Source organism: Bidens hawaiensis, unplaced genomic scaffold (genome assembly GCF_021521415.1).
Source record: "Bidens hawaiensis isolate Kalapana, Puna unplaced genomic scaffold, B.hawaiensis_p1.1 tig00034214_1, whole genome shotgun sequence".
Classification (NCBI taxonomy): Eukaryota; Viridiplantae; Streptophyta; class Magnoliopsida; order Asterales; family Asteraceae; genus Bidens; species Bidens hawaiensis.
The window spans coordinates 17,815-89,903 of NW_027495906.1; the positions used below are offsets into that span (position 1 = coordinate 17,815).

General features: G+C 37.7%; 1 protein-coding gene across 1 annotated transcript; it reads left to right on the forward strand.

Annotated features, from left to right (window-relative positions):
- Nucleotides 1-28,066: 28,066 nt before the first annotated feature.
- LOC143585901 (uncharacterized) lies at nt 28,067-29,523 on the forward strand. Its single transcript, XM_077067576.1, has one exon. The coding sequence runs from the start codon at nt 28,087-28,089 to the stop codon at nt 29,521-29,523; it is 1,437 nt and encodes a 478-aa protein (XP_076923691.1). The 5' UTR covers nt 28,067-28,086.
- Nucleotides 29,524-72,089: the final 42,566 nt, after the last annotated feature.

The window sequence follows — 72,089 nt, forward strand, 5'->3', positions numbered from 1 at the left end:
TTGAGTCTTTCTCGCAGCTCTTATTGTCTCGTTATTACTGATGACTACTCACGTTTTACTTGGGTTTTTTCTTGTCAAATAAGAGTGAAACTACATAACTGATCAAGAGATTCGTTGTACTTATGGAGAATCGGCTTAACCTGAAGCTGAAGGGCATTCATTTCGAAAACGGTACGAAATTCAAGAATGCCTCGTTGAATCATTTTTGCTCAGAAAGAGGGGTGCTTCGTTAGTACAGCTCAGATCGCACACCACAACAAAATGGTGTGGCTGAAAGGAGAAACAGGACTCTTATCGAGGCGGCAAGGACCATGTTGTGTGACTCTAAATTGCCATTATTTTTCTGGGCTGAAGCTACCAATACGTCATGCTACGTTCAGAATCGGTTGATAATCAACAAGTCTTACATGATAACTCCATATGAGATTGTCTATGGTCATAAGCCCACTGTTGCACACTTCAGAGCATTTGGTTGCCCATGTACTGTATTGAATCTTGAATCAACTCCAAAATTTGGGGCTAAAGCTGATGACTGTTACTTCGTCGCTTATGCTGGTCGTACTGCCTACAGAGTATACAATAAGTCAACCAAGCATATTTTGGAGTCATATGATGTTCGTTGGTTAGAAGAAAACAAGACCGATGCCCGTGTTGGTCCTGACTGGCTGTTCGATTACAATGAACTTTTCAAACCGTTCAACGTGCTTCCGGTTACCAACACAAAAACCTCAGGAGATGCTACTGTAGACACTGAGAAAGAAGATCTGCATGCGGTATCTCATATCTCACTAATTCTGGATGATTATCTAACAGAACCACTTGATGCTACTTCGTCCATGCCTGTCGATCAACCAGAAAAGGTTACTGCAACAGTGTCTTCATCAGCTCCATCAGAAAATACTTCAACGGTTGAGGGGGAGATTTCTATTCGTCAAATTTTTGGGAGCACTCTGTTTCCCGATATTATTCCTAATGAATACGTTGCCAGCACTTCGTACCAACACAGTACGACGACTTTTGAATGGAAGAATCCTCTCACTGAAGTTGATGAGAATTTATCAAACCTATCTCCTACCGGTGTTGTTCCCGAGCAACCGGTTCCAACAAGAACCCAGCGAAATCATCCAATAGAGAATGTCATAAGTCCTCTTGAAACAGGCGTGTCCACCATAAGTCAGACTGGACACATAAAAAGTTGCTTATTCTCTTGTTTTATCTCTCAGATTGAGCCAAAGTCGGTGGAAATGGCTTTTCAAGAACCAAGTATGGTAGATGCCATGCACGAAGAGTTAAATGAGTTTGATAATTTGAAAGTCTGGAGATTGGTTGAATTACCGGGAGGAAAGAAGGCGCTTGATACGAGATGGGTGTTCCGAAATAAGCAAGATGACTCGGGAGTTATTGTTAGAAACAAGGCATGGTTAGTGGTTCGTGGTTTTCGTCAAGTTGAAGGGTTAGATTACACTGAAGTCTATGCTCCCGTGGCTAGACTTGAAGCCATCAGGATTTTTCTGGCTTATGTGTCATACATGAGTTTCACAGTATATCAGATGGATGTTAAGATAGTGTTTTTGTACGGCGAGGTTAAAGAAGAAATTTACGTGGATTAGCCACTTGGTTTTGTGGACTCCAAGAATCCCAATCACGTCTACAAGTTAGATAAAGCATTGTATGGGCTTCATCAGGCTCCGCGGGCGTGGTATGCTATGCTGACAGCTCATCTTCTGGGTCATGCTTATAAACGGGGAACTATTGATCAAACTCTGTTCCTTAATAGTGTTGGGAAAGATTTAATTCTAGTTCAGATTAGTGTGGATGATATTATCTTTGGATCCACCAGTGCTGAGTTGTGTATAGAATTTGAAGAAGTAATGAAGAAAATATTTGAGATGAGCTCGTTGGGAGAAATGACAACATTTCCGGGGTTGCAGGTTCGTCAGAGCTCTATAGGATTTTTGCTGCATCTGAGGAAATATTTTGAAGATATGCTTGCAAAATTTGAGCTTCATGATTCCAAGAGTGCTACCACTCCTATGGCGGAAAGGCCACTCCTAACGTCTGATCCGGAAGGGAGTCCCATAGATCAAACTTACTATGAATCGATGATCGGGTCTCTGATGTATCTCGCAGCCAGTCATCCTAACATCATGTTTGCTGTCTGCCAGTGTGCCCGCTTCCAGGTTAACCCTAAACTCTCTTATTTAATTGCTGTTAAACGTATTTTTAGATAATTGAAGGGTTAACTGAAGTTAGGTTTTTGGTATCCCAAAAACTCAGATTTTGATCTTTATGCTTTTGCTGATAGCAATTATGATGGAGATGACATTGACAGGAAATCTACATCTGCTGGCTGCCAGTTTTTGGGCGATTGTCTTATCTCATGGCAATTCAAGAAACAACAAACGGTATCCACGTCAACTGCCGAGGCAGAATATGTTGCTGCTTCAGCTTGCTATTCACAGGTTATCTGGATGCAAAACCAACTGCTGGATTACGGTTGGAATTTCTTGACAACCCTATCTTTTGTGATAATAATGCTGCCATTGCAATTGTTAAGAATCCGGTTCAACACTCTAAAACTAAGCACATCGATATTAAAATTCATTTTATTTGCGACTGTTACGTCCGAAAATTGATTCATCTTGAACAAGTTCACACTGATAATAATGTGGCGGACTTATTTGCAAAACCGGTCGGAACAGCAAAATTTAATGTGCTTGTGAGTTTTCTTAAAATGCTTAATTTCGAGGATTGAGTCTGCTTGAGAATAAATTTGAACATATATTCAAATTTGGACTAATTTAGGGGGAGTTAAAAAAAAGGTGTGTGTGTGTGCTTATTAAAAAATTAATAAAATATATTTTATTGTGTTTTTCAAGATTCACTTTCGCTTAAAATTATGTCGTTGTCTCAAGTTTGAAGAACATATACTCGTATATGTTTGGTCTGGTGATCTACTCGTAGATTCACAGGATAGCCATTTATCTAAAGACTGAAAGCATCTGGGGCGATTGTGATGTGTTTTCGTGTTTTGAATTCTTTCACTTAAAATTATGTCGGTAATTCCAAGTTGGAGAGACACGTATTCTCATATGTGTTTGGTCCTGTTAACCACTAGTGGTCATAAGGGATAGCCATTTACCTGAAAATTGAAGAGTGACCGGGGTTACTGAGTTCTTAACATGTGTGTCTTTTGTAACTCTCTGGGACATGATATGATTATTCAGTTAACAGCTTTCTGAAGCTTCAAAACATTTTTAAATGAAAATTGATCCAATCTTTGAAAAATGATAGAAAAATTGTTTTTGTGCGCCTAACGGGTGAAGTTATTAAGCTTAAAAGGCTCTAGAACAGTCATTGATTTGTATGGTAGCTTTCCATGATGCGTAAAAGTAGAAGTGATATAAACAAAATATGCTGAACTTACTGTGGAGAGTCATCTTGAAGAAATGTGCATGTCTCCATATACATCTCTCCGAATGATAGGCAGAAAAGCAATTACCCAGTCATACACGAGCTCATTAGTGTCTTGATCACCAAAAATATTGTGTTATCTTACTGTAGTAATCCAGATTCGGGACTTACAGGTGCCTGTTACTGTTATTATTAAAAATAATGCGTTGAGTAGTTAAGTACGTATATATTATGTGCTATTATCTTTCAATAAGCTTAAAGCTCAAAGTTTTATCGCTTCCAAATTTTTATCAAGCACTAGGGGGATGGAGTCAAATTGGGGTGATCTGGAGAAAGCCAAATACGTTTTGAGAAGAGATAGGAGACATCACAGGTCTATAAGTGATGTCCATCTAAACTTTATGCCTAACTGAACCTAATCAATATCACTGACGCAATGAAAATCATGCTAAGTTTTTATACCTGCTATCAACCTGTTTCTTAATGTCATAATAACGCTGAACATAAATCCTTGTGACAGCATCTTAAACAATATGATTTCATGTTCGGATCTTTTTTGAAAGGCGACATTTTTACCAGAAACTGAAATTTGATCCCAAAATTAAGTTATATTTCAAGAAGTCTTGTGTTTGTGTTAATTTGTTTTTGACTTTTTTTATATTGTTTCTTTTTGTTTTCATCCCGAAACTACTCTCCTCGAAACATGTGTTCAATTTGGACCTTATTTGATGTGATTAAACTATTTTGGGCTTTGACTCTGTCTACTGGATACATTGGAACTTGGTATTGGGCTAATTTTATGCTTGGTCTCATCTGGTTTGGATCCTTATTAGTTCTCGGCCCACATTGCTTGTGATATAAATGGTTGTTAACCTCAGTTATTGATATTATTTTCAAAATCAACTGATATCATCTCTCTCTACACTTTCATTCGGCCGAAAACCCTAATACTAATCAAGTTTGATTTTGCTTTCTAGCTCCTTTGTTTTCAATTCCAGGTGAAAGATCTATGGATGGTGGGTCGTGACACTACTGTGATAATATTACTAGTTGGATGTGTGAGATGAGATTCAAATGACTATTCAGACCATTGTTCATTGATTCCAATGATGGACGTGTATCGTATTAGTTGATTAAGACCAGTATGGTAGCCTTAAGATCATGTTGTAGTCTTGAGATCTTGTTGCAGATCTCTTGATTCATGGTGTTTTAGGTCTTTCTGAAGAAGACAACACGTATTTCGAGGCTGGATTCAAAGAGTTGCTTCCCTGATTTGTTGACCAAAACCCATGGTCAAACCAAGGGTTCTCGATTGACTTTTGTTGATCGAGATCTCTAGTCCTTGACCGAGAACTAATGTTCTCCGTTGATCTTGACAGAGAGAAACTTTCCTTGACCGAAAACTCTTTTATTTGACCGAAATCCCTCGTGTAGACAGAGAACTGCATATTTGGACAGAAATCATTCTTAAATCCTTATTATTTTACATTTATGGTCCATCTAATATGGTTTTACCACAATTAGTCCTTAAAGTTTGAGATAATTTAAATTGTGTCCTTAAACTTATGAATATTATTCAAACTACGTGAATACTTACTAACTTGACTCGTTTGTTGCAGTAATGGCTGATCAAGCTCCTTTAAAGTTCGTTGACACTCAAGATATAGCTGGATATTTGTTTAATCCTCCTCCAACACACAAGGAGTTCAATTCCATGATCGTTGGCCTCAATACTTGCAGGATTTCTCACGCCTTATGAGAAAATCCTGTCATTTGCAAGAAAATGATCACGGACTTCTGGAACAATGCTTCGATCAACCAGCGAGGACCAGGTGGAGTTATGTCTATAGACTCAAATTTCAAAAGAAGCCGTTCGTCATCACAGAGGCCATCATACGGGAGACTCTTTTATTTGGGGATCAACCTGATTACCCAACGAAATACATGATTGTTGCTGTTTCTGAGGTTCTTATAAGAATGGGCCACGAGGGATCCTATCCTCCAGCGATCAAGAAGCTATTCCACCCGTACTGGAGATTTCTGATACACACATTCTTTACGTGTGTGTTGGGATGAAAGGGAGGTTCCGATGAGATTAGCTACACGCAGATGTCGGTTGTGGTTGCTCTGATCATGAATTGGAATGACAACTATTCCAAGTTCGTTCTCGATGAGATGATGAGAAATCTGAAGGGAAAGAAGAAAGAGATGTTTCTTATGTATCCACTGTCACACCCTCAATTTCCACATGCGGGGTTTTACCGCGAGGCGCGTGACAAACCAGGATCTTAATCATTAGTTACAACAAACCACGTCTAAATATTTTAAATAAACTTTATTGTCCCATATTTGGGAAAACCATTCAAAGTTAATGTCTTGATGTTTTAATATGCGGAAGCGTAACATAACGGGAAACTTCCCTAAACAAAATAAATAGTCTAAGGCACCCAAAACACGCGCAAGCTATAACATTATTAAGTAAAAATATTCCAACTTATGATGCAAAGTCTATTGGTGATCATGTATGCAACTCCTATCCTTGCACTATCAGCGACCTGAGAAAGACATACTAAAACGGGTCAACACGACGGTTGGTGAGTTCACAGTTTGAGTTTAAAAACAAGTTTTTCAAACAAACCATTTAGTAAGAAAACAGTGTAAGTAGTAAAGCATGGATAATGTAAGGATAATGTATGCATTAGTAATACCGCTAGTTAATTAGGCTAGCAATCATGTTACATTAGTGTAGGTTCCATTTGTGACCGAGGCTGACTTGTTAGTTTGTTGCCACCCACGGAGTCTAATATAAGACTAGTATGTTTCTAGTAAATGAGACGCCCGGCGACTCCCTCAACCGAGAGCCCCGAGGGGGTTTGTCAGACCCAGTAGTACTACCTTTCATTACCGAGCCAATGTACAATCGTTAACGATCCAATGTGCATGGGGGACTTCAGTATAAGTTCACAACGTACACATGAGGTATTAAAAAGTCTACAATTATCCAAAAGTTTGTATGTTTCTTGCTTTCCCCCCAAAAGGAGTAAGTAAAAAGTGGGGTAGTGAAACTCACCTCGAATGCGGTTCAAATTGAAAGTCAACTTCTTAAGTCAAAGTTGTTCTAGTGCCTAAATCATACAAGCACTATAAGTATTTGCTAAGCGATTCCTAGAACCCTTAGTATCCAAACAATTCCCTTGTTTATTTGAAGTTTGACCAAAGTTTGACTTTTTGTTGACTTTGACCAAAGTTTGAGTTTTGTTGACTTTGACCAAAGTTTGACTTTTCGTTTGACTTTTGACTAAAAGGTCCAAGTTGTTGACCGTTGACTAAAAAGTCCAAGTCTCGGTGACCGAAGAATAAAAATTGAGTTTTGTTGACCGTTGACCGACGGCCCGTTGATGACTTTTGACCAATATTCTAGACTTTGAATGATTACATGATGTTCCTAATCACAATTTAACAATAATCAAAGTAATGTGTACTTAGCCACTTTTCATACAATCCTATGACTAAGGCTAACTTCTACCACTTTCAACACTTCACAAGTAAGACTAACCACTTAGTCAAATAATTCTAAGTTGACCCATAGAGTCAAAATTCAAATTAGCACAATCAATATATTTCAAATTACAACTATTTTAACTAACCAATATATTGATCATCATTAATAAGTTTTCAATCATCAAAATCGATTTTTCCAACCAACCAAAACTTGTAATTAAATTACCTTATTATTCACACATATTCTTACAAATATTAGGTATAACATATATTTTTCTTATAATTTTACAATTCACCAAAACATACAGAATATTCACACTCTACAACAACCTAATTTCAGTCTCTATTTTAACACAATAGTACACAAATGTTGGCCAGATATTCTATATTTGTCCAATTGATGCAAGACCAATTAGATTCGATTTCTACTTCAGTTTACAACATTCCAGTGGTGGAATCATACCCATATCTATTTTTAATATCAAGTTATGCAATTTATAACACAGCTCAGAAAATTTATCTTTCAATCAGGATTGCAACCCGATTTTTTTAAATTAATAAAAGCTAGTCAAATAAAGTCCGAAAATTAATATTCCCGAATTTTTGAAAACTAGATTCAATGTACTTATTCATAGAATCAAAAATCAATCAGAAACACCCACATATCATCAAGTTATTCAATATACAATCTAAAACACAGAATCTGTCAACAAGCAGATTCAAACCAAAAATCATGATTCTTATATCCTTATGATCTTTAATCATCAAGGAACATTTTTATACAATAAAATTTCATGTCTTTTAATTACCCATTTAAATTCATAAGAAAAACAAGTATACTTATAAAAGATTCAAACTTCTAAACCAAAACACATTCAACTCTTTTGACTCATCAAACTTTGATCATCCTCTTTCTATGATCCAAATCATTTGGATACAAAGTTCATACTTATAAAATAAAACATAATAAACCTACTTACGTGATTGATCCAAATGTTTACTCCCCTTGCTTCCCAAAAATCACCAAATCTTTTGTGTATGGAAATGGGCTTGAAAGAGAGTGTTTGCAAAATAAAGTGAGAGTGTGTGTGGTATGTGTGGTTTACGGCCAAGACAAGAGGGAAGGGGAAAGGAAAGGTTTTGGAATCCAATAGTTTGTAACCTCTTTGTATTAATAAAATTTTATTATTAATTTAATGGAATAATACCTTAGGCTATCTTTTATTAATCCATATGTGACATGCTACATAATTTATAAAACATTTCCTATGTATTATAATCTAAGGTTTCATAGTTTAACTAAACAACCAACATGTAGCATAACATACAATGTAACTTGTTTAATCATCTAGCTTTCTTATAAATCACATAAGCATGTAACAACTAGTGATATAACATATTGACCGTATAGCACATTATACTTATCATATACTGTACATGCCACATACCACGTTTATTATAACATGCATGACGAGTTTATTATTCTAGTTATAATTAGCTACTTATTCTTGTTTAAGTCACCAACGACACACTAACTTAAATGTACGCATACATGACACTACATGTATAAGAGTTCATTAACATAGTTAACAGAACTAACTGAGTTTACAGACCCAGTCAACAAGATTTAACTGTGTTTAGTTAACGAAGTTAACATGAAAACTGGCAGTTGTCACATCATCCCCTTGTTAAAAAAATTTTCGTCCCGAAAATTGTAAAATGTCGCTCAAGGGCTGGAAAGGAAAGAAAGGAAAATAAAAAAAAATTCAGATTGTCACATCATCCCCTTATTAAAATAAATTTCGTCTCGCAATTTAGATCGTACCTAAGGTGTATCATTGGGTTTGAATAAATGAGTATACTTTTCTTTCATCTGGTCCTCGCGCTCCCACGTAAACTCCGGTCCACGTCTCGAGTTCCAAAGAACACGAACAATAGGGGTTTTGTTGTGTCTTCGGGTTTTACCTCCCTATCCATAATCTCAACAGGTTCCTCCACAAAGTGTAACTTTTTATCAATATCTAATTCCTCTAAAGGAACTATGAGAGTTTCATCTGCCAAACACTTCTTAAGGTTCGACACATGGAAAACGTTGTGTACCCCACTGAGTTGTTCTGGTAATTCCAATTTGTATGCTACAGGGCCAATTCGTTTAATAATTTCGAATGGTCCTACATAGCGCGGGTTTAGTTTTCCACGTTTCCCAAAACGAATAACACCTTTCCAAGGTGACACTTTCAAAAGCACTCTGTCTCCAACTTCAAATTCTAGAGGTTTCCTACGTTTATCAGCGTAGCTCTTTTGGCGATCTCGGGCTGCTACCATACAATTTCTGATTTGCACAATTCGTTCATTCGTTTCAGGGACTATCTCGGGTCCAGTTAGCTGGCTTTCACCGACTCCTGCCCAGCAGAGTGGTGATCGACACTTTTTCCCATACAAAGCTTCGAAAGGTGCCGCTTTTATAGTCGTGTGATAACTATTATTATAGGAGAACTCAACTAAAGGTAAGTGAGTTTCCCAATTCTTACCGAAATCGAGACGCAAGCTCTAAGCATATTCTCCAAAGTTTGTATCGTTCATTCACTCTGACCATCAGTCTGCGGATGGTAAGCTGTACTCATATCTAGGCGTGTTCCCAATGCCTTTTGTAAAGACTGCCAAGAAGTAAATCGAGCATCTCGGTCGGATATAATCGAAATTGGTACTCCATGACAAGCGACAATTTCCCTAATATAAATCCGAGCTAATCTATCCATCTTATCTGTCTCGCGAATAGTTATAAAATGTGCTGATTTTATCAGACGATCCACTATTACCCAAATAGTATCGTATCCATTAGGAGTCTTAGGTAATTTGGTTAAGAAATCCATGGATATTTGCTCCCATTTACCCATTGGGATTACTGGTTGCTGAAGCAAATCAGATGGTTTCCTATACTCAACCTTTACCTTAGCACATGTCAAGCACTTTGCTACATAGTTAGCAATTTCTTCTTTCATGCCAGGCCACCAATAGAGTTCTCGTAAGTCCTGGTACATCTTATCTGAACCTAGGTGCACAAAATACCGAGATTTGTGTGCCTCGTCCATGACCAATTCACGCAAATTCCCATAACGAGGTACCCAAATCCGGCCATTGTAATACCGAATTCCGTCGGATTCGACTTCGGATCTCCCATTGATTCCATGCAGGGCTTCGAAATCAAAATTTTCTGCTTTTAAGGCTTCAAGCTGAGCCTCCCGAATTCTTTCCGGAAATCCCGAATGTATAGTTAACTGCAATGCTCGAACTCTTCGAGGCTTTACGCTTTCCTTACGACTTAAAGCGTCAGCTACCACGTTAGCTTTTCCCGGAAGATACTTAATAGCACACTCATAGTCGTTGAGGAGTTCGACCCATCTCCTTTGCCTCATATTGAGCTCTTTCTGCTCGAATATATGCTGAAGACTCTTATGGTCAATGTAGATGGTACACTTTGTTCAATAAAGATAATGTCTCCAAATCTTTAATACGAAGACAACAGCTCCCAATTCGAAATCGTGAGTCGTATAATTTCGCTCCTAGACTTTCAATTGTCTTGAAGAATACGCTATAACTTTCTCGCATTGCATAAGTACACATCCAAGACCTTGGATGGAAGCGTCACAATATACAACAAAGTTTCCATCTGGAAAAGATAGAATCGGTGCGCTACAAAGTTTTTGCTTAAGAGTTTGAAATGCTGCTTCCTGCTCCTCTCCCCACTTGTAAGAAATGCCTTTTTGGGTTAGAGTAGTGAGTGGTTGTGCGATCTTTGAGAATCCTTCAATGAACCTCCGATAATAACCAGCCAAACCAAGAAATTGGTGAATCTCGGTCGGCGTTCTTGGGGTCGGCCAATCCTTAATGGAATCTACCTTAGCTGGGTCAATATGAATACCTTTCGCGTTAACCACATGACCTAAGAATTGAACCTCTCAGATCCAAATTTCACATTTTGAAAACTTTGCGAAAAGTTGCTCTTTCCTCAGAAGTTCCAAAATCAACCGTAAGCGTCGTTCATGATCCTCCTTAGTCTTTGAGTATATCAAGATATCGTCAAATAACACAATGATAAACTTATCAAGATATGGTTTACAAACGCGATTCATGAGATCCATGAATACTGCGGGTGCGTTTGTTAACCCAAATGGCATAACCGCAAACTCATAGTGACCATAACGAGTGCGAGATGTCGTCTTTGATATGTCTTCTTCCCAAACTCTGAGTTGATGATAACCCGATCTAAGATCGATTTTCGAATAATAACCAGATCCTTGCTACTGGTCAAAGAGATCATCAACACATGGTAAAGGGTATCAGTTCTTGATCGTAACCTTGTTAAGCTCTCTATAGTCGATACACATCCGGAAAGTTCCATCCTTCTTCTTTACGAATAACATAGGAGCTCCCCATGTTGATGAAATTGGACGAATATAACCCTTGTCTAACAAATATTTCAATTGTTTCGACAATTCCTCCAACTCATTAGGAGCGAGTCGATAAGGTGCGCGAGCAATAGGAGTTGCTCCCGGGGTTAATTCGATCCGAAATTCGACCTGTCTGTGAGGCGGAAGACCAGGTAGGTCTTCAGGAAATACGTCAGGAAATTCCCTGACGATAGGAATATCCTCGATAAGCTTCTCTTTCGTCCTCCTATCGGACACCATTACCAAAACCGCCAAGTGTCCCTTACGTAACAACTTTTGAGACCTCATCATAGAGATAACACCCATGGCGGTACCAATCTCTTCTCCTTGAACAGTTAGGACTTCTCCATTAGCGACTAGAATACGAACTACCTTCTCATGACAACCTACTGCGGCTTGATGCGCGGACAACCAATCCATACCAGTGACCACATCAAAACTACCGAGTTCAATTGGTATAAGTTCAATGTCGAACGTATGAGTAGACAATACTAATTTGCTTTCCTTACGAATCTGGGATACCTCAAAGGTTTTCCCGTTGGCGAGTTCAATTAAATAGTTCGGCTCTAAAGTTGATGGGTTGTGTTCTATTAGTTTGAAAAACTTAGTAGAAATCAAACTTCAATCTGCCCCGGTGTCAAATAAGATTAGGGCAGGACGCCCATTCAACATAAATTACCATTGACAGTAGAAGAATCGGATAGAGCCTGACCTGATCCGATCACGAATGCCCTTCCTCTTGCTTCTCCATCGGAGTTGCCATTTCCACCATTGTTGTCCTTATTCTTGAGTTTCGGACAGTCTGGCCTGAAATGTCCTTCTTGTCCACACTCGTGACATTTCTTTGATTTCTCTTGAGTTTGTGGTTGCTTATTCTTAAGTTCTCCTCGACAAACTCTCGCTTCATGACCCGACTTTCCACAACGCTGGCAAGCTACTTTTTCACACTGACCGACGTGGTGCAGATTGCACTTGTTACATCTAGGATGTCGGCCCTGATAACCCCCTTGATTCTGGTTAGGGTTAAAGTGACTGTTGTTCTGGGTAGGTTCGAATCGTTTGTTCTGACGATGCTGAGTGTTGTTGGAATTTGATGCTTTGATCCCGTAACTGTGGTTGTTGTTGTTCTCCCACTTACGTTTGTTTTCACTTGATCCTGCAGTAGATTTATTTGGTGGTAATGCCCTTGCTTGATAGCTTGTTCGGTTAGTTTATGAGCTAAACGAATAGCTTCTTGAATCGTAGTCGGCCTGGACGAAGTTACCATTCCCTGAATTTGTGGTACCAGGCCATCAATATACTTTTCAATCCTCTTATAGGCAGGATTCACCATTTGTGGGCACAAAACAGCAAGTTCATGTTATTGGTTCGTATAGGTTTCAATTTCTGAACCATCCATACGAAGATTCCAAAATTCTTGTTCTAGCTTCTGCACTTCATCTCTCGGGCTATACTCCTCTTTTAGTAGTTCAGTAAACTCAGCCCCAGTCAAAGCGTTGGCCACATTAAGTCCCATCATTTGCACCTGGGAACTAGGGATGGCAAAAAAACCCAAACCCGATGGGGAAAACCGAAACCCGCCCCGAACGGGGCGGGTTCGGGGACACTTAATCGGGGACGGGTCCGGGTTCGGGTTTTCCCCGTTTAAGTTAATCGGGTTCGGGGCGGGTATGGTATAGCCTGTACCCGCCCCGTATACCCGCCCCGTATACCCGTTTAAAACCCGTTTAATTAAATATAATTTTTATATTTATATATAATATATTATTTATTATTTATTTTCCCAATAAGGCTGCCTAACCCATTTTCCCGTATACCCGTTTAAAACCAGTTTCCTACTTTCCCATTTGGCCATTTACCCTAACCCTAGAACAACCTCCGAGGCATATTGCCAAACTATTGAATATGATTGTGACGATGGTATTGAGGTAATACATATATATATGGTTTATCGTTTACATTTTAATATGGTTTAACATTGATTCTTATATAGTTTCCAATTAATATGTTAATGTTTGATTATCATAGCAATCCGGCGTGACAAGTGTTTGAATGGTTGAATGGGTGCGGTATGGACGTGTAAGAAGGATCAATCATGAAGTTAATTTCCGTTGTGATGGGAGAAATAAACATTTTTATGTATTAATAATGTCTTTTGTATGTGTAATGTGTTTGGATATTGAACTTTTTGTGTATTAATATTGTATTGTAATTTTGTATCATTTTCTTACAATCGGGTTTTAAACGGTGAACCCGACGGTTAAATGGGGATCCCCACGGGGAATTTAGCCCGTTTAAAAACCATTTATGCTAGACGGGTTCCCCGAATACCCGCGGTTTTCCCCGAATCCCCGATGGGGATTCCCCGTTTAGTCCCCGCGGGTTTTTAGACGGTTTTGGTAATGGGTTTTATAAACCGGGGCGGGTATGGGATTGGCATTCCCCGCCCCGAAACCGCCCCGTTGCCATCCCTACTGGGAACTCCACCAGGTAAGAAATGCTTTTTCCAGAGTCCCAGTAGCAAACTTTACTTTACTCTCATTTGGGCAGTTGCACATAGAGAATACAGACTCTGCTTTCTCTATCCAATGTAGCAACCCAACTGCTCCTTCCAAACCAGAAAATGCATGCGGCTTACAGTCCATGAAGTTTTTGAAAGTACAACCGGCTTGACCTGAATTAAAGTAGAAGTACACTTAAGTCTCTATATTTGTGGATATGATCGCTTAATTAATACATTTGTCTGTTTCTTGACAAATAGGTATGGGATTTTTACCTCCCTGCGGTTGGCCTTGAGCCTAAGCCGCGGCCATCGCAGCTGTGACATGCTCATTAATTAGCGCTGCCAACTCGGCTGGAGTCAAGTTAATGTTTCCACCACCATGTCTGTTTCGTCCTCCACGACCAGACATAATTCTTCACATTCACATAATACAATAATGTTAATACTTCTAATACCAACAATTATTCCAGTATAAAGTAAATGGCATGCAATCATATAACCACAACATAATAAATTCAGACAATAATACTTGAATAAATAATTTGTAAAAACCGTTTACAAAGTACTTAAGTTCAAATACCAAAATGCAAAAAGTATTAGTTGGATGGGAACAACCCTCCCCATCTAGGTTTATGAAAACTAAGCATGAAAAAGAAAAAAAAATCCTTCCAACATCAGTAAGTCATCCCATACCCAGCACTATCAGCTGGCCATTCTTCAGGGTCCTCCTCCGGTTCCTCCTCAAGGTCCTCCTCAGGATCCTCTTCAGGCCCATGCTGCTCCTCCAACTCTCTAATCCTATCAACTGCCAGACCCAGATGGCCTGTCAAATGCTGCACTCTACTAACCAGTTCAGCAACTTCAGTTCTCACCTTGTGAAAAGCTCGTACCTTCCCACGATGGTATTCTCCAAGTTTCCTATTCATATCTATTAGTTCTGAAATCCTGATCTTAGCCATATCTAAGTCTTTCCTCAAATAGTATATCCCCAATCTGTTATCTTCCATTTGACTAAGTTGGCGCTTCGATGAAGCCACCACAGCAGCCATCACTTGTAACTCATGACACGGAAGTACAGGAAGAGTAGGCTCAATAGTCAGATCATTAGGTAACGAAGGGTTAGTTAAACTAGGCATATGTGGGACATGCTCCTTCAAGAAGAGACTAGAAACATATTTCGGGTACCAGTCCCATGTTTTCTGTCTCCTAAGCAAGTGAGCGTGAGATGATTCACCTAGAGGTGTTGCTCCCTCCGGCAATTCGGTACGGTGCCTCTTCATCCCTACTGACAAAGGTGATGTAGGATGAGTTGGTGACAATATTTCGTGACTTTCGGTGACGGGTTCCTTTCCATGAACACGATCGGGGTTGGATGATGACATACTGCAACATAGGCGGGTGCACAAATAAGTACCCAATATGTGTGTGTTGTAACTATCTTGACAAGTACAGTCACAGTTGGGAAGGCAACCAGTTCACTTATCACTAACTAGAATGCAACTTGGTTCACTATAACTAATGGCTCTGATACCAATCTATCACACCTTCAATTTCCACATGTGGGGTTTTACCGCGAGGCGTGTGACAAACCAGGATCTCAATCATTAGTTACAACAAACAACGTCTAAATATTTTAAATAAACTTTATTGTCCCATATTTGGGAAAACCATTCAGAGTTAATGTCTTGATGTTTTAATATGCGGAAGCGTAACATAACGGGAAACATCCCTAAACAAAACCAAATAGTCAAAGGTACCCAAAACACGCGCAAGCCATAACATTATTAAGTAAAAAGATTCCAACTTATGATTCAAAGTCTATTGGTGATCATGAATGCAACTCCTATCCTTGCACTATCAGTGACCTGAGAAAGACATGCTAAAACGGGTCAACACGACGGTTGGTGAGTTCACAGTTTGAATTTAAAAACAAGTTTGTCAAACAAACCATTTAGTAAGCAAAGAGTGTAAGTAGTAAAGCATGGATAATGTACGGATAATGTATGCATTAGTAATACCGCTAGTTAATTAGGCTAGCAATCATGTTACATTAGTGTAGGTTCCATTTGTGACCGAGGCTGACTTGTTAGTTTGTTGCCACCCACGGAGTCTAATATAAGACTAGTGTGTTTCTAGTAAATGAGACGCCCGACGACTCCCTCAACCGAGAGCCCCGAGGGGGTTTGTCAGACCCAGTAGTACTACCTTTCATTACCGAGCCAATGTACAATCGTTAACGGTTCAATGTGCATGGGGGACTTCAATATAAGTTCACAGTGTACACATGAGGTATTAAAAAGTCTACAATTATCCAAAAGTTTGTATGTTGCATTCTTTCCCCCCCAAAAGGAGTAAGTAAAAAGTGGGGTAGTGAAATTCACCTCGAATGCGGTTCAAAATGAAAGTCAACTGCTTAAGTCAAAGTTGTTCTAGTGCCTAAATCATACAAGCACTATAAGTATTTGCTAAGCAATTCCTAGAACCCTTAGTATCCAAACAATTCCCTTGTTTATTTGAAGTTTGACCAAAGTTTGACTTTTTGTTGACTTTGACCAAAGATTGACTTTTGTTGACTTTGACCAAAGTTTGAATTTTCGTTTGACTTTTGACCAAAAGGTCCAAGTTGTTGACCGTTGACTAAAAAGTCCAAGTCTCGATGACCGAAGACTAAAAATTGAGTTTTGTTGACCGTTGACCAAAATGTTGACATTTGACCAAAATGTTGACCTTTGACCAAAATGTTGACCGACGGCCCGTTGATGACTTTTGACCAATATTCTAGACTTTGAATGATTACATGATGTTCCTAATCACAATTTAACAATAATCAAAGTAATATGCACTTAGCCACTTTTCATACAATCCTATGACTAAGTCTAACTTCTACCACTTTCAACACTTCACAAGTAAGACTAATCACATAGTCAAATAGTTCTAAGTTGACCCATAAAGTCAAAATTCAAATTAGCATAATCAATATATTACAAATTACAACTATTTTAACTAACCAATATATTGATCATCCTTAACAAGTTTTCAGTCATCAAAACCGATTTTTACAACCATCCAAAACTTGTAATTAAATTACCAAATAATTCACACGTATTCTTACCAATATTTGGTATAACATATATTTTTCTTATACTTATAAATTTCACCAAAACATACAGAATATTCACACTTTACAACAACCTAATTTCAGTCTCTATTTTAACACAGCAGTACACAAATATTTGCCAAAAATTCTATATTTGTCCAATTGATTAAAAACCAATTGGATTAGATTCCTACTTCAATTTACAACATTCCAGATATGGAATCATACCCATATATAATTTTAATATCAAGTTATTCAATTTATAACACAACTCAGAAAATTTATCTTTCAATCAGGATTGCAACCCGATTTTGTAAATTAATAAAAACTAGTCAAACAAAGTCCAAAAATTAAGATTCTCGACTTTTTGAAAGCTAGATTCAAAGTACTTATTCATAGAATCAAAAATCAATCAGGATCACCCACATATCATCAAGTTATTCAATATACAATCTAAAACACAGAATATGTCAACAAGCAGATTCAAACCAAAAATCATGATTCTTATATCCTTATGATCTTTAATCATCAAGAAACATTATTATACAATCAAATTTCATGTCTTTAAATTATACATTTAAATTCATAAGAAAAACAAGTATACTTATAAAAGATTCAAACTTCTAAACCAAAACACATTCAACTCTTTTGAGTCATCAAACTTTGATCATCCTCTTTCTATGATCCAAATAATTTGGATACAAAGTTCATACTTATAAAATAAAACATAATAAACCTACTTACTTGATTGATCCAAATGTTTACTCCCCTTGCTTCCCAAAAATCACCAAATCTTTTGTGTATGGAAGTGGGCTTGAAAGAGAGTGTTTGCAAAACAAAGTGAGAGTGTGTGTGGTGTGTGTGGTTTACGTCCAAGACAAGAGGGAAGGGGAAAGGAAAGGTTTTGGAATCCAATAGTTTGTAACCTCTTTGTATTAATAAACTTTTATTATTAATTTAATGGAATAATACCTTAGGTTATCTTTTATTAATCCATATGTGACATGCTACATAATTTATAAAACATTTCCTATGTATTACAATCTAAGGTTTCATAGTTTAACTAAATGACCAACATGTAGCATAACATACAATGTAACTTGTTTAATCATCTAGCTTTCTTATAAATCACATAAGCATGTAACAACTAGTGATATAACATATTGATCGTATAACACATTATACTTATCATATACGGTGCATGCCACATACCACGTTTATTATAACATGCATGACGAGTTTATTATTCTAGTTATAATTAGCTACTTATTCTTGTTTAAGTCACCAATGACACACTAACTTAAATGTACGCATACATGACACTACATGTATAAGAGTTCATTAACATAGTTAACAGAACTAACTGAGTTTACAGACATAGTCAACAAGATTTAACTGTGGTTAGTTAACGAAGTTAACCTGAAAATTGGCAGTTGTCACATCCACGGTTTCTACAGATGATCTTAGATTCACACAACACTGACCTCGTTAGATCTGTTGAGACACTGGATATGAAGTCGATTGGGACCCAACTCCTTTGGGTTGATGAAACAATCAAGAAAATGGGCTAAAGTTGTCTACCAGGGTCTTCATGAACTGGTTAAATTTGGCCGGTTTGCTGAAACAGAGACTATACAGGTTATAGCTCAAGTTGCTGAAGAGCATGTGGTGCCAGCTCAAAGGCGGGCTGCTACACTTGAGATCAGTTCTGATGATGAAGATGAAGAGATAGTACACCATGAAACAGATAGTGCCCCGACCACTGAGCAGCTAAAAGATTTTGAGATTTTTAAAGAGTTACTACAGTCGACTGACTTGAAGCCTCCTCAAGCAGTCACTGTGAATGAAGATGATGATGTTCCTGAGGAACCAGCCGCCGATCTCCTTCCACGTAAACGAATAAAGAAAGATTTGAGACCTGACGTGTTGATTTCTGAGACTACGCCAACAACAACAACATCAACATGAGTCGAACGGTCCTGAGACTCATGTTGACCCGAGTCCATACATTGCTGGGCCTCAAACTCAAGAAAAATTTTTTGATGACATTGCACGTGAGTTGGATTTTGAGGCCAACATTCACAGACTGATGAGACCTATATTCCACTTACTGATGATCCCTCTGGATCATTTGACCCATCCAATCAGGGTCAGTCAAGTTCTAGTGCCTCCGAGAAGCTTGCTCAGATTCTCACCATACAAGAAACTTATTTGCAAAATAAAGGAAAGGGGGTTGTTCTTGAAGATGCTCTCGTTGATGTATAAGCTCTGCAACGTCGAGTTTTTGAACTCGAACATGACTCAGTTGTCAAAGACATCCGTATTCAAGAACTTGAAGCGAGTAACACTGATAAAGATTCCAAGATTATAGAGCTTCAATCTGGTATGGGAGAATTAACTGCTATATATCTAGACCTCCAACAAAACCTTGTTCAAAAGTTTGGAGATGAATTCAACAGCAGTGATGATGTAATTTCAAAGACACCCGATGTTAATCAAGGTGGCAGTTCCAGTGGTCGTCCAACTACCAACATAGATGAATCTGAGACGCTGGAACAATATATGTTTGCTCCTCCAATGACAAAAGAGAAATAAGATCGCATTCAGAAAAGGCTCCTTGTAATGAAGAATTCTAATCAAAACGGTGAATCGTCCGATCATCCAGACAGGTTCATTGTCACCTTTTCAAAGGGTTCTGATAAATATAGTGATCATTCTGGAGTCATATCTTGGGGATTTGATGCTGAGAAGAATATGTGGTGGGTTAAACGAAGGTCTGGGAACACAGAGTACTACAAGAAGATGAAAGACTTTGGATCTTGGACAAAGGTGGACCTCAGTAACCTGATCAATGCTCCATTCCACAACCCAACAAATGATAAGAGAAGTAGTGATTTCTGGAACCTCTTGAGGAGCCAACTTGATAAAGGTTTTCCGAACATGACAACTGCAGAATCATTTTTGAAGAAGGCTAAGGGGGTCAGGGATCCATGGACAGGAAAGACCATGGTAAACGTTATGTGGCCTACCTCAAATAAGGCTACTCATATTCCTGTGCCTAACGCCATTCCAGATGGTAGCTTGGATAACATGAGGTTCTGGATGTATGATAGTGAGACTACCAACGTTGTTATACGTTTACAGAAGGGCAAGGGGCAGTTCAGATTTGTTGATCCAAGAGACTTGCTTAAGTTTGGGGAAAGAGATATCAAGACCCTTAGCACTTTTCAAATAATAGTTGACCCAATTTTTGAAGCGGCTGCAAAGGAGTTCACAAGTATGGTAGCTTCCATCATCAGAACTAAATTTTGGGCAGGTGGTTTGAAGGATGCTGACATTGACTACATGGAGCACGATTAAAGAACGAAGCTACAAACCGAGGGGGAGATTGTTGGGTCCTTACTTGGTGGTTTATACTTAGTTGGTCATAGTTTGGGTTTTGTATGTAAACCAAGATCCTTTATGGATCTCGGTAAGGATCTCGGTGGGATTTGGGCTAGATTTTGGGCTTATGTGTTGGCTACCCTATATATATAACATGTTCTATAGGGTTTAGGTTCGGTTGTTGATTTTGGTTTTGGCCGTCTAGCATGCTTGTGTGTTAGACGAGTATTGTAAGCTATAGTGCTTAAGCACCCGAAGTTAATAGTAACGTGTGTTTTGAATCCTTTCATCGTGTGCTTTACGTGTTCTTGTTTATTTTTCTTGAATCATCTCTTGTTAGATTTCCGCACTAACATAGAGATTGTTGATATCATATTGAAAGATCCTTCTACGGGACTTACAAACCTGTTGACCATTAGTCAGTTTGAAGATGAGTTAGGGGAGACAGATCGTGTTTTTCTTTTGATAGGGAAACCGGTGCCCGAGGAATTTGAGATTCCTAAAGCTATGATTTCTTTACTTGAGGAATTTTCTGATGTTTTCCCAGATGAGTTGCCGGATGGGCTGCCACCTTCGCGATACATCCAACATCATATTGATTTGGAGCCTGGTTCACAATTGCCCAATGGGCCACATTACAGGATGAGCCCGAGAGAGAATGAAGAGTTGCGTAGACAGGTTGAGGAGTTGATTTCTAAGGGTCATGTTCGTGATAGTATGAGCCCTTGTGCTGTTCCCGCTTTGTTAACTCCAAAGAAGGGTGGCACCTAGCGGATGTGTGTTGATAGTCGAGCCATCAACAAGATTACCATGAGGTACAGGTTTCCTATTCCTCGACTTGATGATTTGCTTGACCAGATTAGTGGTGCTACTATTTTCACAAAGTTGGATTTGAAGAGTGGTTATTACCAGATTCGTCTTAGACCTGGGGATGAATGGAAAACTGCATTCAAGACTCGTGAAGGGTTGTACGAGTGGTTGGTGATGCCTTTTGGTTTATCAAACGCGCCTAGTACTTTTATGCGTGTGATGAATCAGTTGCTCAGGCTTTTTATTGGGAAGTTTGTGGTGGTCTATTTTGACGATATTCTTATTTATAGTGCTTCTTTCAGTGAGCATGTCGTGCATGTCAAGAAGGTTTTGGCCTTGCTCCGTAGAGACAATTTCTATGCAGCAACAAAGAAATGTGTTTTCATGACCCCTAAAGTTTTGTTCTTGGGGTATGTTATTTCTGGTGATGGGATACAGGTAGATGAGTCTAAAGTAGCAGCTGTTCAAAACTGGCCAACTCCTACCACCATTACTGAAGTTCGCAATTTTCATGGGCTTTCTTTTTTTTATAGACGGTTCATTCCACACTTTAGTTCCATTATGGCCCCTATCACAGACTGCATGAAAGGGAAGGACGTTTGTTTGGACAGAGGGGGGTAGAGTTATCTTTTCAATTTATTAAGGAAAAGCTCACTACCGCACCAATTCTGGTATTGCCTAACTTTTCGCAAGTTTTTGAACTCCATATTGATGCCTCGAAGGTTGGGATTGGCGGGGTTCTCAATCAAGGGGGTCGACCTATTGCTTATTTTAGCGAGAATTTAACAGGGGCAAAGTTGAGATATAGTACTTATGACCTGGAGTTTTATGTAGTGGTCCAAGCTGTAATGCATTGACGTCACTATTTGTTTCATAAAGAGTTTGTTTTATTAAATGATCATGATTCTCTAAGGCATATTTGCACGCAAGACAAGATATCTCATAAACACGGACGTTGGTTAGCCTTTCTTGAAAAGTTTACTTTTGTGGTCAAACACAAGACTGGTGTTTCAAACCGTGTTGCTGATGCCTTGAGAAGGAGGGGAAATCTGCTTGTTTATGTGAGAGTCAATGTGCTAGGGTCGGAAGTTATTCGTGAGAAGTTAGCCACTGACCCATATTTTTCAGTTGTGTTGCAGGATGTGCAAGCAGGTCATAAGTCAGACTTTATTTGCATGACGAGTTTTTGTTCAAAGGGAATCAACTATGTATTCCTGACTCCAGTCTTCGGTTGAAAATCATTCAGGAGTTACATGGGGAAGGTCATGTTGGTCGTGACCGTACGTTACATTTGGTGCAGTCTTCCTACCTTTGGCTTATTATGAGGAAAGAGGTAGATCGTTTTATTAAAATGTGTCGAATTGGCCAAGTCTCAAAGGGTGTGGCTACTAATGTGGGTCTTTATATGCCTTTGCCAGTCCCTTCACAGCCTTGGACTGATATTAGTATGGATTTTGCGTTGGGGTTACCTCGGTCTCAGAAGGGTAACGATTCGATCTTTTTTGTTGTTGATCGGTTCTCTAAAATGGTGCACTTTATTACTTGCAAGAAGACGACAGATGATGTTAATGTGGCTCAGTTATTCTTTCGGGATGTCTATCATGGTTTACCATCTTCTTTTGTATCTGATCGGGACACTCGTTTCTTGAGTCATTTTTGGCGCAGCCTGTGGAAAATGGTGAACACTCAGCTTAACTTCAGTAGTGCCTACCACCCTCAAACGGATGGGAAAACATAGGTTGTTAATCGGTCACTTGGTAATCTTTTACAATGGCCCGATCATGTGAAGTCTTGGGATCAAAAGTTATGTCAGGCGGAGTTTTCTCATAATCACGCTGTTAATCGAAGTAATGGTTTTAGCCCGTTTGAGGTGGTCTATTCTGCTAAGCCCCGGGGTCCTCTCGATTTGATGTCACTTCCTGTTTCGGGTTCTATTCCCAAGAAGGTACAAGATTTTGTGATAGGGTTACATTAAGTTCATGCAGATGTGCAGGAAAACTTGGCCAACGCTAATTCAAAGTACAAGCAAGCTGTCAACGAAGCTCCGTTTCAAGCCAATTACCAATCAAATCGAAGCTTGAGACGATAAGCACGTTGTGGCAAACCACCAACGCCCCTGTCCAAAGGCCAAAACACATTCTAAATAAAGTTATGGGTTTTTTTATAAAATTGAAGTATGTTAATTCGTTGTAAATATTTTAAAATATAAGAACCAAATATTCGTCATTCAAGAAATAAATTAAAATAAATTCGTAAAAATGCACAATTGCATATCTTACATTATGAAAAAATATATTTCATTTTATGTATAGGTGGACGGTATACATGCAAAAGCAGGCAGGGTGCATGGTATGGAGGTGGTGAGGTGAAGTGCGAGAGGCCCGAAGTAAAAGGTGAATCGGGATGAAATGATGAGGAAGTAAAGGAGAAAATGACGCAGGTGCAAAATCACGAAGGGGGAGAGCAGGAGCATAGGACACCAGCCCGTTATCTCAGTACTAGAGACGAGATGAAGCCTCCGCTATTAGGTCGGGAAGTGTATCGTCTACAATTCGACACTAAGGGTGGGTGTGTCATCTTTCTCATATTTTCCATATTTCATTAGTTTTTTCTCTCTGTTTATTTTAATCCTAGACCCTTGGAATAGTTATCTTTCTCATTCCAAACAACAACAACAACAACAATAATAATAATAATAATAATCGATATTAAAAAAAGTTAAATAAATAAAACTTTTGAAGAATGGGACAACGATTCTCTTTCAATTTAAAAACTAGAGTGGTCTAACACGGAAGAAAGCCATCGGTTAAGAGAAAAAACTTCTTTTTATTTAGGTGTATATTTATGACTTGACTAGTATTTGTCGGTCGTTTATTTAGGTGTTGTTGTGATAATATATCCTTTTCATTAGTCGTTCAAAAAAAAAGTAAAGATGTATATGAAATGGAAAGCTTATCTACATTTGAAAATTATATACTGTATATAAATAAGAAGTTTGGTGCCGCACTTGGCAGCACCGTGTTGATTGATGAATTTTGTTTTTTTAGTTTGGTTACTATAATAAACGTATAGGAGACCAATCAAATGTCATTTTTTTTAAACCTGAAAGAAACTGAATGAGTTCGCGCAGACTTGCGGCCTTATTTAAAGCCCATAACTGACGATGATCGAGTTTTACCAACGCACAAGTTTACAAACTGAACCCCCCCCCCCCCCAACAAAAAAAATTGGTTGTTCGTCCACCTCAATTTTATATTTTTTTTGTTTTTGAGCTTCAGTACTGTAACGTACGTAATCAAAACATGCCGAATTCGTGTCATGTTACCACCTCAATGCTTGGTACTGGCAACGCTTGGGTTTTACCACTGCCCGATTTAAACTTCGTTTTAAATATTTTATTTGCATATATGGTAATGTTTTTATTTGTTCATTTAACGAATTAATTTTTTGGGTGTTAACGTTGATATTTTATCAATGGTGTCTATGTCGTACGAACGCAGCCGATACTGACCGAATTCATGTCGACTCATCGTCGTAATGCTCGAGTTTTACCAATGCTCGTGTTTCAATGCTATGGTTTGACAACTGCCCGGGTTAGTTATATAATAATCCAAATGTTTGTATAAAATATAAGAAAATAATAGCAGCATTCAAGGGTTGTGGTTTGTAATTTATGACCATATAAAATTAAAAATATATAATAATAAAATAAATAAATAAATAAAATATTTGGGTATAATGTTGGCCGTGCGTGACATGGAACCAACGCCACAAATCCGTTTGCTTAAGTTGCTAAATATTTTGAGTGACAAGCACGTACGTGAAGACAGCTACACCAAGTTGCTAAATATCAATCAAATTGAGCGGTTTCGCTTCGTTAACTATATTTGTCTGCGCATGGCATGGAACCAACGCCACAAATCCGCTTGGTTAGATTAAACCTTCACTCTGTGTGTGTGTGTGTGTGGGGGGGGGGGGGGGGGGTATATCTATCTATCAATGGCGGTTTTTATGAATCGGCCGGTGATCACGTCGTCACCTCCGTCAATATCAGCCACCGCACATAATAATAATAGCCATGCCTCCAGCAACAGGTTCAGATTACACCGATCAATCACTTCTCACTTGACTAATATTCATTTCCATTCCTCCATATCAGGCACGTACACACACTTTGCAATCCTTATTATTATTATTATTATAATCATTCACGTTGTCCTTGTTAACTTGTTATATATCCGACTTATTAATTATGCATGCTTCACAAATTTTAATTGATCAGTTTACATGCAGACTGTAATTAGCAACTAAGTAACTAACTAATTACTATAAATCAGTTGAGTAGCTCATGAGCTGGCTTGGCTCATTTACTCTCCTAACCCCCCCCCCCCCCCCACACACACACACCCACAAAAAAAATCTGCACCCTATTATACGAGTCATATTATTTTTGAAGACCACAGACCTATCACATCATAGGTCCATATAAAGCAAACTTTCACATTATATGAGTCATACAAGTAATACGTGACAGTGGTGTGTTTTTTTGACACAACACACCATCGTCACATCCGTAAGTACTATCACTAAAGTTATACGGGCCCATATATATCATATGAGCCATATAAGTAAAGTAGTTGATTGGATTTTTACATTTTGTAGGGCATGGATGTTCATGGATGCAAGATAACTCAGCCCACAGTGATATTGTATCCAACAATAAAAGGAATCTTGGTCCTTTAAATTCAGTGTTTCCACCAATACCTGCAGAAGTTTCATCTTTGAAGGATCTTTTTGAATTCATATGCGCAGGCCTCCTTATGGACAAACTCGGGTTCACCCCAGAAACAGTAGCCGATTCGATAGAAAAGTGGTTAGAGAACGGGTTTCACGTGTGTAAATTGTTTAAACTCAATGATCTATAGCTTACAACGCCCCAGAAAGCTAGAATTTATCACTATTATATCCCAGTCTTCCTGTGGTGTGAAAAGCAGGTATCTGATCATAGATCTAAGTTTAAAGATGGAGATGACATCCCTCCTTTGGTGGTATTTTCCAGTTCTTGTTTATTTTGCTAACTAGTAATATACATGACAGTAAATGCTTCAAGTTTTAAGACTCGCCGAAAAATGAAATGGGTTGTCGCCTAAATATGAACAAATTTCGTTTATTGATAGAACTTACACATATGTAGATAAACATTTGAACATTATAAAAAAACACATGAACAAATAAATTTAATGGTTTTTTATTAACATAATATAGACATTTGTGTGTAAATCTATTGTTATGTAGATTGGCTTTAGTGCTCCCCAAGGTTGTGGGAAGACTACACTCGTCTTTGCTCTCGACTATCTTTTTCGAACGTCAGGAAGGTAGAGTGCAGAGTTATAATGCAGTTTTATGGCCATGAATTCATAAATCATAACATTCTTGTGAAAGTTAAGAATTTGTAACATGTTTTACGTATCAGGAAGTCTGCAACTATTTCCATAGAGGATTTCTATTTAACATATGATGATCAGGTAACTGTTGAAAATTATTCAACTAAGCATCTCTATTAACCACAAGAAAGGAATGTGATATTTCATACTGACTGAATATAATATACATTAGGCTAAACTGAGAGAAAGCAACCCCGGGAATGCTCTTTTGGAGGTTAGATTTCATTGTCATATTTTAAAAGCATTACTTAAAACACAACAAGATTGATGGCACTATGTGAGTAAATAATGTTTTTTCTGTACCCACAGTTTCGCGGAAACGCTGGAAGCCATGATCTTTCTCTTTCTGTTGAAACACTAGCAGCTCTGAGAAAATTGACTAAAGAAGGTTTGACCGACATGCATAATGTGGCCAAATGGGCCAGTCTGGCAGGTTGGGTAACGGGTTTGGGTCAGGGTTGACTTGAGCTGCAAACACTTTTCTGCCAAAATTCTGAGATTTCTTTTAGATCTTTTTTATACGAAAAAACATAGAACAAATTGACCCATTCATAAGTAAATGGCCTGAAATTGCCACCTTACACATGTGTATCCTGTCTTTTGCTTAATCACAAATTTTGAACTAAATTTTAAAGCTCAAAATATGTCCAGGTATGAAGATGAAGCTGCCTAGATATGATAAAGTAAGTACACATCATTTATACATATCTTCTAATTACTTTGTGCCATTCTTTCTACGTACTGGTTCTACATACAAAATGGGGGTGGTTTAGTAACAGGTTAAAACGGGTAGTTTTGTACTCGACACGGGTCGGGTCAAACTGGGTTGACCCAAAATACCTTCTGTAAAGTATTTTTTTAACTATTTCCAGGTGGTATGCCCAATGTGATTATAAAAGCTCTATTGTTTTAATAAAATACATCTTTTTTTAATAAAATGATTTATGAGATTATATGTATTAGAGATTAAGGGTGTTAATCAAATTGCATTCGGATTATTCGAGTTACTTGAATCGGGTTATTTGAATTTTACATTTTAAATCTGATTTCGAATAAAATTTGCAAAAACTGATTCGAATAAACTTAGGAAAACTACAAAAATTAAAAAAAGAAATAAAAAAATATTTCAAATTGTTTCTGTGTGGTGTTTTTATCTTTTATTCAGATAAAATTGTGCATTTTATGTTTATGTAGTTTGTAGTTCATCATGTTTATGTAATAGCTTTATCACGCACACTAGGTGTTTGATGAAATGCCTGAACCGAAACCTATTAGCTATATCGATAAGTATAGAACATGCTAGTTATAAATCACACAACTTAGTTTCACCCCTTTGTTTTGCAGGACAGTAAGAAAAGAAATCCTAAATGAGACTTGAATTATCATTTTCATTTGCATATGCTAAGCAACAAAGGAAGCTAGTAATCTTTTGTCATTCAACAAAATTAGTCTATGATAATAGATTTCCCTTTAGAAGAAGTAATGACTTTTAGAAAACTCCTTAAACCACCGCAACTTCACCGCCCACCACCGTCAACCACCGCCAACTTTCTACCTCCACCGCCACCAATAGACACGTCACTCACCCCCTCCCCAACCCTCACACTCACCTCCTCCACCGCAGGCACTCAATCCCAACTCACGACTTTCATCAACACTCACCTGAAACCCAACCTCACCCCTAATGACCTCCTCTCGTTCCTCAAAAACCACCTCCACCACCATCCCAAATTCGCACACCTTGACCTCCACGTCTTCCGCCATGCCGCCACCCTCGACTCCTTCCGCCACGACCACTCAACCTATGAATGGATGGTCAGAACGCTCGCCATCACTCACCGCCTGGATTCCTTGTCATCTGTCCTTGACTTCATCGTCTCCAATCCCTGCCCATGCTCAGACGGCATTTTTTCCTGCAGCCGTACCGAACCCATTTTCCGTTTTGCGATAACTGTGTTCTGTAACGTCGGGAGGCTTGATGATGCATACCAGGTTTTTGACAAAATGCTCAGACTAATTGATGGCAAACCTAATGTGGCTGTCTACAATACAATGATTCATAGTTATGTCAAGCATGGTAAATTCGAAAAGGGTTTGGAGTTTTACGCGAGAATGGTTAAAGATCGGGTCAAACCCGATGTGGTCACTTTCAACATATTGATTAATGGTTATTTTCGCAGTTCGAGATTCGAGTTAGCGTTAGAGGTGTTTAAGGAAATGAGGGTGAAGGGTTGTGTTCCAAATGTGGTCACTTTTAATACTTTAATCAAGGGATTCTTTAGAGAAAGAAAGTTCAAACAAGGTATAGGAATGGCATTTGAGATGATCGAATTGGGATGCGGTTTATCGAGTGTAACGTGTGAGATTTTGGTTGACGGGCTTATAAAAGAACGCAGGGTTTCAGAGGCATGTGATCTTGTTATTGATCTTTCAAGAAAACGAGTTTTACCAGCAAAGTTTGATTATTTTTCCTTAATCGAGACTCTTTGTGATCAAGGGGATGTGATTAAAGCAGGATTAATAGTAGACAAGTTATGGGACAATGGAAATGCTCCAAGTTCCGTCACTTGTACTATCTTGATTGAAGGTTTAAGGAGGATTAAGAACATTGAATCGGGATATATGTTAATGGATAAGATGCTTAAACATAATATCGTTCCAGATAGTGTGACTTTTAATTGTGTTCTTGGCGATCTTTGTAATTCGGGAAGAACATCAGATGCGAATAAGTTAAGGTTGTTGGGTTCTGAAAAAGGGGTGTGTCTTGATGAAGTAAGTTATAACATATTAGTATCGGGATATTCGAAAGAAAAGAATAAGAAAGAGGGGAAAGCTATCGTTGATGAGATGTTGGATAAAGAGTTTATTCATGATATTGCTACTTATAATAGGCTGATGAAAGGTCTTGGAATTAGATGAAACTGTTATTTTCAAACATATGCAGTAAATCTGAGAATTCTTTGTATACAAAACAACATTCAAGTGTTTGTAAATCTGAGAATTTACAAGCTGATTTGGTGCTCTGTGGTTTGAGTTTGATGAGTTGAGATCTTGTGGCCCGCTTTTATCGTAATCGGTATGCAGTAAATATCTTGTGCTGTTGATTTATGTGTATAAATTATTTGACAATAGAACATAATAACTAATTTCCATGGGCCGTTGAGGCTTAATCACACTGTCAAAAGCATATTCGGCTGAGTCAACGTTTTTATAAATCTTGCAAGCACCCAAACGAGCTCCCCAAACTCCACCGTCACATTCCATTGACGTTAGTCCTAGTTTGAACGTATTTCATTTTCGTTGAAGCAAAGTAATCCAACCTGGTATCAGTTAATCCTGCATGACCCGCAGAACACTTACAAAAGCCGCCTAATGTAGGATCCGTGTTTGGTTAGCTCCTAAAGCTGGGCATTCCATGGTGTGCAGGTTCTCTATTTTAGTTTTTATTTAAAGTCCAATTTTTGTTTTTCGTTTTTTTATAGTTATTAATATGCAGTATTTTATATAAATTTGTGTTAAAATTTGGATCAAAATGCCGAAGAAAAAACATAACATAGTTGTGTATTTGAATTTATATAAAGGTTATACAAAGAAAAAAAGAAAAACGTTACATCAGATAGGTGCAGTATTAATTAACAGAAAAATAGAAATGGATTAACCCGTATATCTATTCATTGACTTTAGGAACATAAATCAACAATCATAACATGAACTGGTGAACAAAGTCATCTAATTCTTATTCAAACGCAATCATTGTTAGCTCATTTATCTAAATGGGTCAAAAAAATCAATAAGTTACGCTAAAGGTAACTTGATGAGTTGAGCTTATAAATTATATACATTTGATTTTCTTTAATTAAAATTTTATGCTTTAAATGGTTGATGGATTAACTTGTTTATTTGTAGTACAACATGAACCCCTCATTTATTAAGGGAGTTAGACATCTCAGCTTGAACACGATTCATTTAATTCAACATGTTGAACTGAAAAACCAACATCTTGTTATTTTGTATCGGTTATTGTGATATTTTATTCAACACTAGGATATTGGCCCGTGTTACACATGGATGGAAAATAATTCAAACTTCATATATATGTAATCATAATAATTCTTTACCGTGTTCTCTGCAAAAACACAAGATGTAGGAAAATTTGTATAAATGGTGGAATGGTAAACTATATAAATATACAAATCATTGAATTGCTAAAATAATAGACATACTAAAAAAGGGAACAAAAGCAGTTATAAAGAATAATTGTTATCAAAATCGGTTTTTAAATCATTTGAAAGGAAATAGTTGGTTATGTTTATAGAAAAAATTAATTAGTGAGGTTATGATTCTAGAAAAAATTTATTAGTGAATTATGTGGCAGTTTTATAGATGGAAACCGGATGACTTGGAAGCCTATGTGGACGTGCTAATTGAAGACTATGCAGATATTGTGTATTGTTTTAATAGTATAGTAAATATAAACAAACTATAAATAACCTGTATATATATATATATATATAGCATATAATAACCTATAAATGCATACAATATATTTACACCGTATAAATACAAAAATCCGCATGTAATTACAACATCTAAATTTAGAATCAAATCCGGACCCTAATTTTTGGAACTACCAAAAATTACAAACACTTAAAAATCGAACATAAAACTATAGAAAATATAAAAAAATATAAAAGATTTGAATTTCAATTGTAGTCAAACATGTTAATTAACACGGAAACATCTTACTAAATAAAATTGCCTAAATTAAAACATCCTAAAAATAAAATTAACCAAATTCAATGACTGTTAAACAATAAGATGAAACAACATCATAACAATAGTTATTTCAAATTTATATTTTTTAAATATACTGAAACTCTAGAAAGAGTATAGAATTCAAATTCAAATACATCAACCTTAATTATTGAAACTAATATAATTGACTAAATTATAAATTACAGTCCAAACAATAAGATTGAATTTACAAAGATTTGAAAATTCCAATTATTGTGAAATTAGTTGATATGAAAAAAATAATTATCACAAATATTAACTAAATAAAATTGAATTAAATACAGATAAATGGATAAATAAAAAATTAACATACGTATGAATACACATTTGATGGAGAAGGACATATTAAAGATGGAGAAGACAGTGAGCGTATCTGAATCAATTGGCCAGATAAACAAATTTGGGTTCTTTAGGTATTGAGGAAGACATAAATCGTTGTTGCATTAATTGGGAGGAGAAAAGTTTAGGGTTGACATGTATTGGACACGACGGTCATCGTTGATGCATCAAATAGCCGGATAAACAATTTATGGATTAGAGTTATTCGAGAAGGCGGTCATGAATATTAAACTCTAGTGGTAGGAGAAACAAATTAGGATTGATAGACTTGAGAACAAACAACGAGTGTGATATAAGTGGGTATCGGGTTATAACTGAAAACGGGTTGCACGCTTCTTTATTTTTTTGAATATAATTAGTAGTGAATATGTGGAATTTACTTTAATGAAAACATGATGACATGGATATATAAGTGGATAGGCTAGGTAAATGAGAAGTGTATAACATTCTGTTGCTTTAATAGATTATTAGGATGTTGAACCGAAACTTAAAATCTTGTTTTTGTGATCTTTGTTTACTTTTTCTATAATAGATTACATGGATAGTCAGGACATTCTGGGTTTTACATTAGTTTTTTTTAAAAACTGTTTTACCCCGAGGTTAAGAAAATTAAGGGAGGTAAATGAAGTTCGTTTTCTTCATCAATACTTATTCCCCAAATTTTATATATTTTGGATGAGATTCATTAATTTAGCCATTTTCTAGGGACACCACCCCATTTTTCTAAAAAAGCCTCTCAATAAGCCGCGTATAGGGCTATAGGCGGCCTATTGAGGGGTTTTAGAAAAACCCACTAATATTGTCTTATTATGTTTTTATAATTAATAATTTTTATGTTCTTTCCTTTTCTTTTGATGTTTTATGTTTTAATTTTGATTTTTTGTTTCCTTTTTTTTATTTTTTTTATATAATATTTTTTTTAAAAAAAGATGTGTTAATATAACAAAATTTTTTTACCAAAACAATAAACACGTATATACATCAAACCAAAACATTATTATATACAAAACATCGAGTTTGTACAAAAATATATAAAAATTATAAAAACGGCGTGTCGTCGATGTCAGGGGCCATAAACGTCGCCTCGTGAACTTCGGCGTTGTCTTCGGCCCTCCGTCTGACGCCTGAAACCTGACCGTCGTCGGGTGATGGATGGACGGTCATGATGGACAGACGGTGGTGATGGAAGAACGGTGGTGCAGAAGGAAGGACGGCTGTAGATGGATGGCTGGATAATACCCTTATTTGTTTGTTTGTGTGGATAATACCCTAAAATGGATGAATAGGTTGCGTATAGTGCTATACGCGGCTTATAAGGTATGGTATGACAACCTAAGACAACATTTTTGTAGTCCTAAGTTGTTATTTGTATCCAATAGGCCGCGTATAGTGTTGTATGCGGCCTATAAGGTACGATATGACAACCTAGGACTGCATTTTACAGTCCTAGGTTGTCATATCGTACCCTATAGGCCGTGTACAGCACTATACGCGGCTTATTGGTCCAGTTTTAATAATAATATTATATAATAAATAATAATAATATTATTAAATAATAATAATAATAATGATGATTAAATAATAATAATAATAGGTCAGCCCCCTTTTAGTGAAAGGGAGTGTTGAAAGCCCCTATAGGCCGCGTATAGTGCTATACACGGCCTGTAGGGCTCCTTATAACCCTCCCTTTCATCAAAAGGGATCCTATCAACACACAAACAAACATTCAAACAAACACACCCATCGCCGTCTATTAATTTTTTTTTTAATTATTATTGTTATTATTATATTATTTATATATAATTATTAATTGTTATTATTATTTAATTATTTAATATTATTATTATTTAATAATAATATTTATTATCATTTATTTATTAAAAATGGAGGACGAGGTGGAGATGCAGATCGGCACGCGGCCCTTACGTCCCTATGCCTTTAGTCGAGCCTGCTCCGATAGCAGCAGCGCCCCTTACCACCGCTACATACCTTTGACCACGAGGCGAGCCTGTCGGGCGTTAGACGCGGACGAGGCGACGAAGTCGACGACGTCGGTCAGGGATCGGCCGTCAGAAGAAGGGCCATCGACCTCGTCGATGTTCACGATGAGACGTTTACGGTACCTGACATCGACGACACCCTGTTTTTATAGTTTGTATATATTTTGTTTTATTTTGTACAAACTCGATGTTTTGTATATAATAATGTTTTGGTTTGGTGTATATGCGTGTTTATTGTTTTGGTGTATACATGTTTATTGTTTTGTTTTGAATTTTTTTTTGTTATAAAACCAATGTTGTAAAAGTAGGTCTACAAGGCCGAGTACTCACCGAGTACTTCCTACAAGGTATGATGCCGAGGGGAGTTTCTTTAACTCCGCATAATTATTAAGGAGCGATAAAAAATGGTCAATTTCAGCCAAAATCACATCTAGTTGGTCAATTTGGACCGAATTTGATTTAAAAAGTAAAACATAATTCATATTTCTATAATATTAAGAAAATAATATCACTGTTTTTTACCTAATGAATAGCAAATTTTTGAATAAATTAGTAATTAAAATGTATAATTATTATATTTATATTGATATTTACTTATTTTGTTATATATATTAGTGAACCTTTGATATATGACATATATATCTAAAAACTAATTTTCCTTATAGTTACCAATTCCGAGTACTCTCTGAATACTCCCCAAGTACTCCGAGTAAACCGAACTCCCTAATCGGCCGCCTTGGGCCCGCCTAGTGACTTTTGCAACCACGATAAAAACACATATTATTAAATAATAATAATAATAAATAGAAATAATAATAATTAAATAATAATATTAAATAATAATACTGATAAAAATAATAATAATGATAATATTAATAAATAATAATCATAATAATAGATATTATAAATAATAATAATGTAAGGCCCCGATCCCAGTGTCCTACATTTCATGTCGGATTTACTTATAAATACAGTTCTACAAATCAGAGTTAATTAAAACTTTCGCGGAAACGTTAACTTCAATAATTCGTTACAAAAACATTCAAACTTGTCTTTTAAAAATAACATAAAACATCATATTTTAAGCATCATTTCTTTCATCTTCAGATGCCAGGCGTCCAACCCATGTCATGTGCCATCCTCATGCTAGCTCATTTAAACATATTTACCCGCGCATACTAATAGTCAGCTACGCGGAGTGAGTTCTAGTTAGTCATGCAACATACAATACATTCTCAAACATTTAAGTATACGTATCCGAAGATACATATTCATACTTAAACTGATCTTTATTCCTGACACTTTATAATTATCCATAAGAGGACCAGTGCATAATATCTATTAGAAGAACAATTACTATTATCCATAGAAGTAACAACTTGTATTATCCATTAAAGATCTATATAAACTATCCATAGAAGGATCCCTAAATATTATCCATAGAAGGATCCTTAAACATCACCCATAGAAGGGACCCTAAATACTTTTCATAGAAGGACCACTACATATTATCCATAGAAGGAGCCCTATACCTGATCCATAAAAGGAACCATATGTATATATTGTCCATAGAAGGAACGCATACTCAATTATATAATATCCGTATTAGGAACGCTAATAAGGCTCACAGTCCTTATTTACGCTATCACTTATCGAGTCTAGGTCCAATAGTAGTTTAGAGGGATTTGCCATCCTAACTTACTATGCTGGACGTAGATCTCACATACCTTTCGTGTGCCTGCTTACACATACCTCACATATACGAAGACTCTAGGTGTTCTTCACATCATTCATCTAACAATCATACTTCCTTGACGATACGTGCAATATCCGAAGATCGTTCACGTACCTATAGGCATTCGTCCATTACATTCATACATTCTATTGAATATATCATATATAACATACACTTACCACTTAAGCTAAGTGTATTAACATTCACATTGAGTATGCACACAGCCCCGAAAACATAACAAGGAAATTGGGCTAGAAACTCACATGTCTCCTGTTTCATTCTGAGTTAATAGTGATTCATTTCTTCAATTGAGCACGGCTAACTGTATATCAGTTACACGTATCAATTTCCTAATCCTATACTCTTCATTTAGGTTGCACCAGAAATGGTTAAGTCTGGTATATTCTAATAGCCTTGTATTCTAATACCTTAATTCGAATGGACTTATGTTAGAATACATTTGTGTTAACATTCAACTTGTATTCGAATGGCATGTGATTAGAATACATTTTTGTTAGCATTCAACTTGTATTCGAATGGCATGTAGTGAGAATTCATTTGTATTCGAATGGCATGTGATTAGAATACATTTGTATTCTAATGGCATGTGAATAGAATACATTTGTGTTAGCATTCAACTTGTATTCGAATGGTATGAAATTAGAATACCTTTGTATTCGAATGGCATGTGGTTAGAATACATTTGTATTCTAATAGCATGTGAGTAGAATACATTTGTGTTAGCATGATAGCACACAACTTGTATTCGAATGGCATGTGATTAGAATACATTTGTGCTAGCATTCAACTTTTATTTGAATGGTATGAAATTAGAATACCTTTGTATTCGAATGGCATGTGGTTAGAATACATTTGTATTCTAATGACATGTGATTAGAATACATTTGTGTGAGCATTATAGCACACAACTTGTATTCGAATGGCATGTGATTAGAATACATTTGTATTTTATTGACATGAGATTAGAATACATTTGTGTTAGCATTCAACTTGTATTCTAATGGTATGAAATTAGAATACCTTTGTATTCGAATGACATGTGGTTAGAATACATTTGTATTCTAATGGCATGTGATTAGAATACATTTGTGTTAGCATTAAAGCACACAGCTTGTATTCGAATGGCATGTGATTAGAATACATTTGTATTCTATTGGCATGAGATTAGAATACATTTGTGTTAGCATTCAACTTGTATTCTAATGGTAGGAAATTAGAATACCTTTGTATTCGAATGACATGTGGTTAGAATACATTTGTATTCTAATGGCATGTGATTAGAATACATTTGTGTTAGCATTATAGCACACAACTTGTATTCGAATGGCATGTGATTAGAATACATTTGTATTTTATTGACATGATATTAGAATACATTTGTGTTAGTATTCAACTTGTATTCGAATGGTATGAAATTAGAATACCTTTGTATTCGAATGACATGTGGTTAGAATACATTTGTATTCTAATGGCATGTGATTAGAATACATTTGTGTTAGCATTAAAGCACACAACTTGTATTCGAATGGCATGTGATTAGAATACATTTGTATTCTAATGGCATGAAATTATAATACATTTGTGTTAGCATTCAACTTTTATTCGAATGGTATGCTACTATACATTCCTTTATTATCATTATATATATATATATATATATATATATATATATATATTAACATCAATACTCTTATTATGGCACCATATCATCCCTTAAACATTTCCATACCTTCCTTCGCCTAAGATCTAGTCCGGGTGTTCATAAAGCTTGAACCTCTATTGATCCCCAAACCCGTTTAGGCTAGATCTAGGGTTTTTACATAAACCGTAGCTACTAACGAGTCCACTAAATCTATCTTTAACATCAAGTTTACATTTTTATGTTATAACAATACCCTTTTTGCCTTATCAACAAGCCTTAGGGCAAATCGTTCTTAAAAAAAATGATCTGTAGGCGAAAAGAACGTACCTTTTTACGTTCTTAGGCTACGGTTAGCTTCGATGTGCAACTATGGACTCGTGTCTTGCTTGTATAATTAAGATCTATCATGAACTAGGCTCGGTATTGGCTTTGGATCTTGAGCCATGATATTAGAGAGTGTTTGTGTGTGTTTTTGAGTGTGTAGGGAGGCTATGGTGTAGAGATGGATAAAATGGAAAGGATTAGGGTTTAAGGGGGTATTTATACTCCCTTAAGCCCATGGACCTAAGGCCCATCTGTCCTTTTTGGTCCATATTTATTCCCATTTAATTAGCCTACTTAACCTTCCATCTTTATTATTTTATTAATTCTCTACTACTTCAAGTAAACTTTTTCATCACAAATAAATAATATATAAAATATTATTCTTAGAAATTCCGGAATGTGACAAATAATAATAATAATGATTAAATAATAATAATAATAATAATAATAACAACAACAACAATCGGCCAACACCTTTTGGTGAAAGGTAAGGTTATAAGGGGCCATATAGGCAGCGTATAGTGCTATACGCGGCCTATAGAGCCCCTTATAACCCTCCATTTCACCAAAAGGGATCCCATCTACACACAAACAAACAAACATTCAAACAAACACACACCCAAATATACCCATCGCCGTCTATTACTTTTTTTTTTAATTATTATTATTCTACATTTAGAATTAGTTGCATATCCATTTCCCATCTTTTTTTTTTCCAAAATACCTTTACTATATCATCATTACACAACCCTTTCACTTAACATAATATTAACTTAAAGATTATCTATCTATTCTTACAATCAAAATTAAAAAAGTTTAATATGTCACTTTTCTTACAACTCCATATGCAAACATATGATTTCTTTGCTAGGTGTCTATTTTTTCTTGAATTCCAATCATATTTTGCCACATTTCTTTGAAATTGAGTATAAATAAATAAAATAATAATAATTAACCGTTTAAAACGCATCATAAATTGATGATCAACCGTTGTGTCGTTATTAATTAGCAACCGCCATAACCGCCACCACTCCATACCTATAAATACATCATCATATCCTACATTCTCCTTGATAACGAAGTCATCGTCGGGTGTCGGGTTGACATAGCAATAGCATTGGCTTCCCGCAAGTCAGTCAATGGGTTCGAAACGACCGACTGCTAACAAGTTTCCGCCACAAGAAGATGATGAAGAACCTGTTCCCCAATCTTCTTACAAAACATGCCTTTATTTATAAAATTATGAGCATATTCCCCCAATCTTTTTACAAAACATACCTTTATTTATAGAATCACGTCATTTGTGATAAGATGGTTATGATTTATCTTATAACATAAACTCATATAATAAAAATTTATAGAAACATTTAAACCAACATGTTGGTTCATTCATTGACCGCTGGTTCGTTCATTTATTGCTTCAAGTTGTAAAATGAGGCAAGCATACACAACGATTTGATCAACCATCACATTGCTTCTCTTAACCACTAAAAAGTAAGCGCCACCACTCTCGCCTATAAAATATCGTCATATCCATTGGTTCACGACCATTACTACTAACATTTTATTATCACAATCGCAATAGTGACAACAATAACAACCGAGCGGAACCAACGTAATGCAACCGGAAAAAACCTCTTTTTATCCACAAACTCAATTGGGTAGTTGAAAACCATAATGGAACCAACAAGTACATTCAAATACCGTCGTGATTTACCATTGCCACCTACTTTTGACCACGAGGCGAGCACGCTGGGCGACATGGACGACGTCGGTCAAGGATCAGCCGTCAAACGTAGGGCGACGACCACGTCGATGTTCACGATGCGACGTTTATGGCCCCCGACATCGACGACACCCCGTTTTTATAGTTTGTGTTTATGTTTTTTTATATAAAATCGATATTTTGTGTATAATAATGTTTTGGTTTGGTGTATATACGTTGTCAGGACTGATCTAGCTCACATAATCAGTCTCGTAATCAACAACAGTGTGTTGACAAGACGATTACGAGGAAGGCTCTTATGAGTTAGATCGGTCCTGGAAAGTGTATCAGAGCTTCGTTTATGCACTTGTGAAGATCTGTTGTTGCTGATCGTGATGTTATTGTTGATTATTTGTTGATTTTGAAGAAGAAGAATGGTGACGTCAGCTGAGCACTATTCCATTGGTTAGTAACGTCGGCAGCTATGTTCTTCATATTTTCAGATCTACAATTTGTTAAGGTTTAAAAGTTTTATATTCTCATATTTACTTTGTTTACTGGTTATTTGAGTCTAGATCTTGGTCGTATCCATCCAGTTTCATCAAATCTAAGAATTTAATTCTCATATCTGGTTGTTTTTCAAAATTTGTCAAGCTTTAAGTAATTTTCATTTTTAAAATTTTTCAAAAAATACCAAAAACATTTATGAAAAATGGATGACCAAGAGGCGTCTACTAATAAAATTCCAAGTTTGTTAGGACAAGAAAATTACATCAGATGTAAAGTCCTGTTTGAAGCTGCCTTTTGTTACAATGATGTTGATATGTGGAACTCCATAAAAAATGGCCCAAATGTTCCAGTTGAAGGTACTAGGAACAACCAAACATTGGAGAGGCAAATGAGGAAAAAAGATGATAAAGCACTATCCATGTTGAAGCTGGGTCTGCAATGGGAGATTTTGACAAGTGTGAATCATCACACTACTGCTAAGGCCATGTTTGATGCTGTAGTTGAAATGTTTGAAGGAAATACTGAGCTGAAAGACATCAAGAAAGACAGATTGAAACAACAGCTTGATAGGTTTAAGGTTAAAGAAGGAGAGATGTTAAAATCTGTGTTGGAAAGGTTTTTTTCAATAGTCAATGAGATAAGAACCACGGACCTTGAAATCACTGATTTTGATCTAAACAAGAAGCTGCTATCATCTCTATCTGGTGAATGGTACACTGCCAGCAAATTCATTAAAGAGAAGGCGAATTTCCCAAATTTCAAGTCAGATGATGTTATCTGCTTTATCCAAGCTGCTGAGCATGAGATGATTGAAAACCACATGATCAAGGAAGAAAAACCAAGCTTTCAAGTTGCAAATGCCCTAATTGCAGTAATGGGGAACCTGTCAACAAAGAATCAACAACAAGTTCCCATTATTGAAGAACCAAATGAATTTAATGGTAAAACTCCAAGAGTGTTTGTGGCTGGTCAGTCTAGAAATCAAAGTGGACAACCAAGGTTTAATGTTCAATTGATGGATGATGGAGATACATCCTCAATGGTAAGTGGACATGCTCCTTATGTTGCAGGAAACACTGGTCAAGGAAATGATTATCAAGCTCTTTTCTCAATGTTCACTGATTCTTACAATGCATTTGTGGCAAAAAAAATTGATATGCACAAGTGTAGTGCAAGAAGACTTAGAACAAATTGATGTTGATGATTTGGAAGATATGGATATCAAATGGCAAGCTACCATGTTGGCTTTGAGAAGCAAAAGGTTATACTACAGAACATGAAGATCATTGGTTTTGGTCCAAATGACAGAATTGGCTTTGACAAGTCCAAGGCAATCTGCTAAAATTGCCAACTACCAGGACATTTTGCTAGAAAGTGTAACCAGCCAAGACAATTTCAAAACAACAATCAACAAAGAAATTAATTCCAAAATCAAAATCAAAATCAAGGTCAGCAAAGACAGTTCAACAACAACAACAACTTCGAGCAACAAAATCAACAACAAATTGTCCCTCAACAACAACCATTTCAAAGAAACCAACAATTCTCTCCACAAGCTCCTACCAATCAAAATAGTAACAATGCCAATCAGCCCAGAAACCAAGGGAATGTTGTTTTGGCTCAACAACCACAAGATGGTGGGTTTGACTAGAGTAACCATGCTGAAGACATTGAGAAGGATAATGTGGCATTTATGGAAAAGATTGGAAATCAAGCTAAATCCTCTTCATCACAGGTACATTCAGATTCCACAACTTTTGAATTACTTGAAATGAATGATGTGTTAAGAAAAGAAGTTGGTGAATTTCAAACTGAGTGCTTTAAGAAAAAGAGTATAATCAATGTGTATGAGATGAGTGAATTAACATATGAAAACCAAATCAAGGGTTTGGAACAAGTCTGCATAGTAAGTTATGACACTCAGTCCAGATACACTACTGAGATTGAAGGTTTAAAAAAATATACCTTGATGAGAAGTTGAAGAAAACTCAACTTCAAGTTGTTGAGTTTCTAAAGAGTCTTGTATCCACTGGCAATATATGTGGAAAGTCGAAGAAGATTAAGAAAGAAGAAAAGTACACGGTTGTTCCTCCACCCTTTAATGACAACTATTCATTAAAGGTTGACAAAGAAAAGAGAGGAGCATATCTTGATCAATTCAGGAATGTGTTTGAAGATAAAAAGGAATTTGTTGAGAGGTACAACATGGTTGAGGTTGATGAGGAAGGTGAGTTTGTGATGAAAGTTGTTGAAACAAAAGAAAAATTGGTTGAAAAATCTGTTGGAATACAACTTTCATTGGAAGATCAAGAGAGTGATGTGTTAAATGAAGATGATTTGAGTGAATCAAGTGATAAATGTTCAAGCTGTGGCAGTTTAAAAGAAATGAAAAGGAGTAAACAAAGTTCAAAGGACAATATCCCTTTGTTACCAAAGATTACTCCAAAGATGAAGAAATACCATGAGCAAATGAGAAGAGAACATAGATCATTTGACCTTTGTGCTGGATTCAAAGGAAAGAAAATCAGTGAAACTTCTACAAACAAAGTGTCCTAAAAAAGATCAAGTGTGAAGAATAATAAGAAGAATGAAGAAATTTACAAGAATTATGATCTTTTTCTTCCAATCTATCCTGTTTTCTCTAATAAGGAACTATTTGATGTTGGAGAGGTGGAAAGCATTGATGTGACAATCGTCAATTCCAGGTTAACCTCGTTAACTCAACTCCGTTAATTCAAACTTTAAAGATCGTTGAATCTATAACGCATACTTCATTACATTTAAACTAGGGTTTAAATGACGCTTAACATTTACTACATGTGTAGTAGTCTTTCGGGATTTGCACCGAAACGCAAACGAGTTGATAAATAAACGACAAACGTCAAAACACGAACTATGTGATTACTATGTGTTAGGATTATGTGCTATGTGATAATATTATGGTCATGTTAACTTATTGTGCAAGTATGATAGAATGTTCTAGAAAAACAACACTTAGAAAGTAGAGGGATTAGAATGTAACTTGTATATCTATAAATATATTATTAACTTAACCCTAACTATTATTATTATCCTAACCCTAACCTACAAGTTCCGATCGGCTCTCTCTCACCTCCCTTCTCCACGGCTGCCGTCCACAAGAACACCCACATACACCATCAATTCAAGTCTTTGATCCAAGAACTAAGTGCTAGGAAGGTATATTTGATCATCCTTCACATCCTTGTTGATTGAATTTGATGTTTGTTGGGTTAATAACAAACCCTAGCTGGCCGATTCTAGGTGTTATATTGTTCATGTGATTCTTGAATTGATTTGATGATAAAGTGATAACTAGATTGATATTGATACATGATTGATTGTTGTTCTTGATTTGAATTAAAACACAAACCCTAATCTTGTATGTATGGTGTGATTTATATGCATGGATAGTAGTTATGGTGTCTAGAGGGTTATATGGATGCATGATAGTTCATAGATTGTTATGATGTTGAGTTTTGATGTGAACAGATTCTGGACAGAATATATATACGATGTTTAACTGACTGTAACGAAGTGTAAACCTGAAAATTGATTGAGATTGTGGGTACTGTAGTAAACTAGGTTGAGTCTAGTTTCTATAAAGTATAAATTCGTAATTTTTGGATAAGTGGAAGTATACTTTTATGATTTTACAAAAACGTGATGCAAAGCTGAGCTGTTAGACCTGCTGTTAGGTTATATTGTAAATTCTATATCTCATGAACTACGAGGCCAATTGGGTTGGTTCCACTTCTGGAAGTTGACTCACTGAGTTAGGAACCAAACCCAAGTGGTCTTGCATTTATTGGATTTTTCGTTTACCGGGAATTGCAAATAACATTCTGTTGTGCATGAATCTGACTGATATGAGTTTACTGTAGTGTTTTGATCATTATGAGAAATCTATATGGAATAAAAATAATATAAAATATGTTCTGGAAACCTAAGACATGTATGTTTCAGTGGTGATTTTTGGTGAATTAATTGAGATGATATGATCGGTGAAATAGTACAATCTTTCAAGTAGAAATTCTGTCACAATGAAACTAGCTGCTGAGTTGTGTAGGAATGCATGAAATATGATAGTTTTTATATAATTGTTGTATTTTGACCAAAATACCCTTGCGGGGAATAGTTGCTAGTTTGATTGCCATGAATTGACCAAATTGCCCTTATGGGGAATAATGGTTAGTTAGTCTTTGTTTGTTGACCAAAATGCCCTTACGGGAATAATTGCTTGTAAGTATGTTATTAATACATGACACGAAAGTAATTGCTCACTCGTGTATCGTATCACAATTGTACTTGTTTAAATCACACACGGTTCACAAACGAAACACGAAACATGATACGTGCATAGGTATTATGTGCCGAGTCTAGAGACTCGTTAAACATTCCGATACTTAGAAAATCTCTTTGTTATTTTAGAACGCTAGAGAGTTTTCTACGACGCGCATCACTCGGTGATCTAATTTGGAATATTCTTCGCAAACAGTGAGTTCACTTACCCCGCTCTTTGAACTGTTTTCAAACGTTTTTCACTTGGGGGAGATAACATACTCCGATAAACGCATTTTTGAGATAAACACATATTTAAGATTTTGTTATAAATTATATATATCACTTGTAGAGGCTAAGCGGCACATAACCCTTGAAGTCCCACGCATCGAACCGGTTAATATTTGGAATAGCGAGTCACTGTTGAGTAGTACTACTGGGTTTGACAAACCCCACCCGACGCTAAGCTCAACTGGAGGTTGAGTGGGTGTAATTTTGGCTAACACTTACCATGGTCTGGGTTGACCTGGTGACGGGCACTTGATAAACAGTCAGCTTCGGTCTCGAACCACTTAGTAATACTTGTTGTATAGATTAGCTACCTATCGATATATAATTTGACATAACATTATCTGGTAACACTTAAACGCTGTAACGTGGTTACACACTTAAACGCTGTAACGTGGTTACACACTTAAACGCCGTAACATGGTTACGCAAAACATTTAAACGCCGTAACGTGGTTACGCAAAACTTTTAAACGCCGTAACGTGGTTACGCAAAACACTTAACGAAAACGCTGAACTCGAACGCTAAACGATTTATCTTATATAACTTGTGAACTCACCAACCTCGTGTTGACCCCTTTTAGTATGTTATTCTCAGGTAGCCGAGGCGGGCGCGCGGTTTAGGAGCATGCATTAATTGTTAAACATCTTACTCTGCAAACTTAATTTTAACATTTACATTTGGTTTTAAGTCGTCCTGCGTGACGCAACTTTTGAATTAAGGTTTTACGCTTCCGCACTTATTTTTCATTTAAACGTTTTCTTTGGTTTGGTTATAACTAATGATTCCGATCCTGCCAGTTCACACCCTCTGACGGTAAAACTCCGTTAGTGGATTTTGAGGGTGTGACAGATTGGTATCAGAGCCATTGGTTATAGCGAACTAGAAACTGCATGCATACTAGACTATAACCGCGACGACCCATTAGTTATAATAATACGCACTGCATAGGTTTGTGTAGTCTTGTAATCTTATCTCTTACCTCTTTCGCTCATACGCGCGCGCATACACGGCTTACCTGTAGGAATGTCGACGCCACCCTCATCATCATCCGATTCGATGACGCATGCTCACGGGAAGGAACCTCAGTTACCTACCGCCTCGCCACCCCGCGTAGTCCCGGAACTCGCAGCTCCCGCACCGAAGAGGTACCGCCTATCCGGAAGCCTTTACGAAAACAACGTTAGCTGGGATTGGTACCCTAACATGATCAGACGTATGGTCTACCGTGAACAAGTTCCCCCGTTGCCACACCCGAACCACCCTGCTTATCCCAACACCCTACCACCCATAACCGAACCTGTAGAGAGAGTTCTCGCAGCCGTTGTTTCATGTTTGGAGCGTGATGTGGGTTACATGCGCTACACGAGAGAGAACGTTTCCAGATTGTTAAAAGACGAAACCGAGAATAAGGAGGAGGTTGCCCGCATGGCGGCGGCAATGAAGGATATGCAAGGGGCTAGTGATCAACAAACGAAGGTTATGATGAAGATGCAAGCCGAAATGATAGACTTGAAAGAGCAACTCCAAGAAGCAAGGACCCGAACCGAAATAGCGTTAGAGCGTTGCGATATCCTACAAATGCAGATTGCTCAGAACGCAGCCGACCCTGAGGCAGAGCCTGAGGCCGAGCCTGGGGCAGAGCCTGAAGTAGAACCTGAAGAAGATCCCGAAGAGGAGCCTGAGGGAGATCCCGAAGAAGATCCCGAGGAAGATCCCGAAGAAGAACCGGAGGAAGAACCGGCTGAGGAGGAGGCACACTCAGAGGTGTCCTCAGATGACGACATCTAGTAATGATGATGCTTAGATGGAGGGGTTGTCTCCATCCTAACTATTATTTTTCTATGAATTGAGGATTGATTGGAAATACTTTGTGGCGGATACAATGGTTTTAATCATGAATTTTTATTTAGACTAATGTGTGGTTGTGATGTGATGTTGTCTCTTATTTCTTTCTTTCTTATCTTTTCATTACATGTATGGTGTGTTGTATATGAAAGAAAAATTCATGTTTAACATCTTTATACTGTGATTCTAGGAAATGGCTGGAAGAAACGCTGGACGAGGACGTGGTAACATCAGCATGACTGCAGCTGAACTCCAAACTCTGCTGAATGACCATGTCGCGGCCGCTTTAGCCGCACACGTTCAGAATCAAACAGGAGGTCCGAATGGAACGTGTACCTTCAAGAACTACCGTGACTGCAAGCCCAGTACGTTTAAGGGCACTGAGGGAGCTATAGGCTTCCTGCGTTGGGCTGAGAAGGCCGAGTCGGCCTTTGAGATGTGTAACTGTCCCCCTGCCAGTAGGGTCAAATTCGCTGCTGGGACACTTGAGGATTCCGCCCTCACTTGGTGGAATTCGAACGTCCAGATCCTTGGATTGGAACTGGCTAACGCGATGAACTGGGAGGAGTTCAAAAGCATGATGCGAGAGGAGTACTGTCCGAGGGAAGAAATTTCGAAGTTAGAATCAGAATTTTGGTCACTAAAGATGGTAGGTTCGGAGATTGAAGCCTACACTACTCGTTCGCACGAGTTGGCTGTGATGTGTCCGCGGATGGTGGATCTGCCGAGCAAGAGAATAGAGATGTACATTGATGGGTTAGCACCACAGATTCAGGGTATGGTGACGTCTTCCAGACCAGCCACGATCCAACAAGCGATCCGTTTGGCTCACAAACTGACGGATCAGGCTGTGACCCAGGGTGCGTTACCACCGAGGGGTTCGACTGTTAAAGCCCGTGACAACCCGAGTAATGACCACGTCAGCAACAGTAACAACAACAGCAACCCGAACAGCGGGAAGAGAAAGTTCGACAACACCAGATCTTCATCCTCGAACCTCCCACCGCAACAACACTACCGTAAACCCGAGTTCACCCGGAGCTTTAACACTCAGAATCACAACAACAACAACTCCAACAACAACGGTAGCGGGCAGGTTTCGAGCGGATATGCTGGGAAGTATCCAAAGTGCAACAGGTGCAACTATCATCATGTTGGCCAGTGTGACCGTGTCAAGTGTCAAAGATGCGGAAAGATAGGTCACCAAGCGAAAGAATGTAGAGGAGACCTTGCGGCAAAGGGTGCTCCTAAGCAACCGATGACGACTAAGGGATGTTTTGAATGTGGACAGGAAGGTCATTTCCGGAAGGATTGCCCCAAGCTGAAACATAATGACAACAATGGGGGCAATGGAAGTGGCAGTAACGGTGGAGGAAATGGCAAAGGAAGAGCGTTTGTGATTGGATCGGGTCAAGCCCGCAATGATCCGCATGTGGTGTCCGGTAAGTTCCCTGTAAACGATTATTTTGCTTCTATTTTGTTTGACACTGGAGCTGATAGGAGTTTTGTGTCGAAAGCCTTTAGCCAACTTTTAGACCTTACTCCAACCCCGTTAGACGCTAAGTTTCCTGTTGAATTAGCTAATGGTAAAACTGTAGTAACAACTCATATACTTGCGGGATGTAAGTTGAAACTGTCAGGTCATGTTTTTGACATCGACCTTATTCCTTTTACGCTTAGTAGTTTCGATGTCGTTGTCGGCATGGACTGGTTATCCGAGAACCGAGCGGAGATTATATGCCATGATAAAATAGTCCATATTACCACCCCTTCCGGCGAGATCATTTCGGTCCGAGGCGAGAGAAGCGGCATGACCAACAGCATCATCACCCTTATGAAAGCACAGAAGTATCTACGAAAGGGTCATCCGGCAATTTTGGCGCAGATTGTTGAGAAACCCGCGGAGGAGAAACGAATTGAAGACATACCGGTTGTGCAAGACTTTCCGGAAGTTTTCCCGGAGGATTTGCCCGGACTCCCTCCTATTCGTCAAGTCGAATTCCAAATCGAGTTGACACCCGGTGCAGCACCCATAGCACGAGCCCCGTATCGGCTCGCACCGGCGGAACTTCAGGAGTTGTCCACCCAGTTGCAAGATTTGTTGGATAAAGGTTTTATCCGACCTAGCTCATCGCCATGGGGAGCCCCTGTCTTGTTTGTTCGAAAGAAAGACGGGACTTTCCGAATGTGCATCGACTACCGGGAATTGAACAAGGTGACGGTCAAGAACCGTTATCCTTTACCCCGAATTGATGATTTATTTGACCAGCTTCAGGGATCGAGTTACTACTCGAAGATCGATCTACGATCCGGTTACCACCAGTTGAGAGTGCGCGAAGAAGATATTTCAAAGACGGCTTTCAGAACACGGTATGGTCACTACGAGTTCTCGGTTATGCCTTTTGGCCTAACCAACGCGCCAGCCGTATTTATGGATCTCATGAATCGAGTATGCAAGGCGTACCTCGACAAGTTCGTGATTGTTTTCATCGATGATATTCTTGTCTACTCCAAGAACGAGACTGACCACGAAGAGCACTTAAGGATAATTCTGGAACTACTGAAGAAGGAACAACTGTATGCTAAAGTCTCGAAATGTGAATTTTGGCTTCGCGAGGTTCACTTTTTAGGACATGTGATCAACGAGAATGGTATCCATGTCGATCCCGGTAAGGTAGAGGCCATCAAAAACTGGGAAGCACCTAAGACTCCGACTGAAGTGCGACAATTCCTAGGACTGGCCGGCTACTATCGGCGTTTCATCGAGGGATTTTCAAAGATTGCTCAACCCCTCACCGCTTTGACTCACAAGGGCACTAAGTACAACTGGGGTGACGCGCAAGAATCCGCTTTCCAACTGTTGAAAACCAAGCTTTGTAGCGCCCCTATTTTAGCCCTCCCCGAGGGAACAGAAAATTTTGAGGTACACTGTGACGCATCTATACAAGGTCTCGGTTGTGTGCTGATGCAACTCGAGAAGGTTATAGCCTACGCCTCTAGACAACTACGGGTTCACGAGAAGAACTACACGACCCATGATTTGGAACTCGGAGCTGTGGTGTTTGCTCTTAAGATATGGAGGCATTACTTGTACGGTACCAAGTTTACCATTTACACCGACCACAAGAGTCTCCAACATATCTACGATCAGAAGGAGCTGAACATGCGACAGCGTCGTTGGGTCGAGCTGCTCAAAGATTATGATTGTGCCATCAAGTACCACCCGGGCAAGGCCAATGTGGTGGCCGACGCCCTCAGCAGAAAAGAAACAGAAAAACCCAGACGAGTAAGAGCATTGCAACTTACGATTCATGCCAGCTTACCCGATCAGATTCGCGATGCGCAACTGGAAGCTTTGAAAGATGAAAATCTTCCATCGGAACTCATGCGGGGCATGAACAAGCAACTTGAAACCAGATCGGACGGGGTCCGATATTTTGAGAACCGGATTTGGGTTCCACGATACGGAGAGTTGAGAACTCTAGTGATGGACGAAGCTCACAAGTCCCGATATTCTATCCACCCTGGCTCAGATAAAATGTATCATGATTTAAAGGCACTTTACTGGTGGCCGAACATGAAAGCCGACATTGCCACCTACGTGAGCAAATGCTTGACTTGTGCCAGAGTCAAGATTGAATACCAGAAACCATCTGGTCTACTGCAACAACCGGAACTCCCAATGTGGAAATGGGAGCACATCTCAATGGATTTTATTACGGGTTTGCCTAAGACACCGACGGGATGCGATACCATCTGGGTGATCGTTGACCGGTTGACTAAATCGGCACATTTCCTAGCGATTAAGGAAACGGACAAAATGGAAAGACTGACTCGAGTATACATGAAAGAAGTGGTGTCTAGACACGGAGTGCCTGTCTCGATCATTTCCGATCGAGATTCTCGTTTTACCTCACACTTTTGGAAGTCGCTGCAAAGCGCACTGGGCACACGTCTCGATATGAGTACAGCATACCATCCTCAGACGGATGGGGAAAGTGAACGGACTATTCAGACCCTGGAGGATATGTTGCGTGCATGCGTTTTAGATTTCGGAAAAAGTTGGGAACCCCACTTACCCTTGGTAGAGTTTTCGTATAATAACAGCTACCACGCAAGTATTAAGGCAGCGCCGTTTGAAGCGCTGTACGGACGGAAGTGTCGATCACCACTCTGCTGGGCAGAGGTGGGTGACAGCCAAATCACTGGTCCAGAACTGGTACTCGAAACCTCGGAAAAGATTGTTCAAATCCGAAATCGCATGGCAGCAGCACGGGATCGCCAAAAGAGTTACGCCGACAAGCGCCGAAAACCTCTCGAATTTAAAGTGAACGATCGGGTGTTACTCAAAGTCTCACCTTGGAAAGGTGTAGTTCGCTTTGGTAAGCGAAACAAACTCAACCCACGGTATGTTGGTCCGTACCGGATAACTGAGCGCATTGGTCCGGTGGCGTACCGACTGGACCTACCAACAGAACTCAGTGGCGTACACGATGTATTCCACGTATCAAATTTGAAGAAATGCCTATCTGATGAAACCCAAGTAGTCCCTTTGGAGGAACTGCAAGTTGATGAACAGTTACGGTTCATTGAGGAACCAGTCGAAGTTTTGGATTGGGAAACCAAAACACTCAAACACAGCAAAATTCCAATCGTTAAGGTTCGTTGGAACTCGAGACGTGGACCGGAGTTCACGTGGGAACGCGAGGATCAAATGATGAAAAAGTATCCTCACCTTTTTGAAGGGCTAACCAAACACCGAAAACCGCGAAACCCGGCAAACCGTCAAACATCACCGAAGGCTCTCATCACGACTTGACTCAAATTTTCGGGACGAAAATTCTTTAACATGGGAATGATGTGACAATCGTCAATTCCAGGTTAACCTCGTTAACTCAACTCCGTTAATTCAAACTTTAAAGATCGTTGAATCTATAACGCATACTTCATTACATTTAAACTAGGGTTTAAATGACGCTTAACATTTACTACATGTGTAGTAGTCTTTCGGGATTTGCACCGAAACGCAAACGAGTTGATAAATAAACGACAAACGTCAAAACACGAACTATGTGATTACTATGTGTTAGGATTATGTGCTATGTGATAATATTATGGTCATGTTAACTTATTGTGCAAGTATGATAGAATGTTCTAGAAAAACAACACTTAGAAAGTAGAGGGATTAGAATGTAACTTGTATATCTATAAATATATTATTAACTTAACCCTAACTATTATTATTATCCTAACCCTAACCTACAAGTTCCGATCGGCTCTCTCTCACCTCCCTTCTCCACGGCTGCCGTCCACAAGAACACCCACATACACCATCAATTCAAGTCTTTGATCCAAGAACTAAGTGCTAGGAAGGTATATTTGATCATCCTTCACATCCTTGTTGATTGAATTTGATGTTTGTTGGGTTAATAACAAACCCTAGCTGGCCGATTCTAGGTGTTATATTGTTCATGTGATTCTTGAATTGATTTGATGATAAAGTGATAACTAGATTGATATTGATACATGATTGATTGTTGTTCTTGATTTGAATTAAAACACAAACCCTAATCTTGTATGTATGGTGTGATTTATATGCATGGATAGTAGTTATGGTGTCTAGAGGGTTATATGGATGCATGATAGTTCATAGATTGTTATGATGTTGAGTTTTGATGTGAACAGATTCTGGACAGAATATATATACGATGTTTAACTGACTGTAACGAAGTGTAAACGTGAAAATTGATTGAGATTGTGGGTACTGTAGTAAACTAGGTTGAGTCTAGTTTCTATAAAGTATAAATTCGTAATTTTTGGATAAGTGGAAGTATACTTTTATGATTTTACAAAAACGTGATGCAAAGCTGAGCTGTTAGACCTGCTGTTAGGTTATATTGTAAATTCTATATCTCATGAACTACGAGGCCAATTGGGTTGGTTCCACTTCTGGAAGTTGACTCACTGAGTTAGGAACCAAACCCAAGTGGTCTTGCATTTATTGGATTTTTCGTTTACCGGGAATTGCAAATAACATTCTGTTGTGCATGAATCTGACTGATATGAGTTTACTGTAGTGTTTTGATCATTATGAGAAATCTATATGGAATAAAAATAATATAAAATATGTTCTGGAAACCTAAGACATGTATGTTTCAGTGGTGATTTTTGGTGAATTAATTGAGATGATATGATCGGTGAAATAGTACAATCTTTCAAGTAGAAATTCTGTCACAATGAAACTAGCTGCTGAGTTGTGTAGGAATGCATGAAATATGATAGTTTTTATATAATTGTTGTATTTTGACCAAAATACCCTTGCGGGGAATAGTTGCTAGTTTGATTGCCATGAATTGACCAAATTGCCCTTATGGGGAATAATGGTTAGTTAGTCTTTGTTTGTTGACCAAAATGCCCTTACGGGAATAATTGCTTGTAAGTATGTTATTAATACATGACACGAAAGTAATTGCTCACTCGTGTATCGTATCACAATTGTACTTGTTTAAATCACACACGGTTCACAAACGAAACACGAAACATGATACGTGCATAGGTATTATGTGCCGAGTCTAGAGACTCGTTAAACATTCCGATACTTAGAAAATCTCTTTGTTATTTTAGAACGCTAGAGAGTTTTCTACGACGCGCATCACTCGGTGATCTAATTTGGAATATTCTTCGCAAACAGTGAGTTCACTTACCCCGCTCTTTGAACTGTTTTCAAACGTTTTTCACTTGGGGGAGATAACATACTCCGATAAACGCATTTTTGAGATAAACACATATTTAAGATTTTGTTATAAATTATATATATCACTTGTAGAGGCTAAGCGGCACGTAACCCTTGAAGTCCCACGCATCGAACCGGTTAATATTTGGAATAGCGAGTCACTGTTGAGTAGTACTACTGGGTTTGACAAACCCCACCCGACGCTAAGCTCAACTGGAGGTTGAGTGGGTGTAATTTTGGCTAACACTTACCATGGTCTGGGTTGACCTGGTGACGGGCACTTGATAAACAGTCAGCTTCGGTCTCGAACCACTTAGTAATACTTGTTGTATAGATTAGCTACCTATCGATATATAATTTGACATAACATTATCTGGTAACACTTAAACGCTGTAACGTGGTTACACACTTAAACGCTGTAACGTGGTTACACACTTAAACGCCGTAACATGGTTACGCAAAACATTTAAACGCCGTAACGTGGTTACGCAAAACTTTTAAACGCCGTAACGTGGTTACGCAAAACACTTAACGAAAACGCTGAACTCGAACGCTAAACGATTTATCTTATATAACTTGTGAACTCACCAACCTCGTGTTGACCCCTTTTAGTATGTTATTCTCAGGTAGCCGAGGCGGGCGCGCGGTTTAGGAGCATGCATTAATTGTTAAACATCTTACTCTGCAAACTTAATTTTAACATTTACATTTGGTTTTAAGTCGTCCTGCGTGACGCAACTTTTGAATTAAGGTTTTACGCTTCCGCACTTATTTTTCATTTAAACGTTTTCTTTGGTTTGGTTATAACTAATGATTCCGATCCTGCCAGTTCACACCCTCTGACGGTAAAACTCCGTTAGTGGATTTTGAGGGTGTGACAATTGAAGACTATACAAGAAGATGGTTGAGACCAAGAAGTGATAAACAAGAAAACCCAATCAAGTTGGAGAAGATCAACTTTGTGAAGATTACTGTGGCAAGAGAAGATACAAAAATTGAGCAATTTCTGCCCTTTGCAATCAACTTTGATGGTCTCATTACTCATTAGAAGACTATTGGAGTTGAACCACCTAGACTAATTGAAAAATACTAAAGGGGTAACTAAAGTGAAAAGTTTAAAGGACAAATGTGGTGCAATGTATGTGATGTCTATGGTCATCACACTGACTCATGTTAGGAAAGGTTCATACCTGAACCTTTTATGTTCTTGATCATACAAAATTTGGACATGACTTTGCATTTTACAAGAAAAATACAAATGAATACTTGAGTAATGGCGAGAGATGAATGATGATCAAGTCAAGAGTGATAAAATAGTTGATAAGAAAAGAGATGTTATTGGCAAGAAAAAGGCTCCAATGATCAAGAAACTAAACAAAAGCCAATCCTTTAAGTCTCAAGTTTCTGAGAAATCTGCTAACTCTGAGAAGTCAACAAGTTGTGAAAGAGAGAGAAAGCTTAAGAAGAAAATATTCAACAGAAAGAAATCAAATGAGCTCACTAGAGATGAGAAGTTTCTCTGGAAGAATGGTTTTGAACCACATGGATTCCTATGAAAGCCAAAATCTGAAACTCAAGTGACTATCATGAAGATGGAGACAGTCATTAAAGAATGTACTAGAATAATTCCCTATGTTGAAAACTTATATCAAACCGGCTATGAGACTGATGAGTCTTGTGAGCTAGTGTGTGAGGATCCCAAGCCAAATGCAACTGTTGATGGAGTTGCTGATGATTTGCAAGCTGACTCAGCTTGTGATTCATCACTTAACTGATGCTTTTTCTTTGATTTGTGCAGGAACAGACCACAACAATGAATGATGTATAGTACATGGACAGTGGATGTTCTAGACACATGACCTGTGATAAAAGATCATTGGTCAACTATGAAGAGAAATTTGAAGGACCAGTTTCCTTTGGTAGTGATGAAAATGGAGGGAAGATTGTAGGGAAAGGCATTCTCACCAATGGCAAAGTGTCTTTTGACAATGTTTTTCATGTGGAAGGATTACAATACAATCTGTTGAGCATATCTCAGATGTGTGATAAGGGTTATAAGGTTGGATTTGATGAATCTTATTGTTTCAACCTTAAACCTGAATTTGTAATTCCTCCTGATATGATCAAGATGAAGGCCCATAAAAATGAAAATTCGTATGAATTAAGGATGAAATATGCCATTTCTAGAGATGGAACATGTTTTGTCTCAAAGGCCGCTGAAAATGAAACAAAACTATGGCACAAAAAATTATGTCATGTCAATCTCAAGAACATGAACAAACTTGTTAAAGGTGAACATGCCATTGGTTTACCAACAAGAGAGTTCAAGCTTGAAAATAAATGTATTTCTTGTCAAAAGGGAAAACATCACAAATCATCACACACTCCATTGAACAAATACTTGAAATGCTTCATATGGATCTCTTTGATCCTGTGAGTGTTCCAAGCATAGGTAAAAAGATATATTGTTTAGTGATTATTGATGATTATTCAAAATTTACTTGGGTTTATTTTCTGAACTCAAAGGATAAAGCTGCTGAAATGATTAAAAGTTGTGTAACCAGGATTGGGAACCAACTAGATGCAAGGATGAAGGTAATGAGAAGTGATAATGGAACTGAGTTCAAAATGGGAAAATCACTTAAATTTATCAAGCTAAAGGAATTTTTCAATAATTCAGTGCCCCTAGATCTCCTAAACAAAATGGGGTTGCAGAAAGGAGGAACAGAACATTAATTGAGGCTGCAAGAACCATGATAGCAGATGCTTACTTGCCTATGACCTTTTGGGAAGAAGCAACTAACACTACTTGTTATGTTCAGATTAGGATCATTCTCAACAAAAGCCAAGACAAAACTCCTTATGAGATTGTATAAAAGGAAACCCAACATCAAGTTCCTCAAGCCCTTTGGTTATAAGTGTTCTTTGTTGAATACTAAAGATTATTTGAACAAGTTTCAATCAAAATCTTTAGATTGTTTCTTTGTTGGATATTCCACACACTCAGAAGCTTACAGAGTTTATGTGAAAGATCATCTAAGTGTGATTGAATCTTCTGATATAATCTTTAATGAAAATCAATTAAATATTGCTGATGGAGCATCATGGTTATTTGATCTGGAGAAGTTAATCAAATCTTTCAAGATTTATCCTGAAGACTATGATGAAACCTTGTATAGAACAAGTGTACCTAAAGCTACTTCAGAGAAGACAGTTGATTTGGACAGGTTTGGTCCAAGGTTGCTGATAAACACTGAATTTTCTTTTGATAATAATGCCTCTGAAGATGAATACAAAGATGAACCTAATGAACATCTTGATCATCAACAAGATCAAGAAAATCATAACTTGAATGATGAACAAACAAGTGACCTGCAAGATCAAGACCAAACTGATAGACAATCAAGATTTGAAACTTTGTTTCAAAACTTGAATATGGGAAATGATCTTGCATCAACATCAACTCAGAATGTTGAAGTAGAAGCTGCAATGAAGAATGAATCATCAGATTTAATCACTGAAGAACCTGATCTCAATGATACAAATCTTGATTCAACTATAACTTCAAATCCAGTCATCCAAACTTCTTCTGTGCAAAGAGATCATCCTGCTGAAAACATAATTGGTGACCTGCATGAGAGAGTAACTAGAAGTGCATTTGAATCTGCAAACATTTGTTTGTACTCCCACTTTCTATCCAAAATAGAACCCAAGAACATAGTTCAATCATTGAAAGACAAGGTGGGTAGAGGCAATGCAGGAGGAGTTAGCTCAATTCAGAAATTTGTAAGTCTGGGAACTTGTTGATAAACCAAGAGGAAAGTTTTCAATTGGCACCAAGTGGTTTTTCGGGAATAAAAAGGATGAAAGAGTGATTGTAATGAAGAATAAAGCAAGACTAGTTGCACTAGGATGCCTACAGGAAGAAGGGATTGATTTTGAAGAGGTGTTTACTCCAGTAACAAGGATAGAAGCTATCAGAATCCTTTAGCCTATGCTGCTTCTAAAAATATTATAGTGTTCCAATTAGATGTCAAATTTGCTTTCTTGAATAGCAAGATAGAAGAGAAGGTGTATGTCACTCAGCCTCCAGGTTTTGAGGATCCTGGTTATCCAAATTGAGTATATAAACTATATGGACTACATCAAGCTCCAAGAGCTTGGTATGATGAGTTGTCAAATCATCTACTTGTGAATGGTTTTCAAAGGGCAGCTATTGATAATACCCTCTTCTATAATAAAGGAGAAAGGGATTTGCTTCTGGTTCAAGTATATGTTGATGATATCATCTTCAGATCTACAATTGAGCATATGTGTTTGGAGTTTGAGGAGGTTATGAAGTCTAAGTATTGTATGAGCTCTATGGGAGAGATGAATTTCTTTCTTGGATTGCAAGTTCAACAGAAGTTGGATGGAATATTCATCTGTCAATCCAAGTATGTACAAGACATCTTGAACAAGTTCAAATGCCAAGAATTGAAGACTGCTTCTACTCCAATGGACAATTATGAGAAGATGGTAGCTGATGAAAAGGGGGAGCCTGTGGATCAACATGAATACAAAGCTAAGATTGGATCACTTATGTACCTGATTGCTTTAAGACCAGACATTATGTTTGTTGTTTGTGTGTGTGTGTGTAAGATTCCAAGCAAATCCTAAAGTTTCTCACAAGACTGCTGTCAAGAGAATCTCTAGATATCTGAAAGGAAAGCCTGACTTGGGTATTTGGTATCCCAAGAACAATGCCTTTTATCTACTTTCCTACACAAAAAATGATTATGATGGATGCAACATGAGTAGAAAATCTACATCAGGTGGTTGTCAATTCTTGGGAGACAGGCTGGTATCATGTCAATGCAAGAAGCAAACAACTGTTTCAATCTCCACTGCTGAAGCTGAATACATTGTTTTTTATGTAGGACACGGGTCACTTTTTTATTTAAAAAATAAAATAATTAAGTAAACACTAACGATACTCTCGTTAGTAATGAGAAATATTCTAGTACGATACTGTTTAAAAAACTAAACAAATACAAACATTTATATTCAAAATTGATATGATCCAAAGTCTTTAGCATGCAGTTTAACAGGTCTTCAAGTAGTATCTTTGTCTTGTGTCTTCATCACATTTGGTCTTCGACTAAGCGCCTTGACTACAACAAAAAAAAACAAAATTTTGACGGTTGAGGCTGAGGCTGAGGCACGTGTTCAACACGCTTCCCTTAAAACAGATTTCGTGTCTCTATATAAGACAACACGTCTGTCTCCCAGGGTATAACAGCCGAAGCAGTATGCACTGCCGGGAAAGGCCACACGCCTGATGTTGCACTAGATAGTTTAGTGTGTGAGAACTTGGAAGTATGAAGATGAAGTTTAAAGAGTACTCCTTTGCAACATGTTTGGAAAAATAAATATACTAAGGTTTCTTTTTAATGATCATCTTTTTGTTTAAGACTTCTCTTCTTTTTCTTATCTCTAACCAAGACACAAAGCCTCTATTTATACATAACCATTAGGACTCATGAAGAGTCTAACAATAAATCTCACTTATGTACAATCATTGTAACTTAATTCTCATTATGGAATAATTAAGAAAAGTTTCACAAGATGTACATGAAGAGCCGTACATTGATCTCACATTCATTAAAAATTTTCCAACAATCCCCCACATGAATGGAGATCGATGAAACACACAAAAATATCCAATGGAACCACGACAGTTAAGTATTGCAGGATAGGTAGGTGTTAGCTTTGAACCTTCCTTTGTGAAGTATACTTAGTCTCCTGGCGGTTAGTAGACGCGATGTCCTTGAACAAACCACCTTTTGCGTAGACGACAATAAACTTCACACAATACTCTCCCTAGCCGGGCACATCCCCTCATTGTCGTGTCCATTATGGTCCTGGAACACTAGCCTGGTTCTGTGAAAGCTCTAGGAATTACGCACCCCGCAATTTCATTCGAAGCGACCCCACTTCTCTTTTACATAGGTGATTATCCACAAATCATTAAAAGCATTAAGGTTATAATGATTTAGACAAATCATTAACCATACATTATGCTTAGCCTCACAACATGTCACTGTTGTTATAGGAATGGACTAGGATGTAATTAAACTCCCTTTATAATTTCGGAGGATATATATATCAGCTTATGTGTCAACTTATACATAAGCTACGCCCCCACAGTGACCACCCTTAGGTATATAATTAGGTTGTCCTATTGAACTTAGATCTTGGGATCTCCAGTCAACTAAGTTAGGTTTCCTTTATATACCCTTTTTTCATGGGCTTTAGTCTCATTCCACAACTTGTTCTCTACTAAACCCTCAGATTGTTGGATCCATAACATTATCTTTGACTCTGTCTAGTCAGTACAGATAACTTGCATAGTTGAGATCAGTTGTCGTGATGTGTTCTTAACTTATAAGTTAATTTTGCCTATTTTCAACTTTCTAAGACTATAACCTTAGTGGCCACCTGAATCTGGTTATACTATTTGTCTTGTAAGATACACTTATCATTAAGGCAAACACATATCCATTATGCACTACGACCTTTTTGTCCTCCACTAAGTCGTGTGTTTGCAATGTTAGATTGGATTACAATAATCCTCTTCGCCAAACCTTCCAAGTTCAAATGCAAGACACCTCAACATTTAAGTGTTATTGGATAACATAATGGGGTAAAGAAAGGTTCTTCATTTCTACACAAGTTTTATAAATCATATCAATTACCATTTCTACACTTTTTAAACAGTAGTTTCTTAAATGACTTCCCCCCCACATTTCTTTCATTTTGATATAGTCTGTTTAACTTTAGTTATGAAGACAACTTGACACTCATGATTTGAACAAGACCATGTCTTTGTATCAATGAGTTCATCGTTGCTTACTAATAAAGTATCACTTGTCAAAAGTTTGTTATCAAACATCACCAACTTAGAAGGATTCTAAATCACTCTCTAAAGCAACCCTAGAAAGTTGAGGTCTTCTCAAGATCCTCATAAGTTACATTATTACCTTATATTAAATGAAAATTTCTTTAAATTTACCTATACACAATTCTTGTGTTGTTGATGCTTCAAATTTTCGCGTTAATTAGTCTCCATAAAGCACCATAACTAACAAGTATTAGTCTAGCATGCTTTAGACTACAATACTTAGCATGTGAACAGAAGATGCATCATTCTGATCCTTCACAGCCATTACAATATCACTTTGAAACACTCAACCCTTAGTTTAGACATAATTATGAGACCTATTCACAATCCCCAAACCTTAATATTCAGGAAAGTCTCACAAATTATTATATATAGAACATACATAATTTTTCATTCATTTAAGGAACATAACTCTTTTGCCTTTGATCTTCAAGGCTTCACCATTGACTTATAAGTCTTAATCCGAATCATTTTGATGAATACATTTATTACTGACAAGATGAACGCTACTCGTCTACAATCACTATTATGTTGAGATAAAGTCAACTAGATTGACACTCAAACTCTTGGAATTCACAATAGCATAAAGTGATTTATACATTTCATTGTTGTCTCTTGAAACTATTTATTGAGATACTCTCTCAAAATAAAAGACAAACTTTCACATAGTTCAAAAATGGGTGGGAGTAGAAACATCTATCTATTCATCGCTATTGTAAGCATATTATAATAAATCTGTTAAGATTTACTTAAATTCAATTACAATAATAACATAATAGATCTCTTAGATTCACACTCGGTGAATTTTCAAAGATGAATATCCAATTATATAAATATCTCATTAACGATATTACATTACAATTCACTTTTAGTGAATCTCCAAGGAGTTGAATACACCATCAACATATATTAACTCATATGTTATAATTCATACTTATTGAATTTCGCAGAAGTTTAATTTTTGTTAACATATATTAGTTCATATGTTATAATTCACACTTAGCGAATTTCCAAGAAATAGTTTATATGTTCTAATTCACACTTAGCGAATTTTCAAGAAGTTTAGTTTCTCATTAACATATATTAGTTCATATGTTATAATTCACACTTAGTGAATTTCAATTATTTGAATATAATAGTCTTGTGTATTTCATCTTAATACACTCACCACGTTATTTCATGACACTCTCATGATGTGGTTATACATTTGATGTGTCGTCATAGACTTTAGTAAACGTATAAACTCACAAATTGTTTCTTATGCAAAATTCTTTTTGAACTATCAATTATTTTTTTTTAAAAAAAATCCTATTAAATAATTTTACATGTCACAATAAATATTGTTGTATTTGGTTGTAAAACTGCATGTGTTATCTGAAGATATTGAACACAAAATAATAATATAACCGAAACTACAACATAAAGTGTAAAACACCATTTAAAAATTCGATCAATGGATACACATACGACATTTAGACATCAAATATTGTTATTAACTTCAACACTTGCATCATCCAATCGAAATCATCTCAATGATATCATTTTATGTTATGTATTGAGGTATTCCCTCATATAGAATTCCATGCACACATATCCTCATTCTAGTATTGAAACTATACTCTTGAACAAATATGTTCAAAACAACCTCAAGTTGTTACAATTAGTAAATTTAAGTAACGAAACTTGAACAATCAATTTTGTTCACACAACACGAAGTTGTTTTCCACTATAGAGTATCCTTGAGAACGTTATCTTCGTTTAACATGCATTACTTTTAGCGTGAGTAGTGAACCATTTTGAATTACATAAAATATGCAAAACTTTGTTTTTAAAAATCATTCTAAACATTTTAGTTTTGCAATATCTTATATTAATAATATCAATAAGGGTTTATAAAATCAAAAATAAAAACCTAAAATATCAAATGGTTTTATACGGTTTAGGTTTAATACCCATGTACTAAATAGAACGCAAGTAAAAAAACATATAATAACGCGCACGTTATAAACTTGAACGTTCACATATAACATTTTTCAATGATAGAGTTTATAAAAGAAACCATATCTAATTATTTCTAACGCATACGTTAAAAAGTAAATGTTTACATAAAACATTTTCGTTAAGTATTTCTAACAAACAAGTTAGGACTTAAACATTTTCAGCACGCATGCTAGAGAAAAGACTATACATAAATGAAACATTAAACGTTGAGACAAAACTTTTTAAACTATTGGTTTTTTAGTGTATAGCCCAAAAGTCACTCAATTAATATCAAATTAATACTTGAATTAATGGTAACTTAAATGGAGGAATACGAACATACACCCGTGAAAGCTTTTGTGCATTATTTCACCAAATTGCATATGGATGCCTCACCACATTATTTTCTTACACGACCGTTAGAAATTGACGTTTACATAAAACGTTTTAACATGACCGTTATAAATTGACGTTTACATAAAACGTTTTAACCACATATGTTAATATATATAATAAATCGTATCTCACACGCATGTTTTATATTTAAACATGTGGAAACGAGGTGTTTAGAGAAAGTTTTTAAACATGTTATTTTATAAAAATAGTCATTTCTAACACACATGTTAGGAAATGAAATGTTTACACAAACCGATACACCCAATCTAACGTGCACGTTAGATTATTAACGTTTACAAGAAACGAATGGTTTACTAAAAACCATTTCTAACACAATTGTTAGACATAAACGATTGTTAAAACAAAACCAATAAAATCCCAATGGTTTTCCAATACCGTTTCTAACACTATATTTAGAATACAAACGGTTACAAAAATCATTTCTAAGACCAAACGGTTGAATCAAACATAACGTTTTGTAACACGGCATAGGATTTAAAATTGCACTCTGATCTCTAAAATCCAACCACAACAAGTTGTACTACGCACGAAATTTCCCAAATATATATATTTATAAGATTATAATCTCTAAAATATTTTATTTTAAACCATTTCGTGAACCCAAAATCCTTATATTATAAATAAGGTTTTAAGATTGTAGCAACAATCTCATGAAATCTGTTTTAAGGTTGTAGGACATGGGTTACTTTTTTATTTAAAAAATATAATAATTAAGTAAACACTAACAATACTCTCGTTAGTAATGGGAAATATTCTAGTACGATACCGTTTAAAAAACTAAACAAATATAAACTTTTATATTCAAAATTGATATGATCCAAAGTCTTTAGCAGGCAATTTAACAGGTCTTCAAGTAGTATCTTTGTCTTGTGTCTTCATCACATTTAGTTTTTGACTAAGCGCCTTGACTACAACAAAAAAAATGACGGTTGAGGCTGAGGCTGAGGCACGTGTTCAATACGCTTCCCATAAAACAGATTTCGCGCCTCTACATAAGACAACGCGTCTGTCTCCCAGGGTACAACAGCCGAAGCAGTATGTACTGCCGGGAAAGGCCGCACGCCCGATGTTGCACTAGATAGTTTAGTGTGTGAGAACTTGAAAGTATGAAGATGAAGTTTAAAGAGTACTCCTTTGCAACATGTTCGGAAAAAGAAATATACTAAGGTTTCTTTTTGATGATCATCTTTTTGTTTAAGACTTCTCTTCTTTTTCTTATCTCTAACCAAGGCACAAAGCCTCTATTTATACATAACCATTAGGACTCATGAAGAGTCTAACAATAAATCTCACTTATGTACAATCATTGTAACTTAATTCTCATTATGGAATAATTAAGAAAACTTTCACAAGATGTACATGAAGAGCCTTACATTGATCTCACATTCATTAAAATTTTTCCAACAGAACTGCTTGCTGTGATCAAGTACTTTGGATTCAGAATCAACTGCTGGACTATGGTCTGAATTACTTGAACACTCCTATTTTCATTGATAATACTGCTGTTAAGAATACGGTCCAACACTCAAAGACCAATGATGTGTGAAAAGTATATATAATATTAATAACCAAGTTTTACCGAATTCACCTAAACAACCACACACAATCGGCAAGTGCACCGGTCGCAATGTAACTAGCAAGTAATAACGGATATCGAACCTAGGACACTATGGGTAAACTCTAATTATTAAACTAATGATTACTAACCTAGACTTTCTTTTGATTTTTAGAATTTTTTTATAATAATAAAACTATTTACTTAACTAATTAAAAATTAAACTAAAAACAAAACTTTTAACTAATTAAAAATTAAACTAAAAACAAAACTTATAAAAATTGGGTTTTAAATAAATATAAGAAACGACTACCTAGGTAATGAAATCCTACTAGTTAAACTAATAGTTAACAAACTTGGCTTGGTTGAAAAACAATATCTTAAAAATATGACACTAAAGACCACTAAAGTACGCCAGATCGCCCCCCGGCCTCACCAACGACACCCTAGAACTCTAATGACATGTGAAGTTCAATTGTTAAAGGTTTGGATCACCTCCGGTCTCACCTTACCTATTAATACTATGGTACCCCAATATCCAAATCATCTCCCGGTCTCATTGAATACAATATATTAATATAAAGGGGGTATTATTAATTAATTTGAACACAACCTGTATCAAAAAAATCTATCGGACCTAGGAAAACTCACTCCCGTGCAATTATTACCCAAACCCACAAAAGACAAAGATGAAAAACACTAAAGTGCCTCCCGGCCTCTCTAGTGACAGAACAATAAAATCTAATAAGATTTTATAAATTATTCCTATGGTTATTTCGACCATTAACCGCAAACATGTTGAAAACACGAAGTACACAACCTAATCATGCATCTAACAATCACCACTGACTATCAAACACAAGTGAAATAATGATTAAAATAATAAATCAAATTCAATTATTCATACATATCATGAACAAACCAGTTAAAAACTTTACCATAATACTAAATCAACCAACGTCAAACAATAGTTCATCAGACCATCAATCTAACATAGTACTCAACCAAAACCTTGGCAGTGTAAAAGTATGAAACGAAAATAAATATAATATAGATTATAATTCATTGAAAAGATTATAAAAATAATTAGTTCACCAGTGTGCCTTGTTGTTAGCTTATTTAATTTCTATGTTGCTGTGTTTTTCTTCCCCAGCAATGATGTGTGCTTTGTTTCTTTTCTTTTGTGACAATCGTCAATTTCAGGTTAACTCCGTTAACGCAACTCCGTCAATTCAAACTTTAGATTTATTGAATCTATAACGCAAACTTCATTACATTTAAACTAGGGTTTAAATGACGCTTAACACTTACTACATGTGTAGTAGTCTTTCGGGATTTGCACCGAAACGCAAACGATTGATGAATAAATGAAACACACTAAAACACTAATGATGTGATATTTATGTGTTAGGATTATGTGTTATGTGATAATATTATTGTCATGTTAATTTAATGTGCAAGTTATGATAGAATGTTCTAGAAAAAGGAAATACTTAATGTTAACTTAAGGTGCAAGTTATGATAGAATGTTCTAGAAAAAGTAATACTTAGGAGTTGAGGGGCCAAGGTGTAACATATTAGTCTATAAATACATGATAAACCTAAACCCTAACTCCCATCCCTTTTCCCTAACCCCAAATCGGCCAGCCATCCCCTCTCCCCTCTCCTTGTGATCGATCAATATACACACACACACACTCAAGATCTTTCAAGTTTGATTGAAGATTAAGGTGCTAGGAAGGTATAAACAACTATTCTATGCATCCTCTATGTTTAATTGTTAGTTTTATTGGGTGTAATTGATATGTATGGATATTGTTTATGGAGTCTAGAGTGTTATGTGAATGCATGATAGTTCATAGATTGTTAAATTGTTGAGTTTGGATGCAAACAGTTTCTGGACAGATTGTGTTGTTGATGTTTGAATGACTGTAACGGGATGTTAAAGTGGAATTTGATTGAGATAATTGATATTACAGTAAACTAGGTTGAGTCTAGTTTCTAAAGAATATAAATTTGTAATTTTTGGACGTGTGAAAGTTAACTTTTATGATTTTACAAAAACGTGGTGCAAAGCTGAATTGTTAGACCTGCTGTTAGGTTGTTTTGTAAATGTTATATCTCATAATCTACGAGGCCAATTGGGTTGGTTCCACTTCTGGAAGTTGACTTATTGAGTTAGGAACCTAACCCAAGTGGTCTTGCATTTATTGGATTTTTCGTTTACCGGGAATTGCAAATAACATTCTGTTGTGCATGAATCTGACTGATATGAGTTTACTGTAGTGTTTTGATCATTATGAGAAATCTATATGGAATAAAAATAATATAAAATATGTTCTGGAAACCTAAGACATGTATGTTTCAGTGGTGATTTTTGGTGAATTAATTGAGATGATATGATCGGTGAAATAGTACAATCTTTCAAGTAGAAATTCTGTCACAATGAAACTAGCTGCTGAGTTGTATAGGAATGCATGAAATATGATAGTTTTTATATAATTGTGGTATTTTGACCAAAATACCCTTGCGGGGAATAATTGCTAGTTGATTGCCATGAATTGACCAAATTGCCCTTATGGGGAATAATAGTTAGTTAGTCTTTGTTTGTTGACCAAAATGCCCTTACGGGAATAATTGCTTGTAAGTATGTTATTAATACATGACACGAAAGTAATTGCTCACTCGTGTATCGTATCACAATTGTACTTGTTTAAATCACACACGGTTCACAAACGAAACACGAAACATGATACGTGCATAGGTATTATGTGCCGAGTCTAGAGACTCGTTAAACGTTCCGATACTTAGAAAATCTCTTTGTTATTTTAGAACGCTAGAGAGTTTTCTACGACGCGCATCACTCGGTGATCTAATTTGGAATATTCTTCGCAAACAGTGAGTTCACTTACCCACTCTCTTTGAACTGTTTTCAAACGTTTTTCACTTGGGGGAGATAACATACTCCGATAAACGCATTTTTGAGATAAACACATATTTAAGATTTTGTTATAAATTATATATATCACTTGTAGAGGCTAAGCGGCACGTAACCCTTGAAGTCCCACGCATCGAACCGGTTAATATTTGGAATAGCGAGTCACTGTTGAGTAGTACTACTGGGTTTGACAAACCCCACCCGACTCTAAGCTCAACTGGAGGTTGAGTGGGTGTAATTTTTGGCTAACACTTACCATGGTCTGGGTTGACCTGGTGACGGGCACTTGATAAACAGTCAGCTTCGGTCTCGAACCACTTAGTAATACTTGTTGTATAGATTAGCTACCTATCGATATATAATTTGACATAACATTATCTGGTAACACTTAAACGCTGTAACGTGGTTACACACTTAAACGCTGTAACGTGGTTACACACTTAAACGCTGTAACGTGGTTACACACTTAAACGCTGTAACGTGGTTACACACTTAAACGCCGTAACGTGGTTACGCAAAACTTTTAAACGCCGTAACGTGGTTACGCAAAACACTTAACGAAAACGCTGAACTCAAACGCTAAACGATTTATCTTATATAACTTGTGAACTCACCAACCTCGTGTTGACCCCTTTTAGTATGTTATTCTCAGGTAGCCGAGGCGGGCGCGCGGTTTAGGAGCATGCATTAATTGTTAAACATCTTACTCTGCAAACTTAATTTTAACATTTACATTTGGTTTTAAGTCGTCCTGCGTGACGCAACTTTTGAATTAAGGTTTTACGCTTCCGCACTTATTTTTCATTTAAACGTTTTCTTTGGTTTGGTTATAACTAATGATTCCGATCCTGCCAGTTCACACCCTCTGACGGTAAAACTCCGTTAGTGGATTTTGAGGGTGTGACAGATTGGTATCAGAGCCATTGGTTATAGCGAACTAGAAGCTGCATGCATACTAGACTATAACCGCGACGACCCATTAGTTATAATGATACGCACTGCATAGGTTTGTGTAGTCTTTGTTGTCTTATCTCTTTACCTCTTTCACTCATACGCGCGCATACACGGCATACCTGTAGAGATGTCGACGCCATCCTCATCATCTTCCGATCCGATGACTCATGCTCACGGGAAGGAACCGTAATTACCTACCGCATTGCCACCCCGAGTAGTCCCGGAACTCGAAACACCCGCACCAAAGAGGTACCGCCTATCCGGAGGCATTTACGAAAACGACGTTAGCTGGGATTGGTACCCTAACATGATCAGACGTATGGTCTATCGCGAACAAGTTCCCCCGTTACCTCACCCGAACCACCCTGCTTATCCCAACACCCTACCACCCATAACCGAACCTGTAGAGAGAGTTATCGCAGCTGTTGTCTCATACTTGGAGCGTGACGTGGGTTACATGCGCTATACGAGGGAGAACGTTTCCAGAATGTTAAAAGACGAAACCGAGACTAAGGAGGAGATTTCCCGCATGGCAGCGGCAATGAAGGAAATGCGAGAGGCTAGTGATCAGCAAACGAAGGTTATGATGAAGATGCAAGCCGAGATGATAGACTTGCAAGAGCAACTCCAAGAAGCAAGGACCCGAACCGAGATAGCTCGAGAGCGTTGCGATGTCTTACAAATGCAAATTGCTCAGAACGCAGCCGAACCTGAGTTAGAGCCTGAGGCCGAGCCTGAGGCAGATCCCGAAGAGGAGCCTGAGGAGGAACCTGAGGAAGATCCCGAGGAGGAACCCGAAGAGGAACCGGAGGAAGAACCGGCTGAGCCAGAGGCACACTCAGAGGTGTCCCCAGACGATGTGCAGATGTGCAAATTCTTGGATTGGAACTGGCTAACGCGATGAACTGGGAGGAGTTCAAGAACATGATGCGAGAGGAGTACTGTCCGAGAGAGGAGATGTCGAAGTTGGAGTCAGAATTTTGGTCGTTGAAGATGGTGGGTTCGGAAATCGAAGCCTACACTACTCGTTCTCACGAGTTGGCTGTGATGTGTCCGCGGATGGTGGATCCGCCGAGTAAGAGGATTGAAATGTACATTGAAGGGTTAGCACCGCAGATTCAGGGCATGGTGACGTCTTCCAGACCAGCCACGATCCAACAAGCGATCCGTTTGGCTCACAAACTGACGGATCAGGCTGTGACCCAGGGTGCGTTACCACCGAGGGGTTCGACTGTTAAAGCCCGTGACAACCCGAGTAATGACCACGTCAGCAACAGTAACAACAACAGCAACCCGAACAGCGGGAAGAGAAAGTTCGATAACACCAGATCTTCATCCTCGAACCTCCCACCGCAACAACACTACCGTAAACCCGAGTTCACCCGGAGCTTTAACACTCAGAATCACAACAACAACAACTCCAACAACAACGGTAGCGGGCAGGTTTCGAGCGGATATGCTGGGAAGTATCCAAAGTGCAACAGGTGCAACTATCATCATGTTGGCCAGTGTGACCGTGTCAAGTGTCAAAGATGCGGAAAGATAGGTCACCAAGCGAAAGAATGTAGAGGAGACCTTGCGGCAAAGGGTGCTCCTAAGCAACCGATGACGACTAAGGGATGTTTTGAATGTGGACAGGAAGGTCATTTCCGGAAGGATTGCCCCAAGCTGAAACATAATGACAACAATGGGGGCAATGGAAGTGGCACTAACGGTGGAGGAAATGGCAAAGGAAGAGCGTTTGTGATTGGATCGGGTCAAGCCCGCAATGATCCGCATGTGGTGTCCGGTAAGTTCCCTGTAAACGATTATTTTGCTTCCATTTTGTTTGACACTGGAGCTGATAGGAGTTTTGTGTCGAAATCCTTTAGCCAACTTTTAGACCTTACTCCAACCCCGTTAGACGCTAAGTTTCCTGTTGAACTAGCTAACGGCAAAACTATAGTAACGACTCATGTACTTGCGGGATGTAAGTTAAAACTGTCAGGTCATGTCTTTGACATCGACCTTATTCCTTTTACGCTTAGTAGTTTCGATGTCGTCGTCGGCATGGACTGGTTATCCGAGAACCGAGCGGAGATTATATGCCACGATAAAATAGTCCATATTACCACCCCTTCCGGTGAGAACATTTCGGTCCGAGGCGAGAGAAGCGGCATGACCACCAGCGTCATTACCCTTATGAAGGTGCAAAAGTATCTACGAAAGGGTCATACGGCAATTTTGGCGCATATTACTGAGAAACCCGCGGATGAGAAGCGAATCGAAGATATACCGGTTGTGCGAGATTTTTCGGAAGTTTTCCCGGAGGATTCGCCTGGACTCCCTCCTATTCGTCAAGTCGAATTTCAAATCGAGTTGACACACGGTGAAGCACCCATAGCCCGAGCCCCGTATCGGCTCGCACCGGCGGAGCTTCAGGAACTGTCCACGCAGTTGCAAGATTTGTTGGATAAGGGTTTTATCCGACCTAGCTCATCGCCATGGGGAGCCCCTGTCTTGTTTGTCCGAAAGAAGGACGGGACTTTCCGAATGTGTATCGACTACCGGGAGTTGAACAAGGTAACGGTCAAGAACCGTTATCCTTTACCCCGAATCGATGATTTGTTTGACCAGCTTCAAGGATCGAGTTACTACTCGAAGATCGATCTACGATCTGGTTACCATCAGCTAAGAGTGCACGAAGAAGATATCTCTAAGACGGCTTTCAGAACACGGTATGGTCACTACGAGTTTTCGGTTATGCCTTTTGGCCTAACCAACGCACTAGCCGTATTTATGGATCTCATGAATCGAGTATGCAAGGCGTACCTCGACAAGTTTGTGATTGTTTTCATCGATGATATTCTCGTCTACTCCAAGAACGAGACTGACCACGAAGATCACTTAAGGGTAATTTTGGAACTATTGAAGAAGGAACAACTGTATGCTAAACTCTCGAAATGTGAATTTTGGCTTCGCGAGGTTCACTTTTTAGGACATGTGATCAACGAGAATGGTATCCATGTCGATACCGGTAAGGTAGAGGCCATCAAAAACTGGGAAGCACCTAAGACTCCGACTGAGGTGCGGCAATTCCTAGGACTGGCCGGCTACTACCGGCGTTTCATCGAGGGATTTTCAAAGATTGCTCAACCCCTCACTGCTTTGACTCACAAAAGGCACTAAGTACAATTGGGGTGACGCGCAAGAATCCGCTTTTCAACTGTTGCAAACCAAACTCTGTAGCGCCCCCATTCTAGCCCTCCCCGAGGGAACGGAAAATTTTGAGGTACACTGTGACGCATCTATACAAGGTCTCGTTTGTGTGCTGATGCAACTCGAGAAGGTTATAGCCTATGCCTCTCGACAACTACGGATTCACGAGAAGAACTACACGACTCATGATTTGGAACTCGGAGCTGTGGTGTTTGCCCTTAAGATATGGAGGCATTACTTGTACGGTACCAAGTTTACCATATACACCGACCACAAGAGTCTCCAGCATATCTTCGATCAAAGGGAGCTGAACATGCGACAGCGTCGTTGGGTCGAGTTGCTTAAGGATTATGATTGTGCCATCAAGTACCACCCTGGCAAGGCCAATGTAGTGGCCGACGCCCTCAGCAGGAAAGAAACAGATAAACCCAGACGAGTGAGAGCATTGCAACTCACGATTCATGCCAGCTTACCCGATCAGATTCACGATGCGCAACTGGAAGCTTTGAAAGATGAAAATCTTCCATCGGAACTCATGCGGGGCATGAACAAGCAACTTGAAACCAAATCGGACGGGGTCCGATATTTTGAGAACCGGATTTGGGTTCCACAATACGGAGAGTTGAGAACTCTAGTGATGGACGAAGCACACAAGTCTCGACATTCTATCCACCCTGGCTCAGATAAAATGTACCACGACATAAAGGCACTTTACTGGTGGCCGAACATGAAAGCCGACATCGCCACCTACGTGAGCAAATGCTTGACTTGCGCCCGAGTCAAGGTAGAATATCAGAAACCATCTGGTTTGCTGCAACAACCAGAACTTCCAATGTGGAAATGGGAACAAATTTCAATGGATTTTTATCACGGGATTACCTAAGACACCAACGGGATGCGATACCATCTGGGTGATCGTTGACAGGTTGACTAAGTCCGCGCACTTCCTAGCGATTAAGGAATCAGACAAAATGGAAAGACTGACTCGCGTTTACATGAAAGAAGTAGTGTCTAGACACGGAGTGCCTGTCTCAATCATTTCTGATCGAGATTCTCGTTTCACTTCGCACTTTTGGAAGTCACTACAAAGCGCCCTAGGCACACGCCTTGATATGAGCACAGCCTACCATCCTCAGACGGATGGGCAAAGTGAACGAACTATTCAGACCTTAGAGGACATGTTGCGTGCATGCGTGTTGGATTTCGGAAAAAGTTGGGAACCCCACTTACCTTTGGTAGAGTTTCGTATAATAACAGCTACC

Excerpts from the sequence above, each read along its gene's own strand:
- LOC143585901 (XM_077067576.1), top strand. The coding sequence starts at position 28,087 with ATGACTTTTAGAAAACTCCTTAAACCACCGCAACTTCACCGCCCACCA.